At 35.3% G+C, this 72089-nt stretch overlaps 1 protein-coding gene across 1 annotated transcript; it reads right to left on the bottom strand.

Moving 5' to 3' along the window:
* Nucleotides 1-23436: 23436 nt before the first annotated feature.
* LOC149557474 (THO complex subunit 5A-like) lies at nucleotides 23437-66651 on the bottom strand. Its single transcript, XM_089832128.1, has 8 exons — nucleotides 66229-66651; nucleotides 38036-38326; nucleotides 36568-36904; nucleotides 36126-36454; nucleotides 35725-35984; nucleotides 24464-25115; nucleotides 24215-24394; nucleotides 23437-23967 (listed from the first exon to the last, which is right to left on the bottom strand). The coding sequence occupies exons 1-8, from the start codon at nucleotides 66382-66384 to the stop codon at nucleotides 23713-23715; spliced, it is 2460 nt and encodes an 819-aa protein (XP_089688254.1). The 5' UTR covers nucleotides 66385-66651; the 3' UTR covers nucleotides 23437-23712.
* Between the last annotated feature and the right edge of the window lie 5438 nt (nucleotides 66652-72089).

Below are 72089 nucleotides of genomic sequence, written 5' to 3'. Positions count from 1 at the left end.
AATGGAAGAAAATAACACAAAGAACGATACCAAAGAGAGAAGAAATAGAAACACTTTATTGATTTATCAAGTTATCAGCATACATACCCAATTGTAAGGCCTTCTGGGTTACGGCTAGATGTAAAATACAACTCCAAGATCCATAATCCAACTTTAAAAAAAAATTCCCATAAACATCTTCTCTAAACTCTATAAGTTCTCCCTAACCTAAACCAAATACCCCTATTTATACTTTCCAAAATGGCTTACAAAAGATTCCAAATCATTACATAATAGAAAGGTTGATCTTAAAATGGTCTACACACATCTTAAGACAAGATTTGAACATTAAATTGATGATCCAAATTAATTACATAAGTCATCTCAAACTAAGAACTAGTCATAGACAAACTTGATCAAGGAAGGAACCATGCATCAGCAAATATCAGGCTCACTCGACACATGAAGGAACACTAGACAAAAATTAGAAGGCTGGGCCAATACTAGAAAGCTACATTAACTCTACCATCACTTGCTACAATAACTCAGTCATCACTAGCTACAGTAGCTCAACCATCACTAAATAGCTTGGCAACAATAGCAACATGGAAACCACTAGCACTCAACTTCAATAGGCATAATGAATAAAGATGAGCAGGATCGAAAGACAACCCAGGATGCTCCTACATCATGATTGGACAAAGGGGCAAGGTTTAAGAAAAAGAAGAGAAGTATCATTATTTCACCATCTATCCCTGAGACTATATTGGAGGACCCAAAAGAAGGGGAAAAGGATCCAATTGATTACATACATCTCAATAGGAGAACCCACTTGTTTAAGGAACTCAAAGAAAAGGGAAGGAGATAGTGTCAAACCCAAACTTCACCAACTACACAAGAGCAACCAATTTAAATAGAAGAGACAATTGATCAAGAGAGAGGGGATTGGATAGAGAGTACAGCCAAGGATGATTTTGATGTATTTGATTTATTTAATTTTGAGTTCATACCTATTGGAGCTTATTTAGAGGAAGGAGAGATAAAAGATACACCCCATGAGGAGTTGAAAGGTGATGACTTTGATAATTTCCCTTTGTTTTAGAAAATATAGACTTATATACCTCTTCCATCTCCAAAAAAGATATAGTCACTCCTCTTCCTCCTCCAAAATAAGACACCATGGTCATGCCTTACCTCATCACAAAGAAGTAGACTTGGGAGACAACATATGGAGAGGTATGCATTAACCAAGGAAGTTTAGAAGGGAAACAAGAACAAGTTCCCATAGGTGAGAAAACTCTATTAATAGTGGCATGGCCTCCATCTCCTCTAAGGAAAAAAATGACCACACAAGTGCTAGAATAATAGAGAGTGGAAAATACTCTAGATAAGAGCATAGAGAAAGGTACAGGATTGGCCTATGTGACCACTCCATCACCTCAGTAGTTGGGATTGTTATAGGGTACAACTCTAAAGTGGTTATCCCGAGCAGTATTGGCTAGGAAAAGGATATATCTTACTAATGGGGTTGAAGGAGTGGCATTCCTTGACCAAGCTCTACAAGAATCAATGCCACCTCAAGAGGATCCCCAATAGTTAGCTATCATAATGAGGAATAATCAAGACAATCAGTTGCACAAATATCTATTCCTCCAGCACATGCAGATGCTTTGAGAATAACCCCCCGAGACTATCATATTTAGGAAATTGTACTAAGGGAAGCCCACTAAGGACACTGGGAAAATTTTGACTACCATGGATCTATGGAAAGTGTTTTTTTTCAATTGGACCAAGGTGAAGAAATTATCCAAGTTTTATAAAAACAAAATGAGGCATTGCAAGAATTTTTCAAAGAGGTAGTGATTCCCATTGACTTTCCTAACCTTGAGATTTCTTTAAAGGTTGCCCTCAAGAAATGAGCTCTACCCCCACTATAGAGAGATTAATTTTTGCATGCCTGTTATAGGCGGTATCATATTTTGGAAGTGCAAAGTGTAGAAATCATTAAAGACAATATCTAACTATTACATGACAATCAAGAGAATGTGAAGAAGTTAGGAGATGTGATAAATCAAGATTTTGGCTTAGTAAACAAAGTTTTCACATGATCCAATGACCTCATGGCCTTGCACAAGAATAAAGGATAGAGATACAAAATGTTGCTTGTCATTTTCATAGATGAAGAATTGGACAAATTTGATGATTGGATCAAGAAGATTGGAGCAAGGTTATGTTCTCTATGTTTGAGGGCATTTAAGATATGCAAGAAAGAGAAAAGATAAAGATATTAGAAGCTGACAAACATTTTAATAAGGCAAATTTGGAGATTTTTTTTATGACTCCAAAAAATAATTTGTGCTCCATAAAAATAGTGTTAAACAATTTTGGGCTTCCTTCAAAGCATTTTCCTCCAAGGATGATATAAGGAAACTTTTCATGGCTGACGAAACACTTGGGGAATCAAATGACAAGATGGAAATTTTTGGATATAGTGTGGAGGATTTTTGCGACTTCTATAGGAGTTAAAGACCAAATACAAAGTTTTAGATTTTTGGACCCTCTAAAATTTACTACGGCATTAAAAAAATTCAAGGCATCTCATTTGGACATCATTTTGGTTAAACCACATAAAAACCTTGATTCTAGAAATTGAGAATTTTGACTTAGGAAATGCTGCTAGTTTTGACCTAAGAACCTTTGTATGTGTGCATCTCTACAAGTCTAAAGTTTTGCAATTTTGAAGGGTACCCAATTTTTAACTTTATACATCCATAACTCCACAACTCTATAGCTGCAATGATTTTTGACAATTTTTTAGTTGTGATGCTAGTTAACTACTAGTTTCTAAATTTAGCATTTTCATGCTCTAAGTCTACATTTTTTTAGTTCAACGACAGTTACCTGATGGATATGCATGAAGAAGGATGAGATCCCATTTTTACAAGGTCTCAAAGCTCAAGTTTCTAGTTGGAGTTCTCTATGTTCTTATCTTCTCCTTCTATTTTATTTTTGAACTTATATAAAAGTATATGCACATTTTAATAATAAAAATTAAGAGTGCAGGTTTGTTTGCCACCATATAAGGAGTCATTTTGTACAAACTTAGCATAAAATTAATGTTTCTAGCATGCTTTTTTTCAAGGGAAAGACCCTAGCTCCAAAAATTATATAGTGGAGAGGGTTTCCTATAAATTCAAAAATGTAATATGTATTCAAGGCCATTATTTTCATTCAATAAAGCTATGCTATTGGTGTTCTCATTCTATGTGTAGTGTTTCTTGTTGGAATGTGCATTTCCTTTATGGATTTATGTTCATGAATAGCCATAGATCCAATAGTCTTGTTGTATTTTATTACTGCATGTGTGATCTTTTATTTTCTCTAGTATTTATAAAATATAGCCACATAATTCCTCTATTGTGATAAATTGAAGAAGGGATCATTCTTTAGCTTTTGCATGGAAATTTGTCTCATGTGGATGTACTTTTTGTGGTTGCATGATTTAATGAAGTGTGAAACATCATACATTCTTTACTGGTTCCTTTGATGATTGCATCAGTAGAGTTAAGGAAATGATGCTCCTAATTTCATTAGTTTCCTCTTTGATCCTTTCAAAAAATTTAATTCATAGATGTGCTTCCATTGTAGCTTATGTCATTTTAGGATTTTTATTTTTAGTATTTTTTTCTTACATTTCTCATTACCTTCTCTTCAAATTGTAAGAAAATCTTCATTCATTTCATAAAATCACAAAATACAAAAAACAAATTGGGTTGTAATCACATTTTCTAGATTTGTAAAATTATGAAGATAATAGAAAAGGCCTCCTTGTGAATAGAAACATTATTCTTCAATTGAATTATCTAGGCAGTTGATAAAAACTCTCCCAAAACCTTGGAGTTGGTTATTCAATCAATTTTTTCAAGAAAGAGATTCTCATGAATCTCTCTTGTTGTCATTATGTAAAACAACTACTCTATAGAAGTGGCGCTAGAAGGAGGGCTATTAAAATTTCTAAAATATGGAAAATTATGTTCCACCATCTTCCTTTCATTGAGTACTAAGATCTTCAAAGAAAAAACATGAGTTCCTATAACTTGGTCATTTCCATTAACCTTATAGTGATAAAGGGATTCCCAAATTCCACACATCATGTGCTACAATTCACCCTACCACCATCCATTTCATAGCCTTCTACTTCTTTGAACACTACACTAGCTAATTATCCTCAACTAAAAAAATCAACCACCTCTACCTCCCCCACCATGGCTTCCTTTTCTAATACTCAAGATTCACCAATCAGCTTACAAGGTTAACTCCATGACCTCCCTAAAAAATGATAAGCTCTACCCAAGGTTCAACTATGGAGAAATGCAAATAGTCGAGGATCATATCAAGTTTTTTCAAAGAGATCTACAATAGAAAATAGATTCAACACAAACATGTGGTTCTTTATTTGTTCCCTTACACCTTGGGAGAAATGAAATTCAATTGGTATGTGAATTTTTCATCCGCATCCATCAATAAATGGGAATCATTTGAAAGTATGTTCTTGGTCCAATTCAAGGCATTCTCAATATGATTGTCTTGTATCACCAATTTATATCTATCAAAAGGGACCCTCAAGAGACTATCTCAGGTTCAATCATCATTTTCACATTATATATGTATATATATATATATATATATATATACGAAATTGGAGTCCCCTTATACAATACCACATGATGTTGCAATACAAATATATTTGAATTCTATGGACTAGCTTACAGCCATTTTGCTAAGAAGGCTTACTCCCATAGACATTGATACATTAGAAAAGGTTTTCCAAGAAGTTGTCACATTTACAAAATAAAATAATCCTAATGGAGGGGGAAGCATAGAAGTTACCCTTCCAACAAATACTGTAGAAATGACACCACCATACTTTGGTGGGAGCATAAATAGTTCAAAATCAATTTCCCCTAGAGAATGGAATACCAGTACAATAGGTTGTTATTGTCCCAATGCCTGCCATCATGTATCTGGGGTATAAGCCTACAAAATTGCAAGTAGAAAATTACTCCACCTATTGAACTAGAAAGTAGCATAACTAATGAGTTTGAGTAGATGAAGAAGATGATTTCCCAAATAACCAATGAGCCCACCTACTTGTAGATGTCACAGGAACAAAACAACAATTATCAACACTCAAATGTTGCTCTGAACAACAACATCTGTGTTGAATTAAAATAGGAATTTTAACTCCTATGGAAATAATAATTTTGGTAATAATTTCAATGCACTAGATAGGAATAATAATTCATCACATAAAAATTGATAGTGGAATACATACCCAAATAATGGAAGTATCCTGGCTGATAATAAAAATGCTCAATTTGTTGAAACCAACTATGTAGATATCGTAGGAAATATGTAGAGATGACACCTTTTTCAACAATAGTGAAATCCCAAACCAATATCCTTAATATGAAAATGATGTCATTCCCCTACAACTTAATCCCATCGTGTTGGAATCATTTAATATGTTGCCAACCATAGAGGAGGAAGATGTGGCAAATGAGAATTTTGTATTCTCGTTCAATCAAGAGACTGAATTGGAAACAACAGAAATGTTTTCCTTCCACAATAACAATTGGAATACATACAATTTGTATAGTCAAATAGAACATTTAACTGATGGTATCCCTACTAGCTTATAGCCTAGTCCTTCTAACCTATAGGTAAACAATACTCCAGCACCCCTATGTGTGCAAGCACAACTCATGCAAAGGTTTGGTAACACCCTAATAATACTGAAAAAATTAACAAGATGCTATGAAAAGCACAATGCAATAGAGGAATTAAAGAGGACCAAGGCTAAGATTTCAGTGTACATCATGTTATAGAGTTGTCCCAGACAGAGAGAGACTCTGTTGAAGATAATGTATCACAAAGTGCCATCTTAAATTGGAAGCATTCCAATCTAATGAATGTTTAGCACCTATTTAATGTAAGATCATCATCTTCTACCTCTCTTTCATTTCTTCTTCTCTTTTCTATCCTTTTTCCCTAGGAATTGGGGTAAAACCTAATAGATCATAATTAAAGCTCCTATTTTCATGGTGAAAAGCTTGAGGTGGATATATTTTCCCCTAGGTCCTTCCTTTCCATCCATCTTTCCACTAGCAATCTGATCCTAACACCAAAATAAAATATTCTAAGAATCTAGGCATGATTCCTAATTTTAGGACCTATTTTGGGGTCCCCAGATTGTCCCTAAGGTTTGTGCCCCTAATGTGTTAAGCCAATTTGGGGCACACTGTGCCCCTAATAGGGCCCTATATTGGCCCTTTTTCTCTGAGTCTTGTATTTTGACGTTTGGGTACAAACTCCTATGCCAGTCATCCTACGGGAGTTAGTTGATTTAGATCTCTATATAAACCCTTCTATTTTCTCCATTTCTCATCCAAATTAATCCACAATCATACATACATGATCATATCATGGTATTCACATGTTCAAGCTCTCAAGTGCTCTCGCATTCAAATTTCAAACCTTCAAGCATTCTTTCTTTGAAGATCAAGGATTCAAGTACTCAAGAAATGTAAGGAGTTTATCTAGCAAGATTTCTTCAAGATCCTTTGATACATCTATTCATCTTCATCTTCTTGGTCCAAATTCATTGGTGAAGACAAGCACATTGGATTTTATTCTGGAGATCTAGCTTTGTGAGGTGAAATTGTACATTTACTTTACATTTGTGTTATTTCAATCATTTCAATGCAAGGTTGATTCCTAAACTAGGGTTTGACTAAGGCACTCTCCTCATCAACAAAAAAAACCATTTTTTTTATTGTAGGTTGTGGATCTTGGATTGATGAACAGGTTGTAGATTGGAGTACCATTTTCAACCTTCTTTGAAACTACATAAATAGAATCAACATTGGACACATTCAATCAATGTCGCATTGTGCCCTTGATACACTAGTTCGCCCCTAATACTCTAATTCGCCCCAAACAGATCATTGAAATATTTTGGGGTTTTTTCTGTCACATATTTTCAGGGTAAGATTTGAAGGTTTCCTCTCATTTTGACCACTACAACAAGCAGAAAACATACATTAAAGGTGATTTCTTGTTCCCTCCTTTGTCAATTAATCATATATTTATCTATCATATATACATTTACTAAGGGTTTTTAAGGGTTTTGGCTATGTTTCCCCTATTCTTCTAGATTTAGTTTGCATTAGTGCTCCTAGTTAACTTGGTTAGCATTAATCTGACTAGACCTAGCCTTTAGAATTTGGATTGAAAGGTTTCTATCCCTTAACTACCCCTTTATATGTCACACACTCATAATACAACATAATTAAACACACGATGTATGTAGGTTATGTGTTGAACTTAAATTTAAGCCCTTGATTCATATTTCCCATGCTACTTTCATTGGTGAACCCAACTACGTCAACTCTTTCTCTTGTGGTGTTAGATTATCCTTTGCATTTTGTGGCACATTTTGGTTGTGTGTTCACCGTTATTAGTGAACCCATCTACTGATGTTTCTTCTTTTGGAGTTAGATCCTTTCATCTTTATTATTGTTCATTGCATGCTTTCACATTCTATTAGTTTGGAGTTAATAACATAAGGGTCTTCTTTCCTTGTTTGGTTTATGAGCTTTATTACTTAAAGTCCTACCTATAGTATTCTCATTACATTTAATTTTGTTAGACTATCCAAGAAGTTGGCATCATTGATATTGGGTCTCTCTTTCCTTTACATGCACATATGTTAAATCTCATCTATGGGCTATGCATAACAATTTTCCAAAGTCCCATTTATGAGTAATGCATCCTTTCTAAACCTTACCATGGTGATATTTAGAATGTTGATCTATGGGTGGGTCTTGTGATGGGTTGACTAGCAAGTTACCACCCCATTAGACTATTTCAATGTCATATTTTGTAGTAGCTTCTTTGTTTATTCATTGTAGGGTGGGCACTCTACTATGCGATATAATCACCCCTTTTCTTTTCTTTTCTTTTAAGTCAACGATCTCTCTCTCATTATAATTTTGGGTTAGCAAAGTCTCAAACCCTTGGGGGCTTGATTATTTCTCTCCCACATCTTAATAAGAGTATCCTATACCATGCACTCTACTTTACCAAGAGTTTGGATCAAGTCCATCCTCTCACTGAATTGGGGGCTAAATGTATCATCTTAAATTAGAAGCACTCCAATGTAACAAAATTTTAGCACCTATTTAATATGAGATCATAATGTTCTCCCTCTATTTCATTTCTTCTTCCCTTTTATGTCCTTTCCCTTAAGTGAAATTGGGGTGAAACCTAATAAATCCTCTTTAAAGCTCCTATTTTCATGGTGTAAATCTTGAGGTAGGATCTATCTTCCCTGAGATCCTTCCTTTCTATCCATCTTTTCAATTGGTATATGATCCTAGTACCAAAATAGGGTTCTCTCTGTATTTGAGCATGATTTATGGACTCTAAGGCCTATTTTGGGGTCCCCAAATTGTCCCTGAGATTTGTACCCCTGGAAATCAGGAGAATAATTTTCCCCTAATGTGTCAAGGGTGTACTCTAATCGGGGGCATATTGTACCCTTGATAGGGCCCTATCTTGGCTCTTTTTTTCTCTTGGTCCCGTATTTCGACAATCAAGTACAAACTCCTATATCAGCCAACTTGTGGGAGTTAATTTATTTTGATCTCTATATAAACCCTTCTATTTTCTCCATTTCTCATCCATGATAATTGACAGTCATCATATCCTAGCATTCACGTGTTCAAGATCACAAGTGCTCTCGCATTCAAGTTTTAAGTATTCAAGCATCCATTCAAGCATTCTTTCATTGAAGATCAAGGATTCAAGCACTCAATCAATTGAAGGATTTTATCTAGCAAGATATTCTTCAAGATCCTTTAGTAAATATTCTACATCTAGTCATCTTCATCTTCTTGGCCCAAATCTATTGGTGAAAACAAGAACATTGCATTCAATTCCAGAGATCTAGCTTTGCAGTGAGGTGAATTTGTACATTTACTTTGCATTCATGCTATTTCAATCATTTCAATTCAAGGTTAATTCCTAAGTTGAGGTTTGGCTGATGCAAACCCCCCATCAACAACAAAAACCCTTTTTATTACTCATTTCATATCTTTGATTGACGAACAGGTTGCAAGTTAGAGTATCCTTTCCAACCTTCTTCAAAACTACTAAAATAGACTCAGCATCAGACATAATCAATGAGGGTCACATTGTGCCCCCCATGCATTAGTTTGCTACTAATGCTCTAGTTTTCCTTTGACAGGTAACTAATATATTTCTAGGTTTTGTCCATCGTAGAGTTTCAAGCTCACATCAAAAGGTTTCCTCTCATTTTAACCACTACAGCAAGCAAAAAATATACATTAAAGGTGAGTTTTTGTTCCCTCCTTTGTTAATTCAGCATATCTTTATCTAGCATATACATACACTCTTAAGGGTTTTTTAGGGTTTCGACTATCTTCCCCCTATTCTTATAGATCTAGTTTGCATCAGTGCTCTTGGTTCACTTGATTAGCATTAATCTCACTAGACCTAGCTCTTTAGAATTGGGATTGAAAGGTTCATATCTCTTATCTACCCCTTTCTATGTCACATTCTCATAATACAATACAACTAAACACACAATATATGTGGGTTATGTGTTGAACTTAGGTTTTTTCCCTTGTTCATATTTCCCATGCTACACACTAAATTAGGTGTGACCCTAAGTGTTTAGAAAGTGCCCACACCTAATGTTAACACAGTGTAAGCAATGCCGATGATATTCAAGGATAGGGTGGAAGTCTGACCTTTTTTGCTAAGTAGAATATTTTTTAGCAAAATATCCATATTTATTTGATCAATTCTAGTGCTTCATGCAATATAGTTCCTTTATCTATTTCACAAAGGTTAGGAGTTACCCCCCATCCCACCAATCAAGTGGTAATACATCTTGACAATACTAAAGAAAAGGTCATTGGTGTACTAAAGAATGTGCACATTCAATTGACTACATACCCTCAGATACAAGACGTCATCAATATATTTATGTGGTAGTGGTATGCTCCTCAACAAGGAGTGGACTAAGTGTGTAAGAGCATGGTTTTCTATAGACTTCACCCATCTTTGGTTGTCTTGGACGGGACTTAACAACTAGATTAAGATTTATGTTGAGATAAAGTTGAAAAAGATGATCATGGAGTACAGTGATCCAAATGTAGTGTTGTTCCTTCAATCCAACTTGGGATCATACAAATTTTTGGCATTCGATATGCAAGAGATAGGGGTGTCCAACGATAGCCCTATGGCAGGATTGCAAGAATTATCCCAACATGAGAAGATTTTTGCACAATTTATGAACATGACTACTAACTTGCAATACCTCTAGTAAACATTTTCTACTCATGGAATATTTTTTACTAGACCATGTAATTTATTTGGAATTCAAGTAAACAAGTTGTCATGATGTTTTTGCCAGAGTGCTGATTTAGTTAACCAACTTGTAGCCTCCCCCTCGAAAGTTGCACTAGAGGCATTTTTCAAGAGGCATTATTCAACATGAATCCTAATGCACTAGGTGTATCCAATTAACTCCTAGGTAATCATATTATTCAAGATGTTGGGCAGTGTCACAAAACCAAACATGTTGTAACATTTTGGGATAAATAATACAAGGGGGATGTTTTCCCTATGGAAGAAAAAATAAAGTTAGACAATCCTCTAACTAAGGAAGAACCTAATGCTTCATATAATGATATTCTTCAAACGGCAGCACATTATCATCTAGTCCTGAAGGCTTGATTACCATTCACAGGTGGTGTCACTTTATGAAAGGTTAGGATTGGGTCTTGATGGTGGTGCATCCAAAATTTGATACTTCCAAGATCCTTGAATTTATTGAGGAGATCAATGATAAATAACATAGCCATTAATAACCAATTTTGAAAGCTACATTAAGTGATATACCTGAACCACCAAAGGTCAAGATGGAATGGGTACCAAAGAAAAAATCTTTTAAAGACCAAATAAAAGAGAAGGTCAAACCTAAGAGAAACAAGAAGAAAACTAAAGTGTCTAAAGATGATGGAATATGGACCCTCAAATTTGATGGTTCTAAGTGCAAGCAAGGAGCCAGGGCTAGGGTAGAGTTAATCAATACAAGGGTTTAATCTCATTACATTACACACCACTTGCAATTCATATGTACCAACAACATGTGGCTAAATATGAAACCCTCGTGCAAGGTCTTTTGTTTTCTTTGGAGAAAAATGCAAAATTCCTCGTGGTGAAAGAGGATTCACAACTACTGGTCAGATAAGTCGAGGCAATTTACTTGTCGATAGAAGATTACTCACTTATTGAAAAATAGTATGGGTTTGATAGATGACTTTGATGCATTCAACTTCAAGTCAATCCCTAAAAGAAATAATTTAGTTGTAGATGTACTCGTTGTTTTAGAAAGTGCACTATAGCTCATGGAGAGAATGAAACTCAAAGGGTTCTTCATTGAATTAGCGCAAGCTCTATCCATCCCAAATAACATTACAAAGTTTTAGGTCTTTTAGGATGATTACCATATATTAGAATTCATTATGTGCAGTGGCCTATTCAAAGGGAAGAGGATTGACAATAAACCTAAAGGTGTTGAAGATGAAGATGAGAGTGGGAGTGAAGATCAGGATGGGGTTGTAAATCTAAAAACTAACACCACCCCCTGAGGAATGGTGGAACTAGAGTGGATCTTTCATAGAGATGAATCCACATGACAAAGGAGGACTCCAAAAGATGAAGGTAGTGATGAGTGCAAGTCATAATTTTTAAGCACCAAAGGAGATCTAGAATTGGTTAAAATTGGGAAATAATGATTCCTTAAGGGGTCATTTGGTTGCTAGCATTAGAAAATGTTGCACTTGCCTTGTATCAAGAATTTTTCAGATGCTGGATTTGTTAATTTGGAATTGGAATTTCTTGAGAAGGAAAAATGAAAATGAAAATTTATTTCAATTCCAATTCCACTTCTTTCTAGGTGGAATTAACAAATCCACAGTTCAGACCAAATTGGGTATTCAAAACTCGCATTCTAATTCAAGTTTGACGCATCCAAACTAAGGATTAAAAAAAATTAGAAATTATTCTTAACGATTTGGATTCAATTTTAGCAAAGAAATAAACCCTAATGTTATCTTTATATTGTGTTATTTTAATCCCTAAAAGTATTTCATCTTAGCAATCATGGATATCTCAAATTCATCTTTCATCTCATTAGAAAACGTATTACTTGCCTCATCATTACCTCCAAAAATGATATCATCGACAAATACTTCAATGATTATTAAATCATATGAATTAGTTCTCAAACACATATTACTATCTGCATTAGCATTGTTAAATCCCAAACTCAACAAATGTTTATCTACTCTAGCATATCAGGATCTAGAAGCTTGCTTTAATCCATAGAGTGCCTTCTTTGGCTTTCTTACCATGTCTTTCTCTTTTTTTAATGGAATTTATTAGGTTGTTCAATGTAGAATTCATATTAGAGCTCTTCATTCAATAAAGTTGGTTCAACATCCATCTGATCTATTATAAAAAAATTGTTAGATCCATAAGCCAAAAATAATCTTAAAGCCTCTAATCTTGATATTGGGGAAAATATTTCTTCAAAGTCTATATCTTCCTATTATTAATAGCTCATACATACCATTCTTGCTTTGTTTCTCACAACCTCACCTTTCCCATTCATTTTGTTCCATAAAACACTGTTTACCTATAACATTATTATATTTAGGTCTAGGGATTAGTTCCCATGTATTATTCTTTTCAATCTTCTCAAGATCTTCTTTCATTTTATTTATCCAAAATTCATCCTTACACACTTCATCAATAGTCTTAGGTTCAATGTGTGAAACCAAGAAAATTTCAGCTCCTACCTTTCCTCTTATCATTACTCCTCTGCTACCATCACCAATGATCTAATTATTAGGATGGTTCCTTGCAACATACTTAGGTGTCCTTTTCTCTTCTCTAGGTTCTTAAATCTATACATGTATTCCATCATCCATTTCAAAGATTGACGCTTTCTTTGTATGTTGATTTTGTATTGGTTTCTAACTTGTAGTAGCCTAATTTGAATCCTTATCATAGTCATATTCAAATATTCTCTCTTGTACCAGAAATCCCTCATCAAGTCTCTAATTATAAAACCTATAATTCTTACTCTTAGTAGAATATCTAAGGAATATACCTTCATTACTTCTAGGACCAAATTTCCTTGTATCGTCTTCTCTTTTGATATAACATTTGCTTCCAAAAATATTGAAACATTTAATAGTAGGTATGTGACCAAATCATAATTCATTAGGTGTTTATGTGACCAAATCATAATTCATTAGGTGTTTTACATATTCCTCTTGTAATTTTAACCCTATTCATGGTGTATATTGTAGTATTAACTCTTCTCTCCAATGGACATGTGATATGTTTCCTTCAAGCAACATCTCCCTTGTTGCTTCACTCACTATTTTGTTTCTATTTTATTCTTTTTTGTGATGTCTCTTGCTTTCTTCTTCTTTTGTTGTACTTGTTCTTTTTTAGACACCGTTTGGTGCTATGTTTGTCTGCTTTCTTCTTGGTGTAAGTTTCCAGTCCCATAGACCCATGTTGTGGTCTTTTGTTGGACATGAATAAAATTATCTATCTTATCTTATCTTATCTACTACTCCATTCTATTGTGGTGTTTTAGGTGATGAAACTTATCTATGAATTCCATTGTCCTCACAATATGAATTGAATTGATTGGATGTATATCATCCATCTCTATCAAACCTTAAATAGTTTGTCCTTAATCCTAATTCATTCTCGACTTTTTCTTTGAAAATATCATACTTGTCAAAAGCTTCATATTTCTCTCTCAAAAAGGCAACCCACGTCATCTTAGTGAAATTGTCAATGAAAAGAATAAAGTACCTTTCACCATAGAATGTTCTTCTCTTTGGACATCCACACATATCTCTATGAACAATCTCCAACTTTTATGAAGTATTGAACATTTTTCTCTGCAATGTATTCATTTTCTATTTTTTTATTACACATTCCTTAAACATCATATTAGAAGGTTTCACAATATTAGGAAGATCTCGAACAGAATTAGACTTACTAACCTTCACTATATTATCACAATTTATATAAAAATTTATTATAAACTATAACCAACTATCATCAACTTTTAGCAACCAAATAACTTATCTCAATAGGATTCAACTAAAATGTTTTACCTCTTGTTATTTTTCATGTGGAAATCTCATTCACATTCTTATCCTTTATAAACATTGATTATTAGTAGATTACAGATGATAGCCCTTGTCTACAATTTTTCCAACACTAAACAAGTTATGTTTCAATCCATCAACAAAATATACATCTTCGGTGTTAGTCTTACCATCAAGAGTAATAGAAACCTTTTCCTCAATAGTATAAGGAGCATTGTTACCAACTCTAACAACTCGTCCATCATAGCTTTCAAATTCAACGTATTTATCTCCATCACATGTCATGTGATGTGAACAACCACTATCTATAATCCAGTCTGATTTCATTTTATCTACATGTGAAATGAGTGCTTCTCTTCTTTAACAAGACTCTCTTCCTTAAAGAAACAAATACAATTTCATCTTCATCGTCATTTTCTAGATATTCGATTTCTTTAACTTCAATCTCATCATCACTAACATATAGACATTATTTAGGAATCTTTGATTTGTAAGGTCTAGGTTTCACCTTAGATTGTCTTATAGGACACTTAAAGAAAAATGACCAATCTGCTTACAATGTCAACAAACAAAAGGAGTTTTTTCCTTGAAACTACCCTTACCTTTAGGTTCTCTTTTTGCAATCAGTGACACAAAATTGTCAATATTCATTTCTTCTTCTTGAATATCTGCCCAATCACTCTCTTATCTTTGTTGCACTAGCTCTAAAAGAAATCTACTAGTTTCAAAAGATTTAAATTTCCTAATCAACATTTCTCTATTAAAATTCTTAATAAGAGGGATAAATTCTTCAATAGCATTTACCTTCTTGTCAAAAGGAGTGAAGGATCTTAGGATCTTAAGACAAACTTCATCATCTGTTATAGTTCCTCCAAAGCTCCTTATACCTTTAGTAATCGTAGTAATCCTCTACACATATGTTTGAAAGTATTCATCCTCTTGCATCCTAGCATTCTCTAGCTTAATTTTCCATTTCTTTAACCTTTCTTTCTTTTTATGCTCATCGCCTTCATTTAACCTTTCTAAACTAACCCAAATATCATGTGCAAGATCGAGACCTTTTACCTCAATAAACTATGCCTTGCATAGAGCGTTGATAAGTGCCTCCCTTGCAATCATGTTACACTGGAAGAAAATGCATCATCTATACTTGAAGATAGATCACTATCTGATTTGACTTCTACTTTTTTCTTTTTAATCAACCAAAAATCAATCCTCGTGTAGATCAAGTGTGTTCACATTTTATCCTGCCAACCATCATAATTCTTATCAACAAACTTAGGACTTTCCTTCTTGTAAGCCATAGATCTCCTGAAGTTGTGAATCATTCTTCTCAAACAGGACTCGATGCTCTAATACTAATTGTTAAGGAGTAAAGTCCACACACAACTAAGAGGGGGAGAGGTGAAGCAGTTGTGTCAAGATACTTGTAAATCCAAACTTATAAATTAAATAACCAACTAGTAAAACAATGATGCACAATAGTAAGCAATCATACACCATAACACAATGATTTGTTAACTAAGGAAACCCCTTTATCACAGAGAAAACCCCAGTGGAGATGGAACCTACAAGATAGTGTACTAATATATAAGTTCGTTGTGAGAGGATGTGACCCAGTTATGAGTCAAATACAATGTATTTAGTACAAAAGTCCTTATTAGTGGATAGATGCTTGTCAGGAGACCTTGAACCCTTGTTAGAAAGTTCCAACCTTGTTAAATGCTCCAATAAATGTGAAGAGTAAATCCTCAAGATGACATATCCAAATCAATGAATTGACTGATTTGCAACTTGCTTTCCATAATAGTTACTTTGAAGCTCACCACAATCAACCAACACAATCACTGCTCAACTTTGATCATCTAGTGTGAAAGCTCACATCCATTGATCATATACAATACATACATGATACCCTCAATGATATACAAGAAAGGAAAAAAATCCTTTATATCCTTTACAATTTACTAATTAGGTTGGCATGTTAAAGCTTCCCTAATGTACATTTAATAAAATAGGTCCATGTTGAGGAATATACATCTTCACAAGCATCCTTACAAATATTATATTATTTCCCACGCATTACAATACAAATATTACATTTACAATGAAAAATAATATATTTCCTCAATACAGTTAGCTGTCAGTAAGTATATTGCATGTTACACAATAATGACCTTTTCAAAATAATCTCAATGCGTTGCTATCATGATCATAGATACACAAACAAGTCTTCTACCATGATCAAAGCTCATTGATGTTAATTCCATCTCGCCAATAAGATATAGCAAACATGTTACCAATTGTCTCTAACATTATTTGTTGTACACTAGTTTACTACCAATCTTCAACAATCATATTATAACTCATCCAGAACTCAACATAGGATCAATGTACATGGATATGATATTTATACTCATTCTTCAACAGAAATATAAGATCGCATAGCTTAACCTCTTACATACCAACTCCATTGTTCCAAAAATCATCCTACAATATACATAATCTTTTTCTGTCATGATCACATAAAAATATGTTGTCATTAATGACAAAACATGTCATTAATACAACACATAAACAATACATCCAAGTGCCAAAAAGACTTCTATTTCTAACAGAGGTTCATCATCTTGAGACATATAATGGTACAAGTGATACCTTGACCCATTTCAAAACCCTTCAAACAGTGTGTAGTGATTTCTCTCATGATCATAGGCTCATGGCTAAACTATTCACTAGAACCTTTTGAGATCACATCTTGCAATGGTATTGTTTTTTTCCTCTGTACTCTATTGATTCCTTTCAAAATTTGCTAATGCTTTCATCCAATAATTTCTAAACAAAGTCAATCCTAAGATTTTTGTAACTAATATAATGCATTGGAAACAAGTCCACCCCATCAATTGTATCACATATACAACAAATAGATGGATGATGTGATGTTAAAGAAAAAGTGATTGATTTCATTTGTAGATTTGAAAAATTACATGCTCAATTTTTGTATCTTGTCTAATATTGATGTGCAATGTGTTTTCATTGCTAATTTACAAAAAAAATTAGAGATAAGATTTTATTTTCTAAATTTTCCTCTTTCACTCAATTATATGCAATACTTCATAATTATTAGCTTCAAGTAAGCCAGATTGATTAAAGGTAAAGTGTTAACTCTTCCTCTTGTTAAGCCAGTTAATACATCTAAATCTTTACCCAAACATTTTGATCACAAAGCATTTTGTTACCATCATCGACGTGGTCATAAGACTGAAATTCTTTTCATTTTAAGTTTATTATCTAAGACCTCATTGATATGAATGTTATATTTGTTAAGGGAGATAATGGTCAAGGAAACAAATTTGTATCTCCTCCCCACCAAAGACATGCAAATCTATACCATACCTTTTCCATCTCATTCAACCAATATTGTTGAGTCTACTCAAACTTTGTCTTCCTCCTCCACTCATGTTGTTGACAATGATGGATGCGCTTGCAAGAGCTAAATATTTTGGCAAAAAAAATTCTACAAAGTGGTTGTGATCAAATTTAGATTCACATGTTAGATGAATGGAATATAACCTTCCAGAATAGAGATAGCTTATATGAGTGAATGATGATTCCATTCGAGCTATCCAATGCACCTAGTACCTTCATGACACTAATAGATACTCTATTACATCCTTACATTGGTAAGTTTTTGGTAGTTTGTTTTGATGACATTACAGATTTTAGTAAAAGAAACAATAAGCACCTACAACACTCAAAGGTCATATTAAGAGTGTTAAGAGAAGATCAAATTTATTTTAAAAATCTAATGAAATGATGGTTTATGCAAGAAAAGGCTACCTTTTTTTATTTTTTCATCTATATAGAGGGTGCCAATATGGATGAAGACAAGGTCAAGATAATATTGGAATGATCAAGTCCATAAATCATGATAGATGTAAGAATTTTTCATGGGTGAGATACATTTTATCAATACTTTATTCATTTTTTAGCAACATTATAGGCCCCATAATAGATTGTACCAAGGGAGAGGAATTTATGAGGACCAATTAAGGTAAGGGGAGTTTTTAAAAAAATTAAGAAGAATAAAACTAAAGTTCCCATAATACCATTGCCAAATTTTTATAGAGGTTTTCAGCAGATTATAATGCCTTGCATGTAGGTATTGGAGCTATACATATTTCAAGCTAGTAAACCTAGTGCCTTTTTAAGTGAAAAATTGAATGATGCATGAAAAAATTATTCTACATGTGATTTATAATTTTATGCAATTGTGAAACTATTGAGGCATTGGAGGCATTATATTATGTCCAATAAATTTTTGGTTTTTGTATAGCATGTTGCGCTGATGTATCTAAATACTCACAAGAAGTTGAACAAAAGACATACAAAATGAGTATCTTTCTTAGAGTGTTATACCTTTGTTTTGAAGGATGAGTAGGAAAAACTAGGTTGCAAATTCTTATAGTATGTGTGTTGTCCTATAGTCAAGTATGTGAATGGACTAATTGAGTTTGATACTATAAAGGAATAATATTTGTCTAGTGATGGTTTTTGGGAGATTTTGGAGTTATTGAGGGATCCAACAACTGGATATGTGACAAGGTGTAGAGTTTTCAAAGGGCAAAGGAACACTCACATTATATGATTATATATGTCATGAAAACACCTATAAGGCCATGGATAGATATAAGTATGGATTTTGTGTTGAGGCTACAATATATAGAACATAATGATTCAACTTTTGTTGTTGATAAATTCTCTAAATTGTCTTGTTTCATCACTTATATAAAAAACCATTGATGCAAATAGTATGGTAGAACTGAATTTAGAGACTTGTTTATATTATGTGGTGTTCCTACAAGTATCATCTATAATGAAGATACCAAGTTTCTATTCACTTTTGAATAAGTCTGGAAAAAAGAGAACAAAGTTATAGTTTAGTAGTGCTTATCACTCATAAACAAATGTGTTGTATAAAATTTAAAATTGGAGTTTGGGAAACTTGTTAGGGTGCATAGTTGTTGAAATCCCTAAATAGTGGGTCTTAGCACTATCATCAACTTAATTTGCCTACGACAGTTTAGAAAATCGATCTACAGGAAATACCCATTTTCAAGTTTTCTATTGTAGACGTCTCTTTTTTATTTTGATCTCTTTTGTAGCATCAGCCCAGAAATCCTTGAGGTGCATCTTGTGTTGATACTTCATGCTTGCAACCACTATGTTTTTGTTTTAGGGGTCATAATCTAGCCTAGCTAGAAAAGTGTATGTCAATAGAAATGCAACTCCTCTGATTTTCAATCACCTACAAACAAGGACATGTCTCAATTTCAATTCCTATGAAGATTTGGGTTTCAAGCCCCAACTTCCCCATTGTCTTTTGAATTTTGTCATAAACTTTCAATTGTCTAGCGACCCCTAGGAAGACCATCGTGTTTGTTGGATACCTCAAGAGTTTATACTGATATGAAGAATATCCATGCACTATGATTAGTAGAAGGTAGAGAACTAGATGAATCATGTTCCATACTTTTTTATCAATTTCATCACCTCAGATAACAGGCTCATGTGCAATCTCTTTTTGAGAGACCTGACAATGCACAGTGCATTGTTGACTTTAACAAAATCATCCTTAGAATACAATTGTAAATGAGGATAACATTCATGTACTTTCAATGATAAAAACAATGTCTCTCGCTCCCGCTCCCGCTTTTGTCTCTGCCCGCAATGCTCTCGCAAGGTTTGAATCTGCATCTTCTCCCACCCTTTCTCTGGCAGATAATGGGGTTGTCTCTGGCCATGGCGTTGGGTGGTCCCTCTGCAATGGTTAGGGGTACAGCTCCTGCTCTTGTGGCTCCTGCTGGGGTGGATTATCGTTCCCCTACAGCTCTGCCTCAGGTTGTTGGGGAAGATCCGCTATTTCTTATGCTAATGTGCCTACCTATGAGGCAAGTATTGGGGGTCAAGTTGTGAAGTTGGGACTCCGAGCTATTGTGCCTGTTGTTGTAAGTAACCTGATTTTGATTCTTCTAGATTGTGAAATAGTTGATGAGATTTCCACATATATGGACTTCTCCTCTACAGTTGGTATTTTTCATTTAAGGGTTTTTAGCCCTCTCTATCGGATCTACATGCATGGAATTCCAAATTTTGGGAGCCTATTATTTCATATATAGTTCAGATTTACCCTGTGTCAAGGGGATTTTTAATTGTGAAATTTGCTATTGCTGAAGATAGAAATGTCATCCTGTGTCGTGTTTTCTCTTAGGAGAAGAGGTTCCCCTTGATGGCTAAACCTTGGTATAAGGATTTTGACCCGTCAACTAAATCCTTTAATAAGATTCCTCTTTGGGTAAGATTGTCGAATCTTCCCGTTTACTTATGGTTGGATTCAATCCTAGAGGCTGTGGGGGAGGCCCTTGAGGAGTTCTTGTTGATTGATGTCACGTCTTCCAATGTGTTTCGAATGACGTATGCTCGCATTCTTGTGGAGATTGACGTCTCCAAAGGGCTTCCTGAAATGATTAAGTTGGCCTCTCCAAAAGGCTCTTGGATTTAGCTTCTTGATTATGAGGGTATTCCCTTCATATGCACGAAATGCCATAAGACCGACCATCTTGTTGCGTGTTGCTCCTCTGAAGAGGTTAGATCAAAAAAAATCACCTTCTTGGTGGTTGGGGATTTGAGATGATCACTACACAGTTCAAAAAGTTTCCACAGTTGGGGAAGGGTTGGATGGATCTTCTCAGGAAGATATTTCTTTGGTGGAGGATGTTGTTGTCTTTGATGTTTCAAATGTTGTCCCTATGGCGACGACCAAGAATGTTACAGTAGTGCCTTCTTCGGTTGTTGTAACAGTTGATTTGAATGTTGCCCCTCTTGCAGCTCTGTCTCAAGATAGTGTTGTTGTCCCTTCTTCTGTTGTGGTCCAGAAATTGTGTGGTGGTGTTGTTTCTTTATCTCCTACCCCAAGGGTATTGGGGGTTGGCTACGGAGCTAATGGCCTTGATTGGCAAAAGGTTGCTAGGAAGGTGGAGGATGGATGGACAACAATAAAAGGAAAAAAAAAGTCAAGCCCTCCAATCCTTCGTTTGATATGTCTTTACACTCTCAAAAGATGGGACCAAAATGTAAAACTTGAGGTTTGGTTTTGTATAAGTTGGGTCCTTTCAAATCCTGTTGCTCGTCATTTCTTTTAGAGGCTTTCCCATTTTGTTTTGGCTCTCTAGCCTTTTTGGCCCATTGTTTCTTTGTAGTTTGTCATGGTTCAGGACTTAATGTCTATTTCTTTTGTAACCATGGGATTCCAAGCACCCATTCTAAACCTATTTTGGTGGCAAATGTGTACTTTGTTATCTGCGAGGCCACCCTGGTCCCCTTATTGTGGTTATTGACCTATTTCACCTTGGGTATGTTGTATCTTTTGTTAGGGCTCCATTGAAAATATTTTGATATGTAAAGGGTTTCAGGCACCCTTCAAAAGCATTCATGTGGCAGTGTGGACCATTCATGTACTTTCAAGCATTCATGTACTTTCAAGCAATGTGGACCACTTCCAATCACTCCCTTGCACCTTAATCCATCATATCTTGTCATCTAAGCCAACATATAAATGGCATAGGAGCTCATGTAGAGCTTTCCTAACTAATTCAGAATTTCAAGTTGTTCATTCAGTGTCGCAAAGCATCCTAGCCCAATCCATATTAGTGAGTCCTTTGATCACCCTCTTCGAGGAAATACCACATCCATGTTTTGAATGCATGAGATTGTAGGATCCCAAATACTATGCTCAACATCTTGACCAAATCATTGTACTCTCTCTAGAGATCAAACTAGACCAACTGCTTGGGTGGCTTGGTGTGGTAAGTTGTGTTCTTCCAAAACCACTTACGCTTGAGCACACCATCACAATGGTCAATACCAACAACATAAGTGCTTGCTCCTTTGATTTTAATATCGAAGTTCTATATGTTGGGATTTTAAATGCCTCTGAAATTGTTGGAGAGGTTTGCCAAAACTTTACCATTTGAATCTCTAATTGTCCTATCTTTTGAATTGTAATACCTCTAACATTCTACAATGAGTTCTACATGTTGGCAATCTGTGAGAAAACCAATTACAACCATGACCATAACTTTTACAATCTAAGTATCATGATTTTTGTACCCAGGCTGAGATTATTCATGTCTAAAGCTTCGAGATTCATGTCACCATCATTCTCCAAATTTTAAATTGTGTAAAATCCTCTCTGCTCATTCTTGATCAAGGACATTTCTGATGAAGCTTGTTCCTCTCACAATTCTTCATTTCATCTAGTTCTCCAATTCTATAGTTTGAGAATGAAATGAGAATAGCTCTCTTATATAAACATTCAACCACAAAGCTTATATTTGTCTGTGAGATGATTCTCAGCAGCTTCTTTCATTTCTCTTTCAAGTTTTCTATTCAATATCAAAGTAGTTGTATTGTCTGTGACCATTGATAATATGCGCTCAAAAGCACATTCTAAGCCACTAGCAGATTATTTCCTTCACATCACTCCCTGACATGATGCAAAACGCACTCTGGGCGTGTTATTTTACTACCCATAGACTTTTTCTTTTCACTCCTTTCCTTCACCACGTAGGAATCGCACTTTAGAGCACAACTCAGAGCCTCCAACGATTTTTTTGACTACATAATTTTTTCTTTACTTCACTAAATTTGTGCTTTGGGCGTATATAAGTCTCACGAGTGGGGATCATGGAGCTCGATCCAAAATGTTAAGATAGCCTATTACTCAGGAACATGTCCATTTTGCCAAAAGACAATAGCTAGCAAAAGACCACAAAAAGATGAAAGAAAATACTAAGGTTCTATTAAACTCAGGAGTATAATATCAATTACTCAAAGTCATTGAAACTGGCATTGTGTTTTGTCTCAGTTTTATGCAGCTTACATCATATATATATAGTAGTGTTGCTCAAAACATTTAAAACCAACCAAATGAAAGATATTGATTCCCAATAAATTTAGCGTAAGCTATCAACCAAATGTGTACTATCATACCGATAAACAATGCCTCTAACATGTATCAAAGAAAACAACCTGATGGACTGCCATATGATATAATATATGCAATGCACCTTGCAATATTGACATAAGCATTTCTATCATCCTCTTCAATTAACTTTGTAATGAATATTAATTATTGAATTAGAATATCATTAACATTACATTAAAATCTTCATGGATGTTGCTTTCATCAAGTTAAAAAAAATGAAAAGCTTAAACTGGTTTTACCGCCATCCATTTTGGTAATGCAAAGTTCTCAACTTTGACCACACCAATAGACATTTTTCGGCAAAACAACCAACAGACCTTCCCAGCATCCACGTACACATAAACAGGATAAACATTAGCTTATTGTCCTAGTCATTAAAGCAATCTAATGGACTTAGTCATTTAACGATGCCTTGTCACTCCATGAAATCATCTTCCTCCTATCTCTTCCCCTAATTGACCTTGACAAGATCGTTCCACTGACCGGTTCAGATAACCCCACATCAGTCACTGTTGTGTCCTTGACATGAGAGCAAGAAAGTTCATCGTCCATATGAACATCAAACAGCATTCCTAGAAAATTTACTTGGTGCCCTAGAATTTGATTGTCCTCATCTTCTGGTAGAATTTTTAAGACTTGAAGATTCACCTGTTGAGAGAGTGAAGAGTTTGTCAAGAGTGTATCAACATTATAATCTTGATTGTTTCTGGATGACTAAATTCAAAGAAAAAATGAGACAAGTAGTTCAAGAGACCATAGAGTCATAAACATCTTATCAATAAAGTAGAACTCACTAGAAATGGACATTTAATGTGCATCTGAATATCAGAGAAGCAAAATAAAGAGAAATTAGATCTCATGACCCATTTATCAGTCTTTATTCTAATCTCATTACCTCAGCTTCCATGGTCCGAAGCTCATTGTACCACTCAAAACCTGAAGCTTTAGTTATTGTTGCATCAGATGCATTGAGCACACCTACTCTAGTCTCTGGAAGGGATGGTTTTAAACTATCTGAAAGCAAGCGTAATTGAAACAGAGGTGGCCTAAGAGGATACTCCATGCTTATTTTCACCTGTCAAAAAAGGGGTAAGAGATAGGATTTCCACATAAAAAAGAGAAGAAAATTGCTTATAATGTCTACCTTTGCTTCCAGATCAACTGGTTTTTGGCGAGAAGCATCTTCCCTTCTGTATATTAGACAGAATTCTCTAACAGCAAAATCCTCCCAAGCTGTTCTAGCTTTACTACCAGATCTAACATCTGATGCAGAATCTGTATCTATATCCATTTGTGCTAATTCAATCTCATCATTCTCAATTTCCATGATCAATGCTAGATCATCCCCAGCTTCTTCAGCTGAAGTGTCTTCACAGTTTGAACTACCATAAATAAATCCTCTACGCTGTTCAGACTTCCCCTTGCTGGGCACCGCACTTTTTGAAATTAATGCAAGACGGCTAGAGTTATCAAAAGCAGACTCTTTTATCAATGGTGTTTTGACCCCATATGCATTAATTCCATTAATGGCCGAAGAGTGTGTTCCAGGTGGAAGCTCCCCATCTTCTCTTGTACTCTCAAATTCTCCTTTAAGGGAAACACCCTCTCCATCCAAAGAAAGTGATGGACCAGTGCATGGCTCTTCACCACCAAAAGAGTTTACTGAAACATGATTGTCTCTACCTTCTACCACAGACCAGTTGTGCAAAGTACACTTAAACCTATGTGTTGCCCATGGCCTATCTTTGAATGCTAAAGATGGCATCTTAAGCTTTGCTAATGAGTCAAGCTGTTCCCTGTACAGCAACAAAAGAATTAATCTGAAATGATTCCATCCAATTTTTTTAGAACCTTTCCCAAAACATGTCAAAGAGCACAATATTGGGGAAGGAAATCGGTATAACTGAAAGCATAGCTGCATCTAAATTGCATAGATAAAATAACCAGTACACTAAACACCATTAAAACTTGTATAATATATGTCAGACATAGCATCCAAGGACAGTTTAACGGTTTGACATGCTAAGCATCACTGTAGGCAAGCTATGGTATATTCTTGATTCATGGGACACTCACAATCCATAAAGAGAACGCAGAGGAACAATGATCCCAAGGAAAAAGTTGGTGCAGGGACTATCACTAGTTTTTGGAACTTCTCATAGGTCTGAGTCTCTGAAGTACATGAACTCCCTTCAAAGCATTCAAGATGGCTGAGGTTTCAATAGAGACTAAAGTTTATGATTCATATATTACAAATGAAGCTATTAATTGGAAAAATGCTGCCTTTTACAAAATGCCAAAACCCCCTTCAGTGTGTGATAAAGAAAAGCAGACCGAAAGTTCAAAAACTATGTTTGAAACTTAAAACTACAGTTATAAGACACAGACTCTACAAAGTGAATTTTGACCCAGACTTGGACTCCGCACCCAAACTTGACTAAGACTAGGAAAATTGAATAACTATAAAAAATTAAGATTTTTTAAGATTGGAGTCTTTTACTTTGCACCCTTCAACAAATAAATGTACACAATAAGCTGATCAGGTAGAAGCTACTTCGATCATATATACATGTATACATCAATCAAAGAAATAAAACAGTTGATTTTAGCTTCAGGAAACAACATATTTAAATATATAAATAATGTCAAGTGCATACAAAACTCATGGATTATGAAATCCATGGCATCAAAACAAATATTAAAACTTAAAGTACAAGTCTACAACACAAATGAGCTTATATTACTCATCCCAACATGCATAATTAAATGGCAAGTCCTAGTCAGGCATCTGAGATAGTTCCTAGATGATGATGCATCATGATATCTACTGGAAATCAAAGACACCAACATCCAATAGGTCTAATTGTGCTCTATACTCCTTTGCGATGGCTAACACCTCTACCTCTAGATGCACTTGATCAACCCATACATGGTCCTCCTAGTTGAAGACCATATTTTCAACCTTAGTGATCCAATCTGACCATGATTCAACCTTAGTGATCCAATCTGACAATTAACCAACCTCCTCTAGAGTGTGAGAGATGCATCAATACCTCAGATTTGTCTATGATCAAAGTAAAGATCACAATGAACATTAACAAAACCATTAAGCATTTTCCCTGACGTCATATTGCAATTCTTAGAATGTATACAATCAAGCATAGTCCAATTGTGCTTGCATCTTAGAGATCTATATAGTTAGCTCAAAACAAAAATTGCAATCCTCTAAAGATTTGGCACCTTGGCAATAACCCTTCCCACCATGCATTCGAAATGAGAAGAAAAAAAACTCAATTTTATTGTTCAACTTTGAGTTCCAAGTTCAACATTAACATTAAAAAGAAATGAAAAGTTCAGAACTTTTTTAACTTAAATTATGCGCCCCTTAATAGACCTTTTCCTTACTACAATGTAGTCCAAGTTGCCTTGTATATGTCACACACAAAGAGGTGGTCTTGTGTAAGTATGTACATCTAAATATTAAAAACAATCTTCACTTCCAAAGCTGAATTTCAAATATCATTTACTCTATGACTACAGAGCCCACTCAAAACCTCCACATGGGCCTTGAAGTCTAAGTGATAATTAATCATTGGATTCAGAAAATATATAGCTGCATGTAAGGGCTTGTATAATCAATGGGGCCATCATCAATCAATGATGTAACATGTGGGATGATTTTTGTCTTTAACCCTCGAGAGTTGAAATGGATCTAATGGCGTCCTTAGCCCTATCCATGCCCCATATATACAACCATTTCAGGCTTCTCCCATCTACCACTTAAGGGAGAACAGCTCAAGGTTGTGTCTTATGACTATTGTCATTAAATGGAATAGAAATATAAACTCACCTCTACAATATCATTCACCAAATGCCATACACTGTACTCATTGAAAACCCAATCACCCCCATCAGCCTGAGCATTGCTCTTGCCATATGAAGATGTAGAACACTCATCACTAACAAAAGTGCTCCTCAAAACTTACTTTGACTAAAGAAAAATTAGCAACAAAAAAAATGTTGTAAACGGGATTATTCTAGGACCTGCAAACTCCTTGTCCTTGTATTTCCTCATTAGGTTTTGGATCCGAGCATAATTGTATCTGTATTTTCAGATGTTTTTACAATGCTGCACAAATGCTTTGATCCATGGAATTTTTGCTAAGATCCCCCAATATGAGGTCAACACAATGAACACTGTAACTATTTGCATAACCTTGGCAAAGGCTTGCTCCAAAACTTCATAAGGAATTCAACACTTATTTTGCTTCCTCAAGCAGCAATACACTTTTTAAAAAATCAATCAATAAAATAGAATTAGAGATCTTAATCACTAAATGGATTTTAGGAAGGAAGAACAATCACCAAAAAAAGAAACAAGAAAATTCAGCTATGTTCTATTCCTCCAACCCACCCAACCATTCATTTTTCATAATGTTACAACCCTTCCTCCTCTATATCTCAAATTGCTCATCAAGCTTGACCTTAACATCAACCACCTATTGAATGAAAATGGATCCCAATTCCCTTTAGCTCCCTATAAGTAAGGTCTTTGAACCCCACACCACAAAGAGTAATGGTATCTACCATTGTTTTGTCAATAAGAAGACCTAAAACAAACAAAAAATTAGTATTATAAAATTCAGAGTATGCTTCGAAGTGTGAAATGTGTTGGTTGTAATACTTGCTGTTGAAGATAGAAATATGGTATAAGCCACAATGTTGCCCATATCCATGCACGATAAGTACTTGACATCATGTATTTAATTGTGTTCCCCTTCTATGTACATGTCATATGTATTCATCTTTTTCAATGCTTGAGCTCTCTATGTCTACCGCTGAACTTTGTCGAATCTGAAAGTGATCTTGGCAGTTAATCTATAGGTGAATCTCAAACAAAATATTCACCAGCTAAGTAGAAAGAAAGAGAGGAGCTCAAAGGCAGTTATGCCAAGAAGTTTAGAAAGATCACTCTATTGGAATATCTAGAGTTGAAAGGGAAAGCTTCTAGAAAAGACTATGTAAAATTTGTTTGAATCAACATTTCAGGTGTCACTAAGTTGGAATTATACGATCTTCAATAATATCAATCGTGACAAGTTTGTTCATGATCTATCTTCTTCTAGTGAATGAAAAATCTAGAATGGCATGAGAAAGTAATGGATAGAAAACTACTGAATTAGTTCCACAGAAATAGAGGACACAGCCATATGATACAATTTTTTTGCTGAAGGTTTAGAGGATGGAAGTAAAACATGGGCAATATTTGAAGTGAAATCTGCACGATGAGCGGCAGTTCTAAACCCTAACAAGCCCATATGTTCCAAAGTGCTAGCTAATGTCTTAAGAACTCAGCAACTCTGTCCACAGGAGAGGAAGTCATGAGAGTAAAAAATACATACACACAATATGAGTGATTAACAATCTGTCGACAATGGGCCCCCTGGTTCATTAAGCTAGTCCTTACAAGGGCATCATGTCACATCTATTAGTCATTGTAACTCTACAAAATACATTTGAAACTTTATGGTACTGAGATAGTGGGAAAGTCTGCAGTAGTAGGCATAAGGCCATTACCAGTTCTAATGCAATCTTTGGCTCCCCACCAAACCAAAAGATACAAAAGCCAAAGGAGCATAAGACAACTTTATTATCGTTCAAGAAAGAATGCCCTGCAATTTAATTCAAAGAGCCACAAGAACTTTCCAATACTTACATGCAAAAAAACTTAGTAGGGAAGAGTTAAGACATTGGGTTTATCTTGTCAAGGAAGATTTGAAAGTGATATAAGCTTATTGAGTGCAGGTGTGCAGGGGCTAAAAGAACAGCAAACCTGGAAGTAAGCATCACCAAAGGAAGAGGAAGAAAGTGCAGATCTGTCTACAACAAGGAAAAGGTGGTGCAGCAATCAAGAAATGTTTGTTTCCATAATGCTGCGCAAATGTGGAGGGCTGAAGCAGGGGATTAGAGCCAGCTTATTAGTAATCTCATACACCTTCAAACCATGCATCTCATTGAGACGCTCATCAATCCTAGGGATGGGATATCTATTCTTAATAGTCCTCTTGTTCAACACTCTATAATCTATACACATGCACAATGTTCCATCTTTTTTCTTTACCATCACCAAAAGAAGAAGCAAAAGGACTAGAACTTTGGTGCATGTTTCTCAATTTCTGCAGTCTTTGATTGTTTTTTCATTTTCCTTTTCGAAATGACACAGATGCCTTTAAGGTGTTGCTATAACCGGTTTTGAATCTTCTAACTCCATTACATGTTCAAACCCTATATCAGATGGATGCCCAAGAGGAATAATCCCAAAAAATGCAACATCTTAATCTAACATAGATTGGATATCAACATGGTACAAGGGTTCATTATCTGTGATAGACTTATTGGAAGCAAAGCAATGGGCTGCCCAGTCCCACATCATTATGTCTAAAGAAAGCTTCAATTCTTCTAGCTAAAACTACTCTAGGACCACCGTCTACCATAGCTTTCGATATTGTTTTCTTAACGTCAACCATAAACTCTAGTGCCATTCGTTTGAAGTCTTAAACATATCTCTCCAATGACTTAAGCCACTAAAGTCCCGAAATTGCATCAACATTGTTGAGACCAAGACCATAGAAATCACATGCCAATGTATAATCCCCCATTTGAATTTTCAGTTAAGGTATAACACAATTACAACTTAGGAGAAAACCATCTATGACAATGACATTAAATCCAAGACACTCTTCTACTTAAAGTCGACATACACTAACTAGACCATAATCAATGTAATTATGTGTAGCACCGCTATCCACTAAACATACCATTCACTGTCCTTTCTCCTGTAGGGGAAAATTCTACCTCCAGGAATTCCAAATAGAGTGGCAATGTGTGGCTTCTCTCTAACAATAACATCCTCCATTTCTATCTGTTGAGGCAGATTTTCCTGAGACTGATCTACCTCAAAGTTGGCCTCAGGCTCATCCTAATCCTCCACTTCCGAATGTACTTCAATCAAGTGTAGCTCGCCTTTCCAAAGGCAGCCATTTCCTAGTTCCCATGGTTCTTTACAAGAGAAGCACAATTTCTTCCTTTTGAGTTCATTTCATGTTTCTTGATCAGCTTTTGAAGGTACATTTCTTGGCTAATTAAAACTTGTGTTTCTTCTTTGATTTGGCCTTTTCTTATCAAATTTCCAAGGGCTAAAGTCTTTTTTCAGAGGTTGCTAGGCTGCTATAATTTCCAAATCCATTGCTAGTCCAATGGCATCATCTAAAGAACTAGGCTTATGAGCTTTAACCAGTCCTTTTAGTTTGTCACTTAAATCTTCAACAAATAACATTGTGACTCTTTTATGAGGCATATCAAGAATCATCACAAAGCTTTTTTAAAATTCATTGATGTATGATTCTAACTGTCCCACTTGTTTCAACTGAGCTAATTCCCTATAGTAGACATCTATGTCCTTCTGGTCAAAATGTGTAATCAGTCTATTGACAAATTCTTCATAAGATTTAATCATAGTACGATCCTAGGAAATGAGACTGTGGTGCCACCACTCATATGCTACCCCTTCCAAATGCATGGTAGAAAGTTGTATTGCCTTTTCCTCTTCCACGGGCTTGAGAGCCAAAAAGGTATCCAACTTATGAGCCCATGATCATGTTGATTATTCTCCAGATTCATCAGAAGTTTGGATATTTATTTTGTTCAAGGCACCTTTGTACTCCGTTGGTTAGATGCCCTATCTAACCAGCCCTCTAGACCTCCTATGCCCTTCCAGATGATTGTGAGTTTTGTCCTTATGCTGGTTCATGAACTGATTTAAATTCATCAGTTGTCTTACATCAGCCAAAAGCTGCATGTATTCATTGATGATGTATCTCTTCTACCTCAACCTTAGGAATTGGTTCTCTTTCAATGGGACAAGGTAAAAAGGTGGGATGCAATGGTCTATAAACCCTTGCATCTATTGCTCTCACAATATTAGAGGCTACCATGTCTTGGTTCTCATATCAGGCCTAACTTCTATTGTGTTGACTAATGGACCTTCTTGACCTCAAATGTCCAACTCTCATTTTTCCCAATTTTGTGATCACGCAATCTTGGAATTGTTGCATCATTTCTTGTCCTTGTTGATCAAAAACTATCAAAAAATCCTCTACCTGATTACTCAATTCCCTTTGTGGGTTACCATCTCTTCTTTCACCCATTTCGGCTCCAACCAAGTCAATTTTGACATCCTCTTATTGCCTTGACCTACTTCTTGTGCTTTATGTATAGTAAAGTGAATCGCGATGATTCACGCAATTCAGCAGTTCCATTCAAGCTAGGCAACTTTTTGTGAATCGATGAATCGAGTTGACGATTTATTGGCATGAATCGCCATGAATCAGCTAGAAAAATTGGGCACCTTTAAAACGTTAAAAAATACTACTTTTTTAATGATTTTTTTCACAATTCTCTTTCTTATAACTCTAAAAGGCCTTCTATTTGTTGAGTATGACAAAAAGAGAGGAAAAGAGAGAGATAGACTTGAGCTAGAGCTAGAGCAAATAGACTTGTCTTTTCAATTTGTTTATAGATAGACATGTTTCATGGATCTTCATCTTACATACATTTATGATTTGATGTCATTAGTTTTATGGATCTTCATCTTACATACATTTGTTGACATTAAGGTCAATTTGTCTATTAGTGACTCAACACTTAGTTGGTTACATTGCTACCAAGCTCTACAATTGCTACTAAGCTTATCATTCATCCAGCAGTATTAACCAAGTGTTTCAGTTGCTACTGAGCTAAACAGTCAGATTGTAGTTCATGCCAAGCTTCACAGTATATATCGAGCAACTGAGACAGTTTATAGTATCGCCCGAGCGTAGCAGTGTCCACCAAGCTTTCCTAAAGAAGTGATGAAGACTATAGTGTTAACTAAGTTCTACAATGTCTACCGAGCTCGCAGTGTTAACAAAGTGAATCTAGTGTTGATCGAGTCATGCAGTGTCAAACGAGTGCATCAACGACTACCGAGTTTCTCAGTGTTCACCAAGTCACACAGTGCTAACTAAGTTTGAGTTAATCGAAAGTGATCAGTATGGACCGAGCTTCAACTTCAATCGAGTGCTAGAGTTTGCCGAGCGTTGATAGTGTTTGCTGAGTGTCAGAACATCACCAAGTTTGTCTTCAAAACCCGAGTTACAACAGTTGGGCCATCTTTGTCAATTATGATGAATTTGGTATTGTAGCCGACTCTAGTGATTAGTTATTTGGACTAATATATATGTAACTCATTGTATCATATCCAAGTGTGTAAAATGAGAAGAGTATGACTGCGAATTGAAGAAGGCTACAAGCAGTATAAGGAACAACACAGATTTATCTATCACAGCAAGGTGATCATTGCAATTCAAGGAATCTCATTCAGCAAATCAAAGGTGCAGATCAAAGATTTGCCATTGATTCATTCTAACAGGTGTATCAGTTAAATCCTTTAACCAGGTAGACTTAACAGTCTCTTGCTAAATCTCTTAATCAAATGCATACTTCATTGTATGTTTGTAAATCCTTTATCAAGGTGGACCTTACAGTTCGTATTGCTCCTAACAAGGCAGATCATCAAGAGTGATCAATTGTAAGCCATAACATGTTAACTTTATACTGCAGTACTAAAGCTTGTGGGTGTCATCCCCACCTTAGTTTTACTTTCTAATTGGAAGGTTTCTGGGTCACCATATCTTGTGTCAAAATGTCATGAATTTTTTATTGCTTTCATTCTTTCATACATGCAATTAGATCAGAATAATATATGAAAGATTAATTGGAGAAGTTACAGATTTATTGGTTCCTGATTCACCCCTCCCCTCTTAGTAACCTAGCCTACCTTATATTTCCAACAACATTTATGATTTGACAACATTTATAATTCTATATATCTATGTCCTGACTCATTATGATCCTATGATTTCTATATTTACTTAAGCTATAATTTATATTTTACATATGTGATGGATTTATCATTTATGTTCCTTGCTTATGTATGTTAGATTCTATTTGATGATGTTATAATGGGTTTTAAGTTATATTCAATAAAGGGTGCATAAAATAAGTTTTAAATTGTTAAAATCTCTAAATTTCAAGGGTTTTTTAAATTTGTAGATTCAATTTCATGGTCAATTCACAATTCGATTCGGTCTTGCCAATTCCGATTCTCGTTACTTTGGTTTTATCTATGCGGTCCAAACCCTCTAGGATGCATAGAACCATTTTTGGCATAAACTTGAATAGGAACCAAAAAGCGACATAGATTCTGACATGCAGCAAACAATTTTTGACATCCACATAAAAAGCAAACCTGCAACTAAAATATCCACAAGCTGTCAATGTTTGTGGCTCTGATACCAATGAATGGATCTTCACTAGATAGAGCAGAATTCAATTTTTTCCCATAATTAGTTATTAAATATGGCAGAAATATTTCAGACAAAGCATACAATAGCCAAGATTGAATTGACATAAAATATCCAAGGATTCAATTGGTAAACTAAAGACTTGCAAATTGACTATAGCAGATTATACATTAAACTTTTATTACAAACTTGCTCAAACCCTTAACCATTTTTTATGGAGATTAGATTTCTCAAAATTGTTGTCATTTCTTCAAAACTTCCCGAGTTCCGGTTCACACAAAGTAGATAGCTCCTGAATTCTTAAGACTTCCTATTTATCTCTCTCTGTGGTCAAACTATGGCTGTAGCTTGCAAGTCGAATGGCAATTCAACCAGCAGGCTCACTGTCCTTCATGCCTAGAAATTGTGGCGGTACTCTCCAGCTCTCAGGGTTTAATTCAAGCTTCTATTCCTCAAGCTTTCCGTCCTGGAGGATGTTGTAGCTGTTCTTCATATAAAAACATAAGATAAGAATGATTGAATGCCTTCTCCTCTCATGCAATTTCCCTTAAATGAGATCCAATGCCTAATAAAGATCTTTCCCTTTGCCTTCCTCACAAAATGCACCCGCAAGAAAGTTACTAAAAAATGTCTAAACATGACTTGCTAAGGACGTAACAAAACAAGCCACAGCAAAGAGAAAGTGGCCTGACATGCCTTGTGAGTAAAAAATAGGGATAACTTAAGTGAAATATACACCTCTATTTATTTAAAAATTGTCTGACCCTGGGAAGTTATTTACTAAAAGAAGACTGCAATTTATTTCTGGTGTAATAAGGCATTACCCAAGAGGGGGCATTAAAGTTTGTACCATACAACCTTTGACCACATGAAAAGAAGGTACAGGAGCAGGGTGCACATCATGTGCTTGACCTCAATGAGATTTATCCAAGTTTAGAGTGAGTTTCTAAGCATGAGGGTGCAAATCCATTGTATACTATTGATGAGATGGCCGATTTGAAGAAGGATGTGGCCAAAAGGAAGCAAATGTGGCAGCATATGAGGCTTCAAAAGGTGAGTTTAGCTAGTCATCAGGGGTGGGTTCACCACATACACGATTTGGTTCTAATGTCTAACACTGCTACTTACCACAACTATTCCATCCACTGCCACAATGCCATTATAGTAGCAATATACTTTTTTGTTCTTTAGTCGCAGATGAGATTTTAAATTTATGATTTTTAAATTTTGTTGGTATTGAAAATAGAAGTTTACATGTATTAAAAAAATTTGAACCCATTTTTTGGTTTACGAAATGTTTTGAACTTTACTTTTGATCAATATATGAAGGAAATCATTTATAAGGTTTATAGATTCAGTAAAATGCATGTTTTGAAGCATACTTTTGAAATTAATAATTTTTATGTTTGATTAAATGCCAAGTTAACACAAGGTTTTTCCCCAACTTTTTTTCAGGTCTTGACTTTTTTAAAAAAGAAATTGGTGTATTTAGTAATTCTTGAGGTCGAGTTTTTAAACTATGTTCTAATCTACCTGTCCCCGCTTTTTGAATGCCCAGTTTGAGGTGTGTATATCAAGAATTCAAAATAAAGTGAACATATAGTATATCAATCTATTGCATTCCACTGTTATTTATCTTCACTTATCCTTTTCATAACAACATGTGTCTAAAACTAAAATTTGCAATGAACATATACAATACAACACATACATATGCGCAAACCCATACAACTTGATTATAATATAATCAGTATTTATTTAAGCATGAAGAGCCAGAATATATATGGGTGAGGATAAAGACTAGACTTAAGGAGAAAAAACATCATTAGAACCACTAAGAACAAGTGTCAACAATGCATAGTTGTAGTTTTAGAATGGCATCAAAAACATGGGGGTCAACAGATGAGGGCCCATATATATACCGATCAAAACAAAACAACTAACAACAGATTTTGTTTGAGATATGGCACATCTGTTAATTGCTCAAAGTTGATCAACTCACTTAAGAGCCAGTTGAGCTTTTTTTCGATCACGAATTCTATGCAATATTGTCTGGACACGATGCTGTTGACGGTACACAGCTAACCCTGCCAAAGTAGATCCACCTCCAGTAGAATCATGACTCACTAACATATTATCACCAAGCAATGGAGGATTTTCAGGCAAAAAGTCAATTCCAGCCAAGTGCTGAACCCATTTGAATGGTCTCTGTGCTCTTTTCTCATCAAACGAAAAGTTGATACTAGAGGAGAGTTTAGCTGTCTGCACATCCATTGTAGAGTTCAACAGTTCATGTCAGATCGAAGACATGTAAATAAATTGTGTAAATTTATATTATAACCACAGTAACAATATAGGCTAAAGTGACAAGTACAAATATATAATATAAAGCACAAGAATTACCTGATGCGGAAGCTCAACACCAGTGTCATCGGGAAATAAGTTTATAAGGAAATTGTTTTCATTGCCACCTTGCAACCCTTCAATCCCAACACAGACAACATGTAGCTTAACCAAATACTCAAATCTTAAAGTGACAAGTTTGCTTAGCTTTGCCCCATGAGTTGTTTCATCATCATAGATATGAAGAATGACAAAGAGAGGGTGAACTTGATAAATTCCTGTTGCATCCATATTCTCCTTGCTCTGTAATTTCTTAGGCCTCTTGCGTCGTCTCTGTGAATCGTCCTCTTCTTCAGGAACATCATCATCCAGTTTACCTTCCTCTAAGCCTGTAGAATTACAATCACACCTCAAAAAGTCATTATAACATACCATGGATCACTAGGCATAATATTAGGATGCAGAGCTACAGAAGAAGAAAATTTAAACAGAAATTAGGAACCTGAATCTTTGTTAGCTTGCTGGCGAGCAAAAGATTGAGCATCTTTTGTACTTCCCACAATTTCTACATCAATAGACTCCTCAAATGCCTCTTTTTGTGCTAACAGCTGAGAGTATAAAATATAGAGAGGGGCTGGAAGCAACTCTGCCAAATGATGCTGCTTCATTCGTTTTGTATGAAGAATACCCAATTGCTGTTGCACAGGCAATGATGCCTTCTTAAGAGCTTTCAAGTGTGAAGGAAGACTTGAGATAAACTTCTTACGGTTTGCAATAGTATCCTGCAGAATTTTTTTGCGCTGCTCCAGTTCTTCCCATTGTTTGCAAAGCTCCTTTCTCTGAGCACAATATAATTGTCTATTGAATTAAAATAGAAAGCCATGAATGATGCTTAAGCTTTCTTGTAAGCACATAAACCAGTAGATTTAGAACATTTATTAAATTAACATTAGGTTGAGAAATAGTAGACTTCAAAAGAAAAATAAGTTGCTATTTATGCCAAACAAAGTCTCTTCATAGTTTAAAGATTTCTTTATTTTTGGCATTTGGCTAAGGAGGTTGTGCATTGTGCAGTTATCTTTTCAATTTGAAATTTAAATACAAGTGGAGTGCAACTTGGAGAAGACTGAGAGTAAGAAGAGTATAAGACAAGACTATACACCTAAGAGAAAGAGTTCCTAAAGAACAGAGTAGAAGGAAGAAAATTAAAAGTTGAACTCCTCTAACATCAAGGATATCCATTGAAAAATCACAAAGGAATTGCCTCGGCATACTATTTCAATGGGCATCCTAGAATGGTAGGTTTTCTTAGGAATTCTCCTCAATGCCAAATGGTATCAAATTACTCCACATAGCAATCGCATCAACAGTAACAAAATGATTCAAAGGAAAAGGAAAAAACATTGCCAGCTAATAAGAAAAATCTGGGATGACACCAAGAAAAATAATAAATTGATTGAACATCAAGATAAGTCAAAAATTGATGGGCAATCAAGATAAGTAAAAAGTTCATTGTTGGCCAAGAAGAACTAACCAAATAGAAAGAATGTTAAAAATACCAATAGAAAAAAAAATGTAAGACGGTAAAAATTCTCAGATGAACGAAATTATGATCTTTACTTGCAGACATCTGTTCAGAAAAAATAAATTATCACCCATAAAAGTTAAATTACAATTCATGTGTTAATAAATGAGGTTAAATTTTGCTGAAAGCATGTTTTCAGAGCTTGAGATCTAAGATAGTTGTTTCAAATTATAAAACCATAAAGTTCATGGATCAAATTCCAGAATCCTGTAATATTGGAGAATTTATTTAAGAAATCAGGCATCATTATTTTTCTAACAATTTGTAGATTACCAAGAATATTCAGATAGCCAAAAGCTGCACATTGAAAACATTCCATAATTGTAATAAAATGCATAACTTTGCAGAAACAGAACATGCACACAGAGAGAGACAGAGAGAGCACTTGGAAAAGCTCAAAGTTGAGTCTTTGTAACATCCTCTTGTGTGGATCGTCCTTCAACAATGGATCTCCTTTGAATTCCTCTGGCGCGTTCCTAAAAAATTCTTCCTCAGATACTAGATCTATATCTGGATATTTTGATTTGAAATCTTTGCATGCCTTGATAGCTTTCTGATAGTGATTCTTCTCATACATCAAATTATGTAGCTGCAAAGTTGTAAAGTCTACAGGTATCTTTGCATTTTCAGTTTCAGATTTGACACGGTCTTCTTCTTGAAAGATAATACGATTTGCCTGAAACCATAAAAACAACTAACTAGTCAAAGATAAGAAAATATTACAGGAATTAATATTTAATTAAATTAATCTCTATAAACATCATTCCCGCCAATCATATATAAAAATGTTCGCAAAGGGTAAAAGAAGCATATCAATTGTAGGTAAAAGAAGCATATCAATTGTAGGTAAAATGATCACACCAATAAAAGTTTGAATGAATTAATCCAAGTCTGCTTCAAAATCACATAAACTAATGTCTACAGAGACTTACTCTGACTTAGTAAGTCTCATGAGTTATCTGCCACTGCATGCAAGCCCTATTTTTGTCTATTTTTGTCATTTCGTCTTTGGGCAACTCACAACTCAGAGATAGGAAGTGATTGTCAAGTGATTGGAAGGATATATTGGCAGTAAGTCAAAAACCTTAAAAATGATAAAATTATCTAGGTTACCAGTCCGTGCTGGACTTCCCTGAAGGTGGAAGTGTATGCTTGGAGAAGCAGAGGAGGAGCTGGGTGCCCTGTGGATGCCACCCAGAAGCGCACCAACGACATTCGGGCACCCAGGATGCGCTTCCAGGCGGCTGGTGCATCCACAGGAATCTAGGAGTCCAATGTCTTTCCAGGCGCTTTTTTGCAAAAAAAATCACTTAAAGCACATTATGCCATGTGCTAATTACATTTTTTTTTTTCGCTTGTAAACTCTAAAAGAAGTCATTCAATCATTTTGCATCTCATTCCGTTTGTAGCTAGGCTTCTCTTCTTATTTGGTTTCCACATTGCAATTTGAAGGCAAAGTGATTATTTTCGAAGAGAATCGTTCATGGGGTGAGAGATAGCTTCCATTAAGGAGTTTTAAGTTTTTACCATCTAAGGTAAGCATTTGATTCCATTCTCGAGTCCTCTAATAAATATTTTTGAGATTTTTCTTTCATGTTTGGGAAAAGAAAATTCAAGCTATTTTCAATTTGTTTAAGAAATAAAGAAACAAGTTCACCTATCAATTTTAGTGTTTTTGTATCTTTTTTTTGGCAATTATTGCTTATGTTCATTGTCTTTTTCTAATGTAAAATTATTTAATTTCTTATTATAGAAAGAAATTATATTGTATTGTCACTTGTGCAATAATGGCCACCACTAGTAGTCAAAGTTCAATGGGAGGGCGAGGAGTTGATAGTTTCAAAATTGATGTAGGATCTCCTTTATGGAGACATACCACAAGAGTACCATAGTTTCAAGAGTTGGCTCATATCTTCAGAAGTGAAATTAAAGTAACAAAAGCAATCCATCCAATAGCTCATACTCCCAAGTAAAACCCCATTTTATGGGCCCTTAAGGCAGTGGAATGGCAATGTACAAACTTCAAAGGCACAAATGGGAAGGGGATGTCTAATGCAAACTTAGCTTCATATGTAAAAGAACAAGAAGTTGTTGATAAATTAGTTAAAAGATCAAAACAAAGTTTTATAAACCTCCATCAAGAAAGAAAACAATGCAATTACCCACTCAACCAATTGTATCCTCTAAACATTCATTCTTGCAACTACTTGTACCGGCAGAGGAAGAGGAAGAACTAAAATTACCGCCCACAAAAGAGGTCTATTGGACATCACATTTAAAATTGAAGCAAGAGAGTTTGTTGATCAAGTCATTGCACATTGCCTTTATGTCTATGGTCTTCCTTTCAACTTGGTGAGATCACCATGTTGGAACAGAATGAGGGCAGCCATCGATAAAGCAATAACTGATTACACAATTACCAAGTGTGAAAAGCTACATAACAGTCTATTGCAAAAAGAGAAGAGTTCTGTAGCAGGAGCAATTCAACCAATTAGAAATTTTTGGAAAACTTTGGGTGTTTTTATTATTTCTGGTGGATGGAAAGACACAAAAAATCGATTATGGATTAATGTGACTGTAGTGTCCCCCAAAGGAGCAATGTTTTTTAAGCCATTTGACTATGAAGGGGAAGTGAAAGATTTCCATTTCATTTCCAGGATTCTCATTGAGGCTATTAAGATGTTGGGTAGTGAGAATGTAATGATTACAGACAAAGGTAAAATTGTAGGGGTGCAGGTGCTTTGCTTAAGGGCCGATGTGACCATATGTTTTGGACACCATGCACCATACACTCCCTCAACATGGTCATGCAACAAATTGGCACTCAAATAGCTTAGATGAAGCAAATATACCTAAGCTGCTGATTCGGGTTCGGGTTCAGGTTCGTGAGTTCATGCAAATTATTTTTCCAATTTGGGTTCGTGGGTGTGTGTGTGTATGTGTATATATATATATATATATACACGAGAAAAAGGTGCATAGTTGCCAAACTAAGCCATTCCACAATATGAATATATGTTGTTTGATCATTGCTCAATTCCAAATGTCAACGATAAACATTAAATACTCGCTCATTAATCTATCTTCATGATTGTAAAGAAAATCATACATTGAATTACTAAATTGCAAAATGAAATTGCCAAACATAGACTAGTTCATCAAATAATAAAGTTTAAAACATAATGATAAATGACAAGTGTTTAGTAGTTTATCAATGATCATAGTATCAAATGCCCTTCAAAGGTCAAATGGGTCATCGAAAAATGAGGAGTCAATGGCTTCATCCCCGGCTGCAACTATATCTAAATCCTCATCATGGGAACCCAAACTGGTTCCACTAGTCCACAAATGCTACTATTTCATCCTCCTCAACACGAGAGATTAGATGAGTGACATGTTTTATGTTAGGTTCCTTTCAGAGTTAAATAAAAAAAATTAAAAGCACTCTTTAAAGTTGTTTTATTTCACATTTTGGACCCTACTGCCCGGGATCCTCCGGTGTTCATCATGGGTTCGTTGTGGGTTCACCTAGGTTCGCTCCAAGAAGGACCCGAGCGAACCCACAATCCAAATTAAGGACCCTACTCGGAACCACGACGAAGCCGGACATGAATCCAGACCCATGTGGACCGAACCCAAATCCAGGCAGCAAAGGATGAATCTGGTATCTTAGAAATATACCAAGAGGTGGAGGAGACAAATATTTGTGACGAACCATCACATGTCCCAATCGATATTCAAATCATTCTCCAAATTGAGGTTGTTGAAGGTAAATTGTACTTACTAAATTTAATTTATTTATTGAATTTGAATAAATTTTATGTTAAGCTCAATTATCAAATTGCATATAACTTTGCTTAATATTTATTTACATATTGTTATTTACTTCCTTAGATAGTTGAGACTTGCTTTGCATCTCATACTATTGTTACGATACGACTTATTAAGGTGCAAGCTGCATTGAGCCAAACAATTATTTTTAACCAGTAGGGCATATGGAAGGCTTCAATTTCAGAGAGGGCACAAAAGGCCAAGGCATTGGTCTTGGATGTCAATTGGTGGGCTCATGTGCAATTTGTATTGGATTTCACCGAGCTTATCATGACTATGCTTTGCTTTGTTGATTCAGATCAACCTTGTTTGGAGGATGTGTATGATGGTATGGACATAATGATTGAGAAGGTAAAATATGTTATATAAACACATGAGAATGACCCCACATAATGTGAAACCTTGTGAAATAAGGCAGAAAGCATCATTTGTCATTGTTGGGAGAAGATGACCAAAATATTGCACCTCCTTGCATATGCCCTCTCTGTGAGGTAATATAGTGAGCAAATGCTTTCTATACCACATAGAGTAGCAACATATGCAAATGAAGTTGCTACTAGGTGCTACAAAGCTTTTGCAAGACTCTTCCCAAATGAAGAAATGTACACAAAAAAATTAGGACAGAATTTGGCTTATTTGCCTCAAGAGGTAAACTTGGTCCAATTGCAATACAGGACCAAAGCGACATGGGAGCTATCATGTGGTGGTACCTCTATGGTTAATCATTTAAATATCTACAACCTCTTGTAATCAAGATCCTCTAACTGGTATGATTTCTTTAGTTTTTGTTTACCACTTGTATTCTACAATTCTTTACTTTGTTTTCATTATTCTATTTAAAATTGTGAACATTGTCCAGATTGCAAGTTCTTTAGCTGCTGAATGGAATTGAAGTACATACTGTAATACCCCTAAATTGGCACATTGGCATTCTGAACCAATTTTGGTGCATCAATCTTACAACATCTATTTGTTGATCAAATTAAGTCCTATTGTACTCGGCATTTCTGATTCTTGTCATCTTTACTTGACCTAAGTGTCAAATGCAGAAAATCCCTAATTTGTATTAATAACATACTTTACTTTATTCCTAAATATTGATTGAAATTAGCTAAATTCATCTCCTAATTGAATTAATTTAATTTTAAGTCCTAAGTACTTTAATTAAATTAAATCCATCCTCTTTAGCCAATACACAAAAAAGGAATTAAAATATATATATATATATATATATATATATATATATATATATATAATTCATCTCATATGAAAAAGGAATTAAAAATATTGATTTAATGATTAATCAAATATGCTCATCATAACTGTTGAAACTAATTATTTAACTACTTAGAAAAATAATTATGAGCACATATTTGAATGGATCAATTCTATCTCCTATTTCATCTCATTCAACTCCATCAAAAATGGACTCAATCTCACATTCAATCTGAACCATACACGCGGTTTAATATTGACCATTGATCGGATCCAAGATTCTATAAAAGAGACCCCTAACCTCTCATTTGAAGGGATGCATATGAAGAGTATCGAATCGCTGTTGGATTGATTACTCAAGCGCTTTTGCATTCGAATCTCCTTTGCTTTTATATGCTTGTCATCTAGATTACAATGCACTAATTTAGCTTAATTTGCTTTTCATTGTTCTTAGATTAATTTGAAAATCATTTAGATTAATCTACTTGGCATACAAAAAACATAGATTAGATTGCATTTGCATTCATTCAAATCCTTCGCACTTGGTTGGTCTAGTTACTAAACTCTCAATTCTGAGAGCGTATAGTAAAACCCCGTCTAGTTAGAAGGCAACAAATCACCTTGTAAAGACATACCGAATGTAGAACCTCGTATTCATTTAGGGATGTTACTAACAAATAATGATCATGTTGAAGTGCGTGTCATACTCCTTTATCCACTCAGTAAAGCGTAGCCGGTTGGGCCAAAAAAAGTCAAGGACTTGGTTTACCAATTGTTGTCTTTTATCACATTTGGAGGAGCATTACATGGGGCAGCCAAGCTTTGAGATGTAGCCCCTCGACGTGCCAACTTAGACGCAACATTTCAAGCTCGTACTGCAATCATAGATGATGATGATGATGATGATGATGATGATAACATCATGACACGTGGTGCATTTAGCACTAGTGGAACCGTTTTGGGATCAAATTATCTTGAAGTTGCAGCAATTGGAGATGATAAGGATACAAATTATCTTAAGAATCCTTATAATTCTAAATCTGATTGGTGAATCTTGATTAATGAATATTGAATCATGAACTAAATTTTTATTTTGTAATTGTAGTGATTTTCTAATTTGCATTGGAATTGTTGACATAGATGTATATGATACAGCTTATTAGTTATTTCAATTTGAATATTTGTGTAAATATTAGATATCTTGATTGAGGTACCATACTATCAAATGATTTAATTATGTATATTTCTTGCATTTCTTTGCATATGTATAATAGAGATCACAGAATCGCCACGACTCTGGCAATTCAGCAATCTGAGCAAAAGGTCGGCGAGTTATGGTGACTCGGCTTGTTGACTCGCCCATTTATGGGCAAAAATGCCCAACTCAGTGAAATCGCCACCTTCAATCGGCCACGTGGCTAATAATTTTGGGCACTTAAGAATGAAAAACTTAACATTATTTTTAACATTTATTTTCCTTATAACCCTAAAAGGTCTTCTAATTGCTTAGTATGACAAGAAGAGAGGAAAAGTGAGAGAGGAATTATAAAGAGAAACCATAGGTTTGCATCCAACAAGAAAGAAGAGCATCAAGGAGATCACAAATTAATTTGGGGAGACCATAAGTTTGCATTGGGAGCATTAAGGAGTCAATAGCAACACTCAATTCATTTGCAAGAGGTAAGTGTTAAACTTTGTAGATTGTGTTAATTTTTTTTTGTTTCTTAAATTTTTTTAGTTTTAATTTGTAAATCTCAAACATTTTTTTATTAAATTGTAAAGTGCAAACTTGCAAACACTACAATGGTTTTAGAACAAATTTGCAAACATGTATTTACAATTTTCTCAGAAAAAGTAGGGTTTCCTGATTTCTTTATTAGTTTCACTTTATAACTTGGTAAAATATTGAATTTTCTTATTGCAGCAGCCTTAACAATCATTTTTCACAATGCCTTCAAAGGATCCATTTTGGCAATACACCAAGAAATTTCCTGAAAACAAATCAAATAGACATTTTTTTTTGTAAAGATATAAATTATGGTGGCATCTATAGATTCATATACCATATTGTTGGCATACCTAGACATGATATTATTATTGTGTGCACTAAACAAATTGCTAAGGCAAAACTTTTTTGCTATGTGCAGCTAGAGACATGTGAACAAGAGAAGTTAACTAAGAAGAGGCAACTTGAAGTGTTAAGTGCTATTGGCTCCCATCCTCTGTATCCACAGGTTGTGTTTGAGAGTGTTGTTCTAGGCCTCCCTTTCGTCCTAGTGCTAGTGTTAGTGCTTCTACTACTGATATTGGCCCTATTACATTTTGTCTTAGACTGCAGAAGTCCAAATTGAGTAGTTATTTTGTGCCGCACACTACTCCTAGCACACAACCCTCGCTTGAAAGCATGGGTTGGTACAAGGAGATTCGTGATGCTACCAAAAAACAAATTTACAAATTTTGGTGCTTCTACAATATTCCATTTATTGCAACGAGGTAATTAATTCTTTTTTATTTGTTTTCTTTAAAATTAAAGTTAAATTTTAATTAATTTTACTTGTCTCATCATTTAATCATATTACATAATGATTTATCGTCTAATCATAATCCATTTGTGACAGGTCTCCTTATTGACAAGACATGATGGATGCCGTAACTATTTCTGGTGTGGGGTTTAAAGCCCCTACAGATGCTAAGTTGAGTGGCTACCTTTAGATGAAATAGTTGAGGATATGAAGCTTGAGCTAGAGGACCACCAAAAGGCATGGACCCAAAAGGGCTTCACCATCATGACTGATGGTTGAACGGATAGGAGGATTAGAAGACTCTTAAATTTTCTTAATCATTACTTTCCTACATGCATTGTGAATCATGATTGAATAATTTATATTTTGATTTTTTGATTGATGACGATCCATGATAATTATTATTTTGCTCTATTTAAATTTTGTAGGATCCACCATGTTCCTAAAATTTATTGATGCTTCCTCTCATGTTAAAAACATCACATACTTATGTGAGGTTATTGAGGAAGTCATAATAGAGGTGAGGGAAGAAAATGTGGTGCAAGTGGTGACAAATAATACAACAAATTATGTTGTTCCAATTGTAGGTAATCTTATAAGTTTTAACTTTTCAAGTTTTGGAATTTGATGGAAATTTCTATTTCTAATTCTAAGTTTGAATAATTGATGTAAGTTTTAAATTTATTCGAACTTTTCTAACTTAACATATGTAAATCTGTAATTAATTTAAAATTGTTGCAGGTAAACTTTGATGGCGAGGCATCCCAAAATATTTTGGTCTCCTTGTGCGGCCTGTGGCTTTGACCTCATGTTGGAGTATATTGTTAAGCTTGAGTGGGTCAAATCATGCGTTGAAAGGGCCAAGAATATCTACAATCATGCATTGGTCCATTCATATTTATGTGGTCTCATGTCAATTGCTTCTCTTAGTAGTTTTTGGCATTATGTTACATACATAGATGATTATTCACATAGGTATTGGATCCATTTTCTTAAGTCTAAAGAGTTCAATGAGGTGTTGTCCCATTTTAAAGAATTCAAAGCACTAGTTGAAAACTTATCTAACAAAAGGATTAAGATCCTAAAGTTTGATAATGGAGGAGAATATGTCATTGGTATATTCCATGATTACTATGTTGAAGTTGGGATTGAGAGAGAATTTTGTGGTCCCTATAATCCTCTAAAAATTGGTGTAGCTGAAAGAAATAACAAAACAATTATCGAAGCAGCAAATGCAATGATTCATGATCAAAGCCTTTAAACTTTTCAATGGGTTGAGGCATACAAGATAGGACTTCATATTCAGGATCATAGTCATCGTCAGTTTCTTGAGAACATGACCTCTAAAGACACTACAATTATTGAAGCAGCAATGACAATGATTCATGATCAAAGTCTTCAAACTTCTCTATGGGTTGAGGCATGCAAGACAACAGTTCATATTTAAGATCGTAGTCCTCATCAGTTTCTTGACAACCTGACCCCTAAAGAAGCTTTTACATGTATCAAACCAGGCATTAGTCACTTTAGAATTTTTGGGTGTCCAAATTATATTCACATTCCAAAAAAGAAAAGATCAAAATTAAAATCTTCAATTAAAAAAATGTATCTTTGTTGAATATATTGAATCTTCAGAAGTTCTCGGGATTTATATTCCAGGACAAAGACAAATATGCAAGATATCCAACAACAAGTCTAAAATTAAAAATTATAGGGAAGATTTTGAGTATCCTCATAGTGATAGCTGATCTAGATCCATCTTCCGAGATTTAGAGGAAGAATCTAGATTTAGATGATCTAGTTGAACCAATTTCTCCTATAAATCATACTAGTACTCCACCATATCCTAGTAATACTTCAGCCCATATGGACACAATCGCAAAGTAATCGGCAAGTAGCAGAAACTCGCCAAGTTTTCTTGGCTAGCGAGTAAATGGCAAAAAAAATCGTCATTCCTAAAACTCGGCTCCAACAAAAAAATCGCCAATTAATCACCAAAAAATCAATGAAACTCGCGAGTTTTTCTTAAAAACTTAGCCAGTGTTTGGAAAAACGCTATAGGGCAGAAAATCTTTTTTTTTCGACACCAATTTGTATTGTGCGATCAGAGGCCTGAGGCAGGGAGAGAAGAAGGGTTCCAAGGTATTCTTAGGTGATTGCAAGCGATTCAAAGCGGATTTGGGTGGATTTGAAGAGGATTCCAACCAGTTTTTGAAGACGAATCTCTTACCCATGTAGGTTTGTTGAGATTGTTTTTATAGTTTTAAAAATAGTTCTATTGTTTTCTTATTGCTTGTAAATGAATTCAAATTATTTGAAAGCATTTCAACTCTATGTTTGAATCATTTGAAAGTCATTCAGCTCTATGTTTGACATTTTTTTTTGAAGGATATGTAAGATTTTTTAAATACAAACCCTAGTTGTTCATTTAGTTGTTTTATAACTTTAGTTCATACTCATAGATCTAAGTTATAAGTTTTTTCTCTAAATTTATGTGTAGGGCAGCGGTTCAGCATTAAAAGAGCATGACAAATCCGTAGGAAGAGTGGCCACAAACACCATGCACATCTGGATATATAGGCACTTGGCCTAGAAATGCAAGAGATAAGGCATGGTGGTATGCCTATGAAGCTCCAAATGATGTTGGGAAGGTTATATGCATTCCATGTGAAAAAATTATTTCTAGAGTCATAAACTACTTCAAATACCACCTTGTAGGCATAAAGAAACATGATTCAAATCCTTGTCTCAAGGTAACTGAAGAAGAAAAAAGATTCATCAATGCCCTACTTGCAGCTGTTGAAAAGAAAAAATTGAACAGGGAGAGGGCGAAATTAGCTATGAGGGCAGCCATAACTGAATCTCAAGGAGCTCCTTTTGATATGCAAGAAGAAGAAGCGCTTGAGAACAAACCAAGATCTCTCCGTGGCCCACGGGTCTGCAAACAAAATGCCTCTATTGTCGGTTCCACTTCTTCTACATTTCCTAGTTCTTCATCACCATCCGCATCAGGGATAAGGAGTTATTTTGTGCCTAGGAACACAATTGGATCACAGCCATCATTAGAGGGCACTGGATGGTTCAAGGAGATGCATGAGCAAACTGATATTGCAGCAGCTAATTTTTGGTTTTACAACAATATCTAAATGTATGCGGCTAATAGTTCCTATTGGTTGAATTTGGTGAATGCAATTTCAATATCGAGCAAAGGGTACAAGCCACTTACTCACAAGGATATGAGTGGAAGGTTAGTCTTTTACTAATTATTAATTGTAAATAATTGCGATTCACTTCAGTTCATTGTTATATTTTAAATCTTAATTGTTATTTCCTATTTTTTAGTAACACTTTATTACACCTAAATTTTGTAGGTTGCTTGACCATGCGGTTGGTAGGGAAAGAGTATTGATAGAAGACCAAAAGAAAGAGTGGAAAAAGTATGGCTGCACCATTTTATCTGATGGGCGGACAGATGGAAGAAGTAGAACCATTATTAATTTCTTGGTTACTTGCAAAGATGATGTGGTGTTTTGGAAATCTGTTGACGCCTCCAACAAAGTGAAAAATGCACACATATTGGCTTTCATGTTGGACAATATTGTCATAGAGGTGGGAGTAGAGAATGTGGTGCAAATCATCGATAATGCAGCAGCATATGTGACAGTAGGTAAATTTATTTTTTAATGTTCAATATGAATCAGGAATGTAATGCTATGGTATTATTCAACTTAGATTCAATGTAAATATGGAAAGTTTGTAACTAATTATTGATTTTTTACTAACCTTTTAGGTAGAATCCTCCAAGAGAGGCATCCCACACTTTTTTGGTCACCTTGTGCAGCAAATGTCCTTGACCTTCTTTTGGAGGACATAGGAAAACTTAATTGGGTGAGTTCAATTGTGGAAGATGCTAGGTGAGTCACCAAATATATCTATAATTACCCATGGGTTCTCAATTTGATGAGAAAGACCACTAAAGGCAAAGATTTGGTGAGACCCTCTATAACAAGGTTTGCAATGGTGTTCTTGACGTTGCAAAGTATTCTTGACCACATATTGGCTCTGAAACAAATGTTTGTGTGTGCTGATTGGGTTGCTTCATCTTACTCAAAGAAGACCAAAGGAGAGGCTATGGCACGGATAGTCTTTGATGATAGTTTTTTTTTGCAAAGACTAAGGAGATTGTGGAGGTAACTTCAAGAATCAAAACATCATATTTTTAGTTGATTCAAGTTTTCATTATTAATTCATAACTTACTATGTTATTAGCTAACTTGTATTTTTCAAATTTCAAATGTAGATGTCTATGCCCCTAGTTAAGAGGCTTGCGCATACATGATGGGCAACAATCACCAATGGGAGGTCTTTATGAGGCCATGGATAAGGCCAAGGAGGTTGTTAGAAATTACTATCATGCGGACAGACTCAGATTTGACCCCATTTGGAAAATAATTGATAAGAGGTGGAACAATATGCTCCACCAACCCATTCATGCAACAAGCTACTTCCTCAACCCCAAATTCAAGTACATGATTGTCCTTGAAGTTGAGATTTTACTAAGACTTTATTTTACTTTACTTTTTAAGGTTGTGTAGTAAGGCTTGATATCATTTTCTATTTTTTTAGAGCTGATGATTTCCACTCAGATCCTAATGGAGAGGCCATGAAAGGTCTCTCTATATGTATTGAGAGAATGATATCCAATGAAGCGGAGAGAGACCTTGTTGTGACCAAACAACAAGTCTATGTGGAATCAAGGGGTAATTTGTTTTCTTCTATGCTAGCAAAGAGAGCAAGATCTACTCAAGCACCAAGTAAAGCATCAAACTTCAAAACTTTTGCAAATTGATAAGTTGTGTTTTCTGATTATATTTTTTCATTGCTTTATAACTTTTTATATTTTGTTTTGCATATGGTTGGTGGGCAAGTTGGGGTGGGAATCCCCCAATTTAAAGAATTTTGCTCTCAAAGTCCTATGCCGGTTTGTAGCGCATCCCATTGTGGGCACAATTGGAGCTTATTTAAGTCCATTCACACAAAGAAAAGAAATAGAATGACTCAAAAATGGCTTAATGACCTTGTTTATGTGCACTATAATCTTAAGTTGCACATAAAAAAGGCACAAAGTTCAGCACTACCTGGTCCACTTGCTCTGGAAGATATAGATCCTTATTCTAATTGGATAGCACAGGAGCCAGGTCCATTGTTTTCACCGGATGAGATTGGTGATTTGGAGAGGCAGGCCATGGAGGGAGATGCTGGAACAGATTTTCATTTCACAATGGATGACATGGAGGATGAGGACAATGATGATTCAAGCTCAGAGAACAAGGCATTACCAATGCCACATATAGGAGGAGATACATCCTCTTCCAAGACATCTCCTCCAAGACGTCAAGCCAGTTAGTAGGGATGTCGAGTGAGGAGGCACAGACACAGACTTCACAGTCACACAGCTCACGCCCTGTCCCAGTGTGGGGCACTTCTTCGAGGGCTAGACCCCTTCGCTTTCCTACTAGTGCAGCTGGAAAGAGGAAGATGTGATTGTATTGATGTATTTAGACTTTTAGTATTTACTTCTAGTTTGACAGATTGAAACTATTTACTATTTTGCTTCCCGCCATGGGCATTCTGCATGAGAATGCAATTTTCTACCCACTATGCATTTATATATTTCTAAATTCTGCTTGTTTCTTTTGTGTTCTCTTTAATTAACTTATTAGATGCATCTTCTCATTTAATTTTGCAAAAAAAATGTATTTTTAATTAAATTTCAGCAGTTTTTTAAGGTTCTCGAGTTTTCTCGAGTTTTTTTTTTAAATCGCCTAGTTTTTCCCGATTAAACTTTTGAGGGGCTTGGTGAGTTTTTGCCTTTGGCGAGTTTTACAACCATGCTTCAGCCAACAAGAAAAGACCATTGTGAGCCAAAAACATTGTGGAAGAAGTTGAACAATATACAGCCTATGTGGCACTTTTAGAAAAAGTAAATGGACTCATAAGTATGCTGATTATGTAGCATTAATGAGCCAAATTATTGCATATGAACCTTCCAGTGTTGACGAAGCTTCTAATCAAAAAGTATGGAAAGATGCAATGATGGAACAGCATCAATCAATCATTAAAAATGATGTATGGGATATAATTCCAAGGACAAAAGGTAAATGAGTAGTATCTTCTAAATGGTTGTTTAAGATTAAACATAGTATTTATGGTAGTATTGAAAAATATAAAGCCAGATTTGTTGCTTGAGGTTTTTCACAAACGGAAGGCATAGACTATGAAGAAACCTTTGCTCTCGTAGCTTTTTGTACTTCCATCAAAACAATCATTGCTATTGCAATAGTTAAGGGGTTGAAACTCCACCAAATGGATGTAAAACAGCCTTTCTAAATGGAGTAATTGAAGAGGACATTTACTTTGAGCAGCCACAAGTTTTTGTGATTCATGACAAGGAGTCTCACGTGTGCTAACTGAAAAAAGCATTATATGGTGTTAAGAAAACTCCATCTGTTTGATATGAGAAAATTGATCGCTATCTTCTAAATTTGGGTTTAAATAAAAACGATGCTGATCCAAATTTATACTTCAAGGTAAATGATGACAAGGTGTTGACTCTTGTACTTTACTTTGATGACATGATTCTTACTGTTGATGATGATCTCATTGTTAAATGTAAGAACTTACTTTAGAATTTGAAATGGAAGATCTTGGTTTGTTGCATTATTTCCTTGGACTTGAGATATGGCAAAGATCAAATGAAATTATTTTAAGTCAAGGTACATATGAAATAGATATTTTGAAAAGATTTGAAATGCTAGAGTGTAAATCTATGGTTACTCCTACAGAAGCAAATCTGCAAAAACAATATTACACGAGGATGCAGTTGTTTCAAATTTAGTTGATCCTATTGTGTACAAGCAGCTAATCGGTTCCTTAAAGTAATTGGTTAACACAAGACCTTACATGTGTTATGCAGTGAATATGTTGAGTCAGTTTATGTGTGAGCCAAGGCAAATTCATCTTGTGGCAGCCAAACATATATTGAGACATGTTTGTGGCACAATATGATATGGTTGAGATATTCTTTAGGTGTTGAGTTGAACTTACAAGGATTCTCTTATTTGGATTTGGGAGGGTGTGTACCTGACAAGAAGAGCATTTCAGAATGTTATTTCAACCTAGGCTTTGACATGGTTTCTTGGTGCAGCAAGAAGCAATCTTGTGTGGCTCAAAGTACAGCTGAAGCAGAATATGTTGCAGCATGTATGGCTGCAAAAGAAGTTGTGTGGCTTCTTAAATTACTTGCACATTTATTTGAACAGGCTTTGGAATCTACTGCAATCATGTGTGTTGTGTGAAGCTTTCAGTCAATCCCTTGTTAATGAGTTCTTCTCTGTGAGAGAAATTCAAGATTCGAGATGCAATCCTTTATTAATGAGTTCGTCTCTGTGAAAGAAGTTCAAGGTGCAATCCCTTGTTAATGAATTCTATGTGAGAGAAGTTCAAGGTAAAATCCCTTGATCCATCCTCTAGGCATGATGGAAGCCACGAGTGTGACTCCATGACTTTAGTTTATGTCTCATGGTTCACCCTCTAGGAGTAACTATGGTGAATATGTTACACTCAGATAACATTTTTTATTTAAAAATCTATGATGAGAATTGTTGTTGACATTATCTTTGGTTGCAACAAAATGTACTTGTCATGAAATGACACCCTAAGGATCTCTCTCTTGCTAAGAGAGACTGTTGAGCTCAATGGTAGTTGCAAGACAGATCCTACCTTTATAAACATCTCTGCATTGTTTGGTTTCTTCTTATGCCGTCATGTTCTTCTCATTGTTGTTGTTCATTATCCATGTTCAGTCGCTCATGTGTGTTCACAATTTTTATATTCTTCCTAAATCTATCAAAGGTCCTCATGATTCATCTTCTTCACCGGTTGTGCGTCGCTCATATGCATTGTGATGAGTTAAAGGCTATGTAGATAGATTTGTTTCAATTTTCTTGGCTTTGTCCAACTTGGCATCATTTGACTTGGCTTCTTCCTTAATTGGCAATTGTCATCTTAGTCATCGTGTCTTATTAGCATCCACATCCTCCTTGATGTTGTGTTCAACATTTTTGTGTCAATTCTTCTTTCTTGGTGAAGGTTGTCCATGCTCCTTTAGTTACTTACCTTTATGCTTGAGAATTGCTTTCATGATGAGTAATCTTTATTGCAAGCAATGTCCATCAATGTATGATCGCTTCAGTGTTTTTTTTGAATTAATAAAACATAAAAGAATTCTTGAAGACATTGGACAATGGATCATTATTATTATTGGTATTGTCAGTCTCAGTGGCATCTTATGTTATAGTTTATCATGTTTCTTATTATATGTTGTATAGCGCTAAAATTCTGAGTATCGTGTATCATCATTTTGTTGTGTTTATTATCTGTGCTCAGTGTTTTTAGCAATAACATCAATCTGTATAGACTTTCTGAATCTATGTGACATTTGCAAAGTCTAAGTATTTGATGTATCGTGAGTTGCTTGCAACTATTCATTATTGTTCCATAAACTTTGATCTAAGTGTGTTCACTGTGGAGAATAGAATTTGATAGAGGCAAAGGACTTGCAATTTTGATTTGAGAAAAATTAATATAGATCTATCTTTTGGAGGGTTGGGTTGTTTCCCTCGATGAGGAGGGTTTTACCTAGGATAATTCTTGTATTCTCTACATTTCTTATCTCAGTTTTGTTTTCTTATATGTTTATGATTCAAACTTAATTTTAAATTAAGACTAATACCATGTGGGGCTCACCCATAAAATTAAAATTAAAATCACTTTTTTTTACATGGCAGATTTTTTTACTTGTAGGGAAATAGGGCACGGATTTGGGTACCGAGGTCAATTAAGGAACGGCTTAGCCATCCGCGGCACCCAAATTCATCCCCAAGTTTTTTGTGATGCAAAAAAACAAAGTTTTCAAAACATCCCCAAATTTTGGTGGAAAGGGGACATTGAAATTCCATCCTTGTGTCCCCATTTCATACCTAAGATGGGAGGGGGGCTTCCAAGGCAGGGAGTTTCATTAATTTTTAATTGAAACTAATACCCTTGTGGGGCTCACCCATCATTAAAAAAATTAAAATAAAAAATCACAAATTTAAAAATACTAGATGTTTTTCCTTGTTAGGAAATAATGAACAGATTTGGGTATTGAGGATTACCCAAATCCGTCCCCAAGTTCTTGTGAAGCAAAAATCACAATTTTTGAAACATCCCCAAATTTTCGCAAAAAAGGGACATTGAAATTTTGACCCCACGTCCTAGTTTCTATTAGAAAGTAGAGTCCACCAAGATAACTAAGAGCAGAGGGTGAATCATTTATCAGATCAATACAACTTTTTATCAACCTTATTAAACCTTAAACATGTGATCAATATAATTAGCAACCATAAGAAGATATACATACACAATAACACCAGATATGTTAACTAGGGAAACCCTTGATCAAAGGGAAAACCCCAGTGGGGATGGTACCCACAAATGATATACTAATAAATAAGTTCCTTGTAAGAGGATGGACTTTGCTAGGAGCCAATGAAATTCTTTCAGTATATATCAATCCCTGCTAGGAGACTCTGAATCCCTGTGAGGAGATTCCAACCCTTTTAAGAGTTGTAGAAGGCAAATGGACCCACTGTCCAAACAGCTTAAGGGGCAAGACCATCAAACTCACTGTCCAATTGGCCTCTGTATTATTCCTTTTAGAATAATAGAAATGCAACTAATCTTCAGTAACTCGAACTCTTGTTTTGTCCTCTTACTGTGCCAATACCGAACAAATATATCTTTCAAATCTCAATACCACATCTCCAACTTCGCATCACAATTATCCCTTTGATTGCTTACTCGCATTCACCAATCTTCACAAATCCAATACAACTTTGCTTACAACCGATACATATCATCACAAGGAATAAAACTTTCCTTTATACCATGTCCTCAAAATAATTCATTGAGTTGGCCTTGAGGCTTTCCCAATTAATTACAATAGGACCTCATTAAGGTAATACAATTCATTATATCTTTTCACAATTACAAAACACTATTGGCTCATAGTCTTCACAACTTTTAACACATGGGACCTCGAACCTCATGCACTTGTTGACATCATCATCAAGTTGTCTACTATCACTGTTTAACTTTGCTCATCACAATTCTATGCCTGTTAGGAGATATAATCCAAACACCAAAAACCACTTCTCAGGTACTCTCTCTACACACTGTCTTTCGTAAATCACAAATAATTCTCACATATCTTCGACTTCCTACACGAGCACTTGTCCACATCATCAGGACACACTGTAGAACATATCCTCAACTGTGTTTGACCTCATCATCAATACTCAATTCATACGACCGTGTTCTCTTTCTGCTACTCTGTTATTCTTCACAATTTGTTGACATCAATGACAAACATAATCATGAATGCAACACATAGTCATACTAATTATCTCTCAACAATGCTAGAGTACTCCCCCATAAGAATATCATCAACATTCATGCTAACAATCTCCCCCCTTGGCATTGATGGCAACATCAATGAAAAACATCTAAGTTCCACGAATACCAAATTCAACTCTGTTGTTGTTGTTGCTCTAATCTTTTCAAATCCTCTTCATCAATCAAATCTGAAATTCACAGGAACAACTGTTGTTCTCCTCATTGACATCAAATCTATCTATTCTTCATGACTCCCTCATTTTGTATGCATATCTTCCCATGCATTCTTTCTCCAATATTCAGGAAATGTTTTTCATGCGCTACTTCTCCCCCATTGACATCAATGTCAAAGATAACATAATGTCAATCATCTACTCAATGTCTTCAACCAGCTCAAGTGTCCAAAGACACTGTTTAATACTAGCTACCAAGAGTCCTTCATGACTCTGTTGAATCACAGATACTCCCCCATAAAGGAAGCATCAGCATTCAGTCTAGATAAACAATAGTGCTTTGTACCACTGGATTGATACAATCTTTGCATCATCTACTCTGAAGTAGGCAGGGTCATAACCCCAAGCATACCTCACAAATATTCAAATGTATCCTTAGGCAAAGGCTTCATAAAAATATCTACAATCTACTCCTTTGTATTAACATACTCTAATCTGATCTCTTTCTCTGCAACTTTCTCTCTCAAAAATGATACTTAATAGATATATGATTTTTCTTAGAATGTAACACAAGATTTTTAGATATACTCACTGTACTTGTGTTATCACAATGTCTGATAACAGGTTCTAAAAACTCTATCCCAATATCCTTCAGCATTAATTTCATCCACATGATTTGATTGCAATTGTTTATTGTTGCTACATACTTTGCTTTTGTTGTACTCTGTGAAATACAATCTTGTTTCTTGCTTAGCCAAGAGACCAATCTTCCTCCAAGGAAAAATGCTCCAGCACTTGTACTCTTTCTATCATCCATACTGCCTTTCCAGTTTGCATCAGTATATGCACATAGAGTAAAATCATTTGGTCTATCATACCACAACCCAAAATCAAGTGTACCCTTCACAAATCTGAATATTCTTTTTAATACTACATAGTGTGATTCCTTAGGGTCTGCTTGAAATCTTGCTACTATACTAACTACATTTGTTATATTTGGTCTTGTGTGAGTCAGATATTGCAAACCTCCAATCATAGATCTGTACTTCTTCTGCTCAACTATAGGTGTCTCATCTTTGCTAGATAATTAAGACCAGTTATCATAGGTGTACTAATAGGCTTACAACTTTCCAAGCTAAATCTCTTCAACAAGTCTTTCAAATACTTAATTTGTGATAGGAAAATACCATCACTGTTCTGCACAATCTATAAACCTAAGATATATTTCATCTTACTAATCATGCTCGTCTCAAATTCATTCTCCATTTCATCAGCAAACTTGTCACTTTCTTCATCATTACCTCCACATATTATGTTATCCACAAATATCACCATAATCAACAAGTCATTCTCAATTTCTTTCAAATATAAGTTACTATTTGCAGTACCTTTCGCAAATCCCAATTTTGCCAAATACTTTATCAACTTCGCATGCCAAGTTCTAGGTGCTTGCTTTAGTCCATACAACGCTTTCTTCAGCTTGCATACCATGTCTCTTTCTTTTGTCAAAAGAAATTCTTTAGGCTACTCAATGTAGACTTCTTCAAGTTCTCCATTAAGAAATGTTGACTTCACATCCATCTGATACACTTTGAACTTCTTATTTGTTGCATAAGCCAAGAACATCCTTACAAATTCAATTGGGCAACAAATGCAAATGTCGCTTCATAGTCTATACCTTCTTACTATGAATATCCTTTACATACCAATCTCGCTTTGTTTCTCACAGCCTCACCTTGTTCATTCATCTTGTTTCTGAAAACCTGCTTAGTTCCTATAACATTCTTACCTTTAGGTTTAGGGACCAATTCCCATGTTTCATTCTTCACAATCTGATCTAGTTTTTCCTTCATTGCTTGAATCCAATTATCATCCTTATATGCTTCATCTGCACTCTTAGGTTCAACTTGAGAAATCAAACATAATTCTTCATGTACTCTATTTCTTGTCATAACTCCTCTATCTTTGCTTCCAATAATCTGATCAGAGGGTGATTCTTTGTCAAATTCTTGTTTGGTGTCACTATCTCAACTCTTACTTCTGCTCTAGGTTCAGATCTTGGTTCCTCTCTTTGTCCCATAATTTGTATATCATTCTACAAATATGTATCAGTCTCATAAAACAACTCAACATTCTTTGGAATAGTCTCTCTATCACAATTATAATCATCAACAATAGTTACTAAAGCTATCTCTTCTATTACTTCCTCTTTCTCAACCAATCCAAGCTCATCATCTTCATCATCACTATCATTCAAGAATTCTTCTAATCTTGCATAAAATTTCTCATCATCAAAAAGACAATCCTTACGCATTCTGGACTTCTAAGGCTTTCTTGTCTTCTTTACTCTCTTAGGACATTTGGATGAAAAATGACCAATTTCATTACAAGTCCAACATTTAAAGACTTTCTTACCATCTGGTTCTCTCTGCACAAGTAAGGAAATTCCTTCTTCAATCTTTATGTCTTCTTCAAATCTAGATCTATTTTTGCCAGCATAACCTCCCCTGGTGCTTACAATCCTTGATAAGGAAGGGTGGATAATGTTGATGTGTGTTTTATGACCCACCACACTACAGAATAAAATATAGAAATATCTTATCCTCTCTTGAACAAAGTCTCGTGTATGCTAAGATTGCTAGAAAATCATACAATGTCTCCAAGGCTCCTTCAATGTTAGGTCCTGACTATGTATAAGCTCGGTGGTTGATGTGATTTGTTGATTATCACAAGGGGCCTTATAACGTGTGTTTACTCGGACTCATTTCAAGCCATACTAGATGTGGGAGCTATCTAAAGGTTTTGTGATGAAGTACCTTTTGGGTTTTCACAAAATATGCAGAAATGAAATGGGATAGGGTTCAGGAATTCTATTATAATCCTAAGGGTAGTGACGACAATAAATGGTACTCTGATGGACAAATTCCTTAATTTACCAAGCTCTGCTTCGCCAAGTTATACTATAACTTCACACGAACTAGTGCAATCTTCAAGGGTTATGCCAAAGATTCTCATACCACCACATACACCACCATATACAACAATGTATATGAATGATCGTAGTTAACATATGCATGAAATGGGTTCAAGCTAACTTTGCACAATGATTTAGAATCACTAAAACGTAAAAAATATGAACCAAAGGAATTCATCAATACACCATCATATTCTCCATTGCAATCATAACACTTTAACTAAACTAAATCTAAATGAGAGAATTTAAGAGAACAAGTAAGCACTGAGACACATCAAGTGTTCACCAAGTTTCAATGAAAACTCTATTATCTCAGTAGCTCATAGCAACAATCTCAGAAAATCCTCCCTTTACAAATGAGGAGTGAAGCCTTTATATAAGTTCTTGATTACAACAGATGGCCTAGATGATCGCAATAACTAATGGCCCAGATCATGCCACATCAGCCCTAATTAGGGTCTGCGGAAAGAAAAGGAATCTATATTAATAAAATAATAAATCCACTACCATAGTGGATAATAGATTCTCACTATGCCTACTTGCACAGAAAGAGTGGAGTACAATAAATATCCATTATGCATGTCCATTACTCGATAAATTCTCAATCTTCCTTAAATAAATTATTCTTGATTTCATTCTTTGAATGCATAGAAGTTTGACTTGGAGACCTTAATTCTTCATCAAAGATAATTAGATACCATGAAATGATGATGGAGGCCATGTATTCTCGAGTCCTTTCCAACTTCATCATTTTATAACTAAGATCCAACTTTGACTAACTTATGAAAATCTCTCCACAAACATTCTTGTCTTCTATGCACTTGCTTGGAAATTTATCTCCCTGAAATGGATTGGAATTGCTTGCTGATGATTATGTCACTTCAGAATTTCTTCATATTGAACTTCCATTGCCATGTTCTTGTATTTTTTATTTTCACTTTGATTATTGAACTTTTAATGTCTGGGATTGGATCACTCAGTATTTGGATGTCTTTGATGTTGGTACAAGAATTTGGGACTTGAGCATCTTTCTTGAATTTTGAGAACTGGAGCTTTCTCCTCCTGCAAAATAGAAATAAGCAATATAAGAATCATGCAAAAAAATGAGAGATATTCTGTCTCTCTAGAAAGATATTTAGCCAAATTTTATCTACTCCTTGCAATTTACTCCACGAATGAGAGATTTTCCAAAACTTAGCCATTTTCATTTTTCCATGAAGGAGAAATTTCCAACACCTAGCAATTTTTTCTTCCATGAAGGAGATATTTAGCCATTTTTCTTTCATGAATGAGGAATTTCCAACACTTAGCCATGTTTTCTTCCATGAAGGAGGAATTTCCAACAGCCATTTTTTCTTCCATGAAGGAGGAATTTCCAACACGTAGACATTTTTTTCTTCCATGAAGGAGGAATTTCCAACACTTAGACATTTTTTTCTTCAGCAGCAACCATTTTTCTCCAAGGCGGTATTTTTTGAGTGATCATGAATTTTGTCCATGATAAAAGAATTCCGTGACAACCATTTTTTTCCAAGGAGGGATCTTTTGAGTGGTCATGGATTTTGTCCATAATGGAAGAATTCTGCGACAACCATTTTTCTCCAAGGCTAGATTTCTTTTGAGTGGTCATGGATTTTGTCCATGATGGAAGAATTCCACAACAACCATTTTTCCTAATGTTTTCATGCCTTTCCACTTTTGGATATTTCAAGGGTGATTCCAAACTTAACCATTTTTTGATTGATTGTCTTGCTTGCTTATTCTTTTGGATATAGAAACAGATACCCTTTTGGCTCTTTATCAACTAGAGCTCACTTGTTGCCAAAACAGACCTACCAAAAATAGACTTTCTAAAAACGTAAGTTGTCCCAAAGTCAAAATAAGGTCAATCCAAGAGGTAGTAAAACTTACTAAAAATAGACTTCCTAAAAATAGTAAGTTAGGACATTCAATTCTCAAACAAGAAAACAATTTCCATTCTAGGAGCCACATGAACAACACTTTTCAGACTTGGCCAATTTTACCAATTCTCATTCGAAAGAGGGGACCTTAGAAGACCAAGCCCAAGACTACCACGAACTAAAGCCAAATGGACAAGACCAAGAGACAAAAGGGGGTCCCCATTTGCAATTGGGCGATGGTGTGAAAACCCCACAACAGATACTTAATGCACTAAAAGCAGTCTCCACTCTAGGCAAATCTCCAGACTATTTCAAACTTACTTCTGCTACTTACAATCTTTCAAAAAGAGTCTCTCTGGAAAATTTCTCATAACAAGGTATCACTTGCTCAATCATCTATGTTGTCTACTTGAATAGTGGTGTCAAAGCTTCAAGAGGCTAAAACCTTATTAAACCTTAAACATGTAATCAATATAATCAGCAACCATAAGAAGATACACATACACAATAACACCAAATATGTTAACTAGGGAAACCCCTGATCAGAGGGAAAACACCGGTGGGGATGGTACCCGCAAAGTGATGTACTAATATATAAGTTCCTTATAAGAGGATGGACTCTATTAAGAGCCAATGAAATACATTCAGTACATATCAGTCTCTGTTAGGAGACTTTGAATTCCTGTGAGAAGATTCCAACCCTATTAGGCGTTGTAGAAGGCAGATGGACCCACTATCCAAACAACTTCAAGGGTAAGACCACTGAACTCGCTGTCCAATTGGCCTCTGTATTATTCCTTTCAAATTAATAGAAATGCAACTCATCTCAGCAACTCGAATTGTTGCTCTATAGCAGTATTTTTTGAATGATCATGAATTTTGTCCATGATGAAAGAATTCCGCAACAACCATTTTTCTCCAAGGAGGGATCTTTTGAGTGGTCATGAATTTTGTCCATGATAGAAGAATTCTGCGACAACCATTTTTCTCCAAGGCAGGATTTCTTTTGAGTGGTCATGGATTTTGTCCATGACAGAAGAATTCCGCAACAACCATTCTTCCTGATGTTTTCATGCCTTTCCACTTTTGGATATTTCAAGGGTGATTCCAAACTTAACCATTTTTTGATTGATTGTCTTGCTTGCTTATTCTTTTGGATATAGAAACAGATATCCTTTTGGCTCTTTATCAACCACAGCTCACTTGTTGCCAAAACAAACCTACCAAAAATAGACTTTCTAAAAAAGTAAGTTGTCCCAAAGTCAAAATAAGGTCAATCTGAGAGGTAGTAAAACTTACTAAAAATAGACTTCCTAAAAATAGTAAGTTAGAACATTCAATTCTCAAACAAGAAAACAATTTCCATTCTGGGAGCCACATGGACAACACTTTTCAGACTTGGCCAATTTTACCAATTCTCATTCGAAAGAGGGGACCTTAGAGGACCGAGCCCAAGACTACCACGAACTAAAGCCAAATGGACAAGACCAAGAGACAAAAGGGGGTCCCATTTGCAATTGGGCGATGGTGTGAAAACCCCACAACAAATACTTAATGCACTAAAAGCAATCTCCACTCTAGGAAAATCTCCAGACTGTTTCAAACTTACTTATGTTGCTTCCAATCTTCCAAAAAGAGTCTCTCTGGAAAATTTCTTAGTACAAGGTATCACTTTCTCAATCATCTGTTGTCTGCTTGAATGGTGGTGTCAAGGTTTTCAAGATCTTCCATATGATCTCATCTCCATCTAGTTTCATTACAAGACTTGATTCCTACAACAATTTCTAATATTCTGCCAATATAACTTCTTACAGGTTCATCTTCCATCATTTTAGCCTCTTGAAACAAACATATCCAATTTTGTAATCTAATTCTATTAGCATGTTTATCACCTTCAAAAGAAGATTCCAAAGTTGTCCAAATTTCATGAGATGTTGCTAAGGATTTTACCTGACTGTATTCATTTTCAAGAAGCGCTGACAAAAGTGCTTCTCTAACAAGCATGTTGCACAGGAATAGATCTCTTTCAGCTTCACTACATTCTTCAAGTTCACTTTCTTCCACAATGGTCTTCTCATTCTTTGTCAAAAGCTAATATCCTAGACCCATGCATAACAAATGCGTCTTCATCTTTTCTTTCCAGATGTCATAGTTAACTCCGTTAAACTTAGGACTTTCTTTTCTAAAATGACCCGCCATTGACCTCCTTAAGTTGTTAAGCTCTTCCTTCAGGGACCTAATGCTTTGATACCAATTGTTAGAAAGTAAAGTCCACCAAGATAACTGAGAGAGGGGCGGGGAGTGAATCTGTAATCAAATCAAGACAACTTTTATCAACCTTATTAAACCTTAAACATGTGATCAATATAATCAGCAACCATAAGAAGATACACATACACAATAACATCAGATATGTTAACTAGGGAAACCCCTAATCAAAGGGAAAACCCCGATGGAGATGGTACCCACAAAATGATGTACTAATATATAAGTTCCTTGTAAGACGATGGACTCTATTAAGAGCCAATGAAATATATTCAGTACATATCAGTCCCTGTTAGGAGACTTCGAATTTCTGTGAGGAGATTCCAACCCTGTTAGGAGTTGTAAAAGGCAGATGGACCCACTATCCAAACAGCTTCAAGGGCAAGACCACCGACCTCGCTGTCGAATTGGCATCTGTATTATTTCTTTCAAATTAATAGAAATGCAACTCATCTCAGCAACTCGAACTCTTGCTCTATCCTCTTATTGTGCCAATACTGCACCAAAATACCTTTCAGATCTCAATACCAAATCTGCAAATTCGCATCACAATAATCCCTTTGATTGCTTACTCGCATTTACCAATCTTCACAAATTCAATATATGTTCGCTTACAACTCATAAATATCATCACAAGGAAAATAATTTTCCTTTATATCATGTCAAAATAATTCATTGAGTTAGCCTTCAGGCTTTCCCAATTAATTACAATAGGACCTCATTAAGGTAATACAATTCATTACATCTTTTCACAATTACAAAATACTGTCGACTCACAGTCTTCACAACTTTTCATACGTGTGACCTCGAACATCGTGCACTTGCTAACGTCATCATCAGGCTATCTACTCTCACTATCTAACTTCACTCATCACGATTCTATCCCTGTTAGGAGATACAATCCAAACACCAAGAACCACTTCTCAAGTACTCTGTTTGCACACTGTCTTCTATAAATCACAAATAATTCTCACGTATCTTTGACTTCCTGCATGCGCACTTGTCCGCGTCATCAGGACAAACTATAGAACATATCCTCAACTACGCTTGACCTCATCATCAATACTCAATTCGTACGACCTCATTCTCTTTTTGCTACTTCGTCATTCTTCATAGTATATTGACACCAACGACAAACATAGTCATGAATGCAACACGCAACCATGATAATTGTCTCTCAACAATGCTAGAGTACTCCCCCATAGGAATATCATCAACATTCATGCTAATAGTTTCATACCTCGAATGAGAGTAGGGGTTCCAAGGCAAGGGACGTGTCTCAGTGGAACACAGGTGGCACATAGAACCAACTTGCAACACAAGCAAAAGGTGCCACAAAAACAAATGACAAGTTTTCCTTCTATAACCTATTGTGTAATCCTTAAAACTTTTCCTACTACTCTTACTAGCATATTAATACAAGTTTCAAGGGACTAAATCATAGATCTTGGGTTTGCACCTAGTTCTTGCCGACATAGGGTTCCATTGTCAGGATCCTAATCAAGTAGTAAGGAAAGGCCTAAACATAGAACAAATATTTTGCGTTCCTAGATGCATGAAGATTTTTTTACGAGTTTTGATGCATCTGGGTACGTATGTGTGTGTACCAAAAAAGTAAGATAAGTATATAGAATTGTAAACCTAAATTATTTCATAGTAAGATACTTGATCATTCATCGATACCAGAGATAAATATTGATTTTCAATTGATAGTTGAACAATATTCAAATAAGCCATTTCAATAATATCATATATGTCTGTGATCACGATTCCAATGAAAATTATTACAATTACTGATTACAAAAATGTAGTTCATGAAACATGATTCAATGTTTGTAAATCATCAAAAGGACTATCAAAAAGAATCATCGCCTATTAGATTTTCAGCGGTTGCAAATTTAAGATAATCATTTGAACCCCAAGCAATTCCACCCGCACTAGATGCACCATGTGGTATGTCATCATCATCATCCCATCCACATCATCCATAGTGACTCTAGCAAGAGACTAAATGGTTGCATCCAAGTCAGCAGACTCGGTTGCCCCCTGCTTGTATTGGAGATCCTTACATGACAGTAGATGCAAATTGGAATGAATATACACCAAGTCTTCAGCTCTTTCTGCAGCCAACCAGTTAGGCTTCACAGTGGATAAAGGAGTAGATTGAGAGCTAAATAAGGGGTAAAATGAAATGTTATTGTTTTGGAAGGTGAGGAGTGAAAAATATTTATAAAAAAACACTTAATTTTTTTTTTGTTTTCCCGCTGCAGATGCGCATGAGTGTGGGTTGTGCGTGCACCTAGCCCTGCAGGTGCACCCGGATGTGTGGGGCTTCGCATCCTGACACAGCCCCAGAGGCTGTGCACACCTAGCACACATGCACCCGCACCCCTGCACATCTTAGAATTACAGTCAAGAAGGAACAAATTTATATCGTTTGCAACATGATTCTCTGACTTCTAGCCCCGTGAGAGGGCAACTGCCTGGGGGATGAATGATGGAAAGGGGAAATCCAAGAAAAGGATCTCTAAGAGATGCAGCCACTGAGGCAGGTCTAGATTGAGCCATTAGATATGGATACAAAGGACTAATCGAATACCAAATTAGACACACCCATGGGCGAAGGAAGCAACGAGAGGAGTGATTTTTGAGCAGTTTAAAAAAGCAATTTATAATTTCAAAGTAAACATATCATTAGACTAGCAGACATACATTTTCTCCTGTAACAAAAACGTGCGCTAGATAATTCATCCCACCTTCAAACTCGACTGAGAACACGAACAAAACTTTAAGGATTTTATACTTTTGCAGTCAAGCACATCGATAACAGCCTATTATAGTTTCAACTGCTATATTTCAAGACTTCTATAATACAAGATCAATAATATCAAGTTAATATTGTCACCATAACAAAAACAAAACCCTAGCTCCGACAAAGACAGCATAAGATGAACATTGCAGGTGTAAACTAAAATTTAAAAACTTAGGCACAAAGTTCCAGTTCACTTCAAATCCAAGCTCTTTCTATAGAGGATTCGAAAAATTTGCAACCCTCGAGCAACAGAATAATCTAACAAAACATATCAAATATAAGCTACTTCAATGTTTTCAAGGCAAGCAAATAAGTATTTAACATTCCCCCAAGCAAATTATAGCCCCTAGGATCAAACAATTTATCCGCTATCCAGAAGGAATGTAACCTGGCGAAGTTTAAGAAATAAGACAGAGAGCTGTGTTATTAGGTCCCTGAGGTCTGATCGCCCTTTGCCTTCCTTCTTAATGAAGAGCATTTTGGCGATGATGTCCTCCATCGAAGTTCTGCTTTCCTCCAAAATGCCATTAGCAGCCTTCGCCATTTGTTTGCCTGATTCAGGCAACAGATTTTTTTTTCACATTCACTTTCACGATCGAACTTCCCTCTACTTGAGTATGCGTATTACTGTATATGCATAGCCCAGTAACGCGGTACTGTGCAGAACGCTTCAGGACCGAATACCGGAAGAGACAATGCCGTCTGATGTAGAAAAAAGAAATGCTACATTAGAAGGCAGGCGTAACCAGAGATTTTTGCTGTGAAATGCAATCATTTTTTCTGAAACGGACAGCCCTTTTGGCAGATCATTAAGAAGAGTTTGTGGAAGCTGCACTTATACATGTATACATACATCAAGTCTGATAATCTCCTATTTGAAGTAGGTATATCTGAATATATGAAGAATTGGTTATTTTTTGGTTTTTAAGCAAAGTTTTGGGGGAGATTTTTAGAAAATATAATATTATTAATTATATTAAAAAAAGATGCTAGACGATAGCAATATATTAGAAGTGGAAATGAAAAAGGTTGCTATAATAATTATCAAATAGGAATTATGATTTCTTTTCCTTTTCCTTTTCTTTTTTCTTTTTCTTTTTCTTTTTTTGATAAGCAAGAGGTTGAGGCTATGTATTGAATATAAAAGAGTACAATCCAACTTGTGAGGCACTGAAAGGAAGGAATTGGGTGATGGTCCCTCAATTTAGCCCAAATTTTAATAATATATCATTTATTCCACATCCAATGGTTATAATTTTCCATCTTCTCCAAAGAGATCCACTCTTGTGTCTTAAATTGCCTGAAACGTCATAGAAACACTAACCAAAACAAACAACTCCATATTTCTTTGTTAGGGGTTAGAAAACTTAAGTAAAGATATTGTCAAAAAGATAAAAACAAGAAATTGTGGGAGGCCATCAACCAGAGATTGAAGAGCAGAAACACAATAAGTCTTAAAGGAGCATTTAACCATAAAAGTAAGACACCAAATCAAATAAACATCAACGTACCTAGAGTTGATTAATAACATCACAGAATGCCATTTTAAAACACTTCTACAAACCAATCAAACTGATGCATCTCAAATCCGATCAGACAAAGAGTAAGAAAGACAAGAAGCTTGAAAGAGGGGAGGCTACTACCAATTACTTAAAGGGAGTAATAAAAGCCTCCCTTATGGCCTCAAATTTCCACCTTCGCAAAGATTTAGAGTTTGTGATTGTAATCATGATTAAGTATGGGGAAGAACGCAAAAACTAATAATATCTCTCGTTTCCTACTTAAAAGACAACTTCTTTCAAGCTTTGTAACTAATAATTAATATGGAAGAGGCAATAATTAAGCATTTGATTTTAGAAAGGCATTAATCCCCATATTAACTGACTCATTCTCTCGCTTATTACCTTCTTGACAGATATGATTGAAAATAATTTTGTCAAAATATTTGCAAAGTTCTAAAGCATAGCTAATTTTGCATCTATTAGCTGATTAGGAAGGGAACCTTTTCTAGGGCATTAATTATGATGGCGGAATCCCCCTCAACTTCTAAAAAATTAATATTTAAGGATTTACACAATTGAAGGCCCTCCTCTAGAGCAAAAATATATGCCCAATTGTTAGTAGCTCCACCTATATATTTGGACAAGTTAGCTACTTAATCCCTTGATCATTGTGAATGCAACACCCTATTCCTACTTGACCCGGATTTCCTCTAAAGGCTCCATTGAAATTGAGCTTGAACAAGCCATCCTGCGAAGCCTTCCAAACACATTCTAATCTCTTTAATTTTCCTAGAGTCTCTCCATCACCCAGAATGGGAAGGATTTTCAGACCAATCCATCTACCTCTCATCCTTTCATCCCAATGAGTTATCCTAGCACATTTGGGGAGAGATTTAAGCAATTTATTGTTGGTTAATTCAATGATAGAGACTTCAATATTTTGCTTTAATTGATCAACAAGCATTTGTTTATCCTAGAAGATTCTACGATTCCTCTTCTTCCATAGTTCTCATAGAATTATGGAAGGCAACATAATTAAAGGCTATGATGTATACTATATGTTCTTAGCTAAGATCAAGAAGTCAACATACTCCTTATTGAACTTGGACAAGCCAACATAACTCCTAGTTGCAAACATAGCCAATGCCAACATGAGCTTGAGTAAGGGCAATTAAGAAAGAGGTGGTCAATATATTCCTCATCATCTTCACATAGTGGGCATCTTCCAAGCCCTTGAATCCCAAACATCTTTAGTATTTCTATTGTAAGGACCCTTTGATAAATGACAATCCATGAGAAAAATGTTAGGATTAAACTACGGACAGAAATAACAATTACATGCAAATATAACCAATATAAGAAAATAATAAATCACACAAAAAAGAACACAAGACATCAAGATTTAATGTGGTTCACCCAATCCCTGTGCTATGTCCACCAAACATCAATTACAACCTGATTACAATTTGTAATCCCGTACAGCTCAATACCACCACAAGAACCACTTTCACATCACCATTATGAAACAATCCCTAACCCTAAGCCCTTTTATACAAGTATTTTTACCACTTTAGGATTACAATTAATAATTACATGTTGGCCCAAAATCTCGATAAAATAGGGCCCAAAAAAATGTTTTCCCAAACCCTCGCTCAAGGCCGAGCCCAACCTCGAACCTCAACAAGAAATTATGGAGTATGTACAGTACTTCCTTGATCAGCCACCACAATCTAACAAAAAATCCTATCTTGGGAAGGCAAGACTTATCCCAACACAGACGGGGAGGGTTAAGGAGATGGAGAGAATCCTTGAAGAGATTCGAGATACAAATAGCCCATTTTTTGAGTTGTATTCTCCATTTTTGCTCCCATCCCATATGAGTTTATCATCCCTCCCTTAAAGGAGGTCACTCTAGATCTTAGGATTGACTAAAGAAGAAATTTATCTTCTAAGGGAATGTCTTCAATATCAAGATTTCTCCACTTCCAATGCAATCCATCTTCTCCAAAAATCACATGGTTCTTCACTTTTGTTCTCCATCTCTCTACCAAATAAGATTTGGCTTTCAAAAGGGAAGGATAATGAATAAGGGTCTTAAATTCACTCCAAGAGTCTTCCCAGAACAAGGCCCCCTTACCATACCCTAAATTCCATGAGAGCTTATTCTAGAAAATATTTATGCATTTCAAGAGAAAATTCCAAAGTCTTGAGCCTCTAGGAGGGTTGACCTCCCTAAATATATTGACTAGATTAGGGGTTGAAAGATATTTGTGGGAAAGAATCCTAAACCATTTGAGGTTAGGGAACCTAACCATCCTCTATAATAACCTTGCTCCTAAGGCCATTCCTTGACGTCTGATATTTTTAATACCAGCTCCACCTAAACTTTTAGACCTATATATTTGGTCTAAGAAAAGAAGGGAAAACTTATGTCGATCTTCATTACCCTACTAGAAAAAGAATCTAAGAAGACCTTCAATTTTAAACACTTTTCTATTTGGGGGATCCAAACATGAAAGTTGGTAAACAGGTTGCGTAGACAAAAACAACAAAAACCATAGTATTCCTACTTGTTGAGGAAAGGCACTTACCTTTCCATCCAACCATTTTTACTTTTAATTTTTCTACTAAGGGATCTCATAGTTTAGAAACATTATGACCCAAATTCAGAGGGAGACCCAAGTATCTACAAGGCAAGATACCTTTTTTAAGGTTTACAATGGCACAAATTCAAGCTCCCAAATTGGTGGAAGTGTTGGAGAAAAGGGTCTCTAGTTTATCCCTATTAATCTCCTGACCTAATGCCTTGGTATAGTTATCCAAAGTATCCTTCTAGGCTTAAACCTCTCTATTTGATCCTTCTTCAAATAACGTTTTATCATCTACAAAATGTTGATGTGGAGATGGTTCCTACCCATTAGTTATTGAGATACCTTTGATGGATCCTTCCGTTCTTGCTCGTGTAATTTACCTCCTAAATGTATTAGCCATTAGAATAAATAGAAAGGGAGAAATAGGATCCCCTAGTCTCAGCCCACTAGAAATACTAAAAAAGCCTGCCAAGGTGCTATTTATTAAAATAGTCATTTTCAGAGTAGATATACATTCAAACATTAACTCTATCCATTGTTTAGAGAAACCATAAGCTTCAAAATGTTTTTATAAAAGGTATTAATCTACCCTTTTATATGCTTTCATAATATCCAATTTGATAAGCACATTGGGTAACTTATTATTCTAAACTGAATGAATAGCCTCCAGGGCTAGAATGAAGTCATCATATATCGATCAAGAAAGACTAGGCAACACCTTTTAAATTACAGTGGCCAAAATTTTAGTAAAGAGCTTGTATAGAGTATTACATAAAGCTATGGGTTTGAAATAGTTGAAAGATTCTAAGTATTATTGACTTCTCTTAGCAGTTTGTCAGAGTTCTTGACTCCTTCCAAGGTTTTCATTACATCTTTTCTTTTGAAGTCTCAACATTTCTCAAAGAAAAAGGTTGTAAAACCATCATGACCTGGAGACCTATTTAGATTTTTTATTTTTTTAGGACTTCCTCAACCTCTGGTTTGGTAATCTTCTACAACAAGATTTTGTTTTTTTTTATGGAGACTAATCTTGGGATATTGGAGAGAACACTCCTCTAAGCTATCAAACTAGAACTTACATCATTATTATAAATATCTTTAAAATAAGAAATGGCTTTTAAGTTGATATCCTCGGCCGAGTTCTTTGGATTCCCATCCATTCCTTTAATGGAAGTAATTTGATTAATAGCTCCTCTCTACTTAGAGCTACTATGAAAATATTTGGTGTTATTATCCTTGACTTCTAACCATGGTTCACTTGACTTTTGTTTCCAAAAAAGTTCTTCTTTAGCCATAATTTCATTGTACTGTTACATAAGCTTTCTTTCTTAAAGGGATTGAGCCTCTACCATTCCATTTTCCATAACTTCCTTGTTTAATGATTCTAGTTTATCTTCGAGAGTTAGCTTATCCTCGAAGATATTTCCAAAGAATTTTGAGTTCCACTATTTTAATTTGTGTTTGATTACTTTCAATTTACTGACTACTTGGAACATCTTGGATCCCAAGACTTTCATTTCCTCCCACCCTCTCCTAATAAGATTAATATAATTATCATTTTTGAACCACATTTGATCGAATTTGAAAGGAAAATTGCTAGCTCATTTGTTCTTTAGAATTTTAAGCTCCACAAGATAATGATATGATTCTAATATTGTTTAACTTCATATTGAAATGGACTGATGCCATTGACATATCTCCATAAAAGAAAAACCTATCTAATCTTTCTACAATATTACTGAACCCCTTCCTTCTATTATTCCAAGTGATAGCATTGTTCAATCTAACCAACTCCAGAAGACGTAACACCCAATTAAACAATTATTTTGATGCTAATGAGAGGGTGTTGTTTCCTCCTCTCTTTTCTAAAGATTGAAGAATAGCATTACAATATCATCTTAGAATAGATAAACCTTCTTGTTTAAACATTAGTTTGTCTTCCATCTCTTTCCATAACCTGACTATTGAAGTTGATGAAAGCTCAACCCCACAGCTCCCAAGAATCACCTGCATGAAAACACATGTCACAGGAAGAGAGAAGCAAAATCTATGAAGGCTATAATTTACAAATCCATAGAAGATGAAACATTCTTGATGTGCAAAAAAAAATGTAAATTATATTGAATGAATATGGATTATAGAGATAAATCATCCTT

Source organism: Cupressus sempervirens, chromosome 5, assembly GCF_028749045.1.
Source record: "Cupressus sempervirens isolate cs-2001-9-10 chromosome 5, ASM2874904v1, whole genome shotgun sequence".
NCBI lineage: Eukaryota > Viridiplantae > Streptophyta > Pinopsida > Cupressales > Cupressaceae > Cupressus > Cupressus sempervirens.
The sequence above is the reverse complement of the archived record's forward strand: the minus strand, read 5'-3'. Positions and strand labels throughout refer to the sequence as shown.

Excerpts from the sequence above, each read along its gene's own strand:
- LOC149557474 (XM_089832128.1), bottom strand. The coding sequence starts at position 66,384 with ATGGCGAAGGCTGCTAATGGCATTTTGGAGGAAAGCAGAACTTCGATG. Across the intron at positions 38,327-66,228 it reads TATTTCTTAAACTTCGCCAG|GCAAATCGTATTATCTTTCA; the intron begins GTTACATTCCTT and ends TTATGGTTTCAG. Across the intron at positions 23,968-24,214 it reads TTCGGACCATGGAAGCTGAG|GTGAATCTTCAAGTCTTAAA; the intron begins GTAATGAGATTA and ends CTCTCTCAACAG.